Raw genomic sequence first — 71569 nt, 5'->3', positions numbered from 1 at the left:
GAGGTAGGGGACTGCAGGCAGATGGAGGTGGTCTAGGAAGGTCACATACACTGTCTGGAAGCGCTGCCTGCTGCCAACTGCTCCTGGCTGTCAGAGGAGTAAAATGCAGTTATCTGCACCAGGCAGGACTGACTGAAGCCATTCTTTGCAATATGGAGCATCTATGTAGCTGATATTGCTTGGGAGTGTGTTGTTTGCTCTGCAGATTGAGTCCTGAGCTGAAAAAGCCTCCTCTCTGGCTCTGGGCACATTTGCATTTACAGAAGCAACCTGCAGGCTGTTGAGTGCACAGCCCACCCTTTCATCCAAACACCCAGGAGCAGCAGGTCCCTGAGGCTTGAGGAGCGGAGAAGATGAGTGGCAAGGTAGAGGGGGAACAAAACCCAAAATAGATCCTTGCTGCGTAGCAGTAGGCCAAGGTGTAAGAAAAAAGACCCTGCATCCCTTGTTCAGCTGCCACCACCGGCTTGACTACCAGATGTCCACACTGAACAGAAAACTGAAATGTAGCCTGGAGAAGAGCAGTTGGAAAGGAAAGGAGACCAAAGTGTCAGGGAGGGGAAGTGCAAAGGGACCTGGAAGGGTTTATTGCCAGGCCTGGACACCCTTGATTCAGGGATGATCCTCAGGCCTCTCTTGTTGAGTTCTTACACCACCAGGGATGCTGAACTGAGATTGATCTCTTCGGAGAGTGGGAGGAAAAAGGGAGGTTCCAGTTGCTGTAAGATGTGGTGGTAGCACACAGCACTGCTATATCATATGATGTTGGTGTAAGATATGGTGGTAGTACCCAGAACTTGTTTAACCTGGCTGCTCAAAGGTTTTGTCTGGTTAGATTGGCAGATCGCAGAGGAGAGAGGTGCCCTGGAGATGCTCAAGTTCAGTAGTGGGATAGGAAGCCACTAAGGACCTGGACTGACACAGCCTTGACAGGTTCACACAGCAAATGTGGTCTGTACACCTTCAGCAGTGTGGTGCCCAGGCTAGGGTCTAGCTGGTGCAGGTGTCTTTGGTCTCTGCTCCCCTGGTCTTCTAGTTCTGGAGTTAACCTCCATCTCAGAGCTTTTGTGCGTGCGGGCACACACACACACATGTATGTCTTTAACAAATCTTCTAAATAAACTGCCTGAAGAGATAGATAAAAAGTGATTTAACTACAAACTTAAATACTCTTCCATCTATAGTGTTGTAAGAAATGCTGTCAAGTCTGATGAATTAAGGAAGCAGACAATTCCCTCACACTTTGTCGCTTAGAAATTTACGGTTAAAATGTAGGTTTTTGTTTGTGTTGTCTCTGCTTATGTGACCTCCTGCAGGACACAGATAGCCAGCTATGTAACCCCATGGATCAAGCAAGACACTTTTAGCTTATATTATTCTCACTTTTTACTGTGTAGGGAGTGGCGTTCGGAAGATCTCGCGATGTACGGAAGGAATAGCTGTAGCCCTCCCTTGTTACGAGGAAAGGTGATGGATAGGCTTGTAATGTTAAGGGCACACCCACGAAGGAGGTACTTAGTGAATGTATATAGGTAAGATACACAGTTTAATAAATGGACATTTTGTATCCACCACATTGGTGTCTGTGCTGATGTCCCTGTGAAGCTCTTAACCTCCTGCAGCATTAGTCTCTGCGATCTGAGCGCCACTAACACGTGGAGAGGCAGATTTAAAGAGGCAGGCTAATTACGGCAATTGGTGACCCCGACGTGATGCTGGGAAGAGATAAGCTGTGGCAGTCGGCGGTGCACAGCAGGGAGGTGAAGGAGCTCTACGCAGGACGGGAGACTCCATGGCGCGCCATAGATGTCACAGTTAAGGTACTGAAAAGATGAGGTAAACAAAATAAGACTTCTATGAAGTCAAGAACATTAAAAGCAATGCTACAAAGATTGATAAGGCTCGGCGTTTTAGCAGAGCCGATAGACTGTATGAAGCCAGAGCTCTGGCCACAAATAGAGGCGGAGTTAACAGAACAAGTGAAATTAGGAAAGCCGGAGCATTTAATGGCTTGGGGGCAGGCAAATGCAATGATGAAAGCTACCCCGGAGGAGCACTCAGCGAGCTCCGACGATGGGGAGGGGGAAACCAAGGTGCGTAGGGGAGAACTAGCAGAAAAATGGAAGGCGGACATGCAGCGTTGGGGGGCGGAGATGTGGGAGGCATTGGCCTGTCAACCTTGCACAGCCTGTGAGAAAGTGCTAGGCTTTGATGAAAAACAGGCCTTGGAAGAAAGATAAGAGGCTGTTGAGTTATGCCAAGGTGGCAGGGAAAAACAACGGACAGCTGCAACACTAAACTGTGGAAAAGTACTGAACTGCGAGATGATGCTACTGTGAGAACAGTGCGTGATCAAGAGGGTGATTGGCCTGCAAGCGCAGAGCTGGCAGTGGCGGCCCCGGGCCTTCCCGAGCCCCCCCCCCCAACACCAGAAGCGCCAGTTTTTACAGAAGGTGCTGACGCTGGAATGCGACGTCCCTTGTCTGCCAAGACCACATAATCAATAAGCAATGGCTTTATATATTCTTCACAGTGTTTTGATGTTTGCAGCGTTTATCATTTTATGTTGTGTGAGTAATAAGTGTAAGAGACCTCCTTGTGTGATTGTTTTGCGTGCATGAGATGCAGCCCAGCTGCAGCTGCAGAGTGCAGAGTTCTCTGACAGAGCACCTTAGTGCCCGCCTGCTGGGTCACTGGTGCTGCCTGTTTGTTTGGGCTGAGTGTTTTAAGTGTCATAGGTGAAATATCTCCTCTAGCAGGAGGCAGTAATTCTGTATTAATTGTTGTCTTGAATTTAGGTGCATACTCTGTGGGGAGAGTGCACCTTTGTACCATCTATCTAAGAAGGGTATTGTCATAAAAATTATCTACAACCTTACAGGGCTTGTTCGTTTTACCAGAGGTCAGACTTACTCAGCTTCTTTATTTTACTACAGCTGGGGTGACTCAGGATTTGGACCAGCACGTACTCCTCAAACATTTTGAGCTCAGACAGGGAGAAAAAGTCGACCTCTGATAAAAAGTAACCTCACTAAAGCCGAAGAATCTGTTGAACTGACAGGCATTTTAGATACTGGTGCGGATGTGACTAATATCTGTGAGCTTTGGTAACTCGAGTGCTTTTCAGGGTTGGTGGTCATGCTGTAACATTTCAAAGCAAAGATCTCATTCATGTAAGGAGCCCAGTAAACTGGGTAGCAAATATTCATGCATTTATATTGGAAACCCCTGCTACATCATGGAGTCGTGACTGTACAGCTCAATGGGGAACTCAAATTGGATCAAATTTGTCTTAATTGCCACTGCAGCACAGCCCACCCTGAAACTAACCTGGAAAACAGAATCACCTGTGTGGGTGGGTCAGTGGCCCTCACCAATGGAACAGTTGTGCCACCTTAATGATTTAATTCAGGAACAATTAAGTGCAGGACATCTCGTACCTACCACCAGTCCTTAGAACTCGCTGGTGTTAATTATTTGAAACAAAAGTGGTAAATGGTGACTTTTACATGATCTCTGACACATTAATGATGCCATGGAGGATATGGGTACATTACAGCCAGGCATGCCCTCCCCAACAATGATTCCCTGAAACTGGCATCTCGTAATAATTGATCTAAAGGATTGGTATTTACCATTCCCTTGCATCCAGATGATGCACCTAAATTTGCCTTTTCTGTTCCCAGTATTAATGTTAGTGAACCTGCAAGACGGTATCACTGGGTTGTTTTACCATAAGGCATAAAGAATACTCCCACAATGCAGGTCTCCTAGACTGTTATATATCATGATATGGATGACATCCTTATAGCAGCAGAAACACAGGGGATCATGGAAAAGGCTCTTGCTTTATCCAAAGACTCAGTATCTCAAATGGGGTGACAAATAGCACCTGAAAAGGTACAGTGATCATCACCATGGCAGTACCTGGAGTGGAGAATTTGTGAACAGACTAACGTCCCACAACAGGTTGAACTTAAAACTGATGTTAAGACTTTAAATGATTTACAGAAACTGTTACGAGCTATAAATTGGATACAGCTGTTGTTGGGCCTAACTAATGATGATCTGCACAGCTTGTTTGATATTTTGCGAGGAGATCCTTCACTGACATCACCCAGAGTACTTACAGAGAAAGCAAAACAAGATTTCCACTGGGTAGCTAATGCCATCTCAGAAAGACAAGCATCGTGATGTGTGCCCGCCCATCCGTATCAACTGATATTGTTTAGTCTTTCAGGGCAGCCCTATGCTCTGCTGTTTCAATGGGATGAAACACTTAATGACCCTCTTGTTATTATTGAATGGATTTTTTTTTGTCACACCAAATGCACAAGATGGTCACTACTCATCCAGAAATGTTTGCCAAACTGGTCATGAAAGGTGCCACCAATATTGCATCACTTCTCGTCGCAGATACCAGATCAACAAGAAGTCCAGGGCAGGGTTCAAGTCCTGGAAAGTGGTAATTGGGAAGGACCATATCCTTTAATAACCTGGGGAAGAGGTTATGTTTGTGTTTTCACAGGTCACAGTCCCGGTGGTTACCAGCAAGCTGTGTGTGACCACACCTGAGGTGTAAGAGGCAGCTTTTGGTGGACACTCAGGAGCCAGCGGTGGGTGCTATGGATGCCCCTGTGCCAACAGTTCGTGATCTCTTCAGCTGATCATTTAAGCAGAATGTATGGGTAATGCTTGCAACTGCAATAGGACAAAATATCTCTGTCCTTAATCACACTATGGTTGCCAACCTTTTTAAGAAAAAATGCTAACAGTAATTGTAACTCCTTGATGAAATATATAAACTTATTAGTTACCAGTAAAAGATGTAGCTTAGATAAAATGTAGTTATTGATAAGGATGAAATGCTATAAGGATGTGTGTATTTAAGTTCCTTGTTTAGCAGTATCAAGAAGCAGGACCCCAAGTGTTTAACCTTATTAGAAACTCCCTTGATTTTCCCCCTTGAGTGGTGGCCAGGCTCTGGGTGGAACCCAACAGGAGGATGAAATCAGATGTTTCCGCTCAAAGAAATTTGCCAGTTATTTTGGCCTGCTGAATTAGATAATTGAGGCTGGACCTGCTTGCAGCGACTTTGGATGCCTCACCTACGGATGGACGCATCGCGTAGGATTTCCGGTTTGCGAGGAAGGGTACTCTAAATTCTTGCTGCATCCAGGGTTCCCCAGCAATTGCGGATCTGAATGTTAGTACCCCATTAAGTAAGTGTGCTATTCCGTATTTTCCTTACTGTTTATTTTTGTAGTATTTAGTCATATCCCTCAAAGTAGTGAAATTAGCCTACTCTTTTAACTAGTAACTGTAACTGCTGTACTGTTTCTAGCCTTCTGTGAAACTTATTTTGCGTATGCTGCATTTTTTGAAGTTTGCCTAACCCTTAATTCATAAAGTCTTGAAATAAGTGTTGCAGGTGCTGCTGCAAAACAAAGAAAAGAGGATGTGGACTCAGACTAACAAATCTGTACAATGGTTAGAGGTCAAAGCAGTCCAAATGGCACTCCAGCAAGAGGCAGAGAATCCTGTTAATATTGTTACAGACTCTTTATATGTTTATAAACTTGTACACAAAATGGCAACAGTAGGATTTGTGCAGACGGAAGTGTCGACCTTACTTTATGAAGCTCTACAACAGCGCATAGGGCAGGCCTTTATTACACATGTGAATAGTCACCAATCCCTACCAGGTCCGATTGTAGAAGGCAATCATAAGGCTGACCAAGCGGCACGGGGTGTGTGGTCATTGGACGCCGCAAAGAGCTTACATGCCTTTCTACACCTTGGAGCAAAAGCCTTAGTGAAAACATGTCATATTTCTCTGTCGCAAGCAAAAAACATAGTGGCACTTTGTCCCTACGGTCAAAAAGGCCCACTGTGGGAGGCAGGTGTCAATCCACGGGGTCTCTCTTCCAATCAGATATGGCAAACTGATGTAACAACATGTGAATTGTTAAAACCAAATAAGTATCTCATAGTAACCATTGACACCTTTAGCTCTACAATATTAGCCACGATGGCTCGTAAGCAAACAGCCAGACACATTATTGTTCATTGGGAGGGCGTTATCGTCTTGTTAGGGAAGCCACAAGAGATCAAAACAGATAACGGCCCTTGTTTTGTTGCTAGACGCACAAAAGAATGGTGTGCATTGTGGGACATCAAATTAGTACACGGCCTTCCTTATAACAGTCAAGGACAAGCGATAGTGGAACGTGCACATCGCACCCTGAAAGCAAAGCTCCAACAGCTTGGGGAGGGGTAAGGTCATAGAGGGACAATACCCATAGACCGTCAACAGGCTCTTTTGTCATGCGTTTTGTATACCTTAAATCATTTTGTTCGAGGCGATGAGTCTACACTCCCCTGTGGAAACACTTTATACCAGCCCAGGCGACGAAAAACTATCCTTTGGTCCAGATCAGGGAACCGGGCGCGATAGCTGGGGAGTCAGAGTGGTCACTGAGGGTGTTTGGGCGTGGGTACGCAGCAGTGGAAAAGGATGGCCTAATCAAATGGATACCCGCACGGTGTGTAAAACCTGATCTAACATAAGATGGAGTTTTGTGTTACAGCGTTGGTGGTGAATCACCCTCCTTGGTTGCGCGTTGCCAACTCACACAGGATATTGGAGAGAGCGGGCACGAGCACATCACTGTGAAGACGTCTGTTTTCCTCTGGATACAGGGGCAGAATCTTGCTATGTCTTCATCACAGCCACCTTTGTAAAACCAGAATGGTTTGGGTGGCTTGACAACGTATGGACTTAGATTACTAGTTAGCTTAGTTGGGATTGGCTCATTTGGGGAATTATTAGAATATGTAGTGTGCTTCTTGCTACTTGTATCGCCTTTACATGTATTAGTGCCGTAGTTCGTAGATTGGTTAAGAAGGTTAATGTTTCGTTCTTAGATCGACATATGGGTCTTGCTCATCACCGCTTGGAACAGCGCAATGACAATCAATCAGGAATAACGATGTTATAAAGCATGGGGAGGGGGAAGTGTAGGGAGATCTCGCGATGTACGGAAGGAATAGCTGTAGCCCTCCCTTGTTACGAGGTAAGGTATGGATAGTCTTGTAATGTTAAGGGCACACCCACAAAGGAGGTACTTGGTGAATGTATATAGGTAAGATACACAGTTTAATAAATGGACATTTTGTATCCACCACATTGGTGTCTGTGCAGGAGGTCTTAACCTCCTGCAGCATTAGTCTCTGCGATCTGAGCACCAGTAACACGTGGAGAGGCAGGTTTAAAGAGGCAGGCTAATTGCAGCATTACTGGGGTTTTTTTTTTAGGCTAACAGGGGGTTGTCACACCACAGAGGAAGAAAAACAGTGCATGGTCATAAGCAAGAGTCAGTTTTGTTAAATTAAAGGAAATGAGCTGGGCACCAGAGAAGAAAGCTGTGAATACACAATCATATAAAAAAGCCATAGACAGAACTATACACGTAATTAAAGAAAATTGTGTGCCTGCACAACATGCTTAGATTTGTGATCTTGTAGTCTGAGGAAACTCTTCAATTTCTCTAAATTCTGCTGGCCTTTTCTTCAGATGTAGTACAGTTATATTCCTTATGAGCCAGAACTTCTGGCCTCTCTGTACCTCTGTCTCACTCACAGACATCTCAAATGCTCCTTTATCATGTGCAAGACCTACCTCCAATTCTTGTTCCCCTTTCTTTTGGTCCCTATAATTAAATATAATATATAAATAAATGTGCTGTCTTAATAGACTTTGGATTTTTTTCTTTTCTTTAAGGGCCCACCCTGCAGTGCCCTGATCACATTAACTACATAAGGGCACCAAGTTACATGTGTGAGATTGTATATCAAGTTTAGACCACCATGCACTCAATTACCGTGCTGGATCAAGTGAGGGCAGATCCAGCTCAGCTGCCTCCCGCTTTTTTTCATTTTAGCATATTCTTCAGCTTCCTTTACGAATCTCAGGAATGCTCCTCTCACAACATGGAAATAAAACTAGTGTTCTTGAGGCACTGTGTGTTGTTTACTGTTGCTTATGTTACTGTGCCCTCTCCCTGGAAGGGTTCAAGGCCAGGCTGGACGGGGCTTTGAGCAATCTGGGCTAGTGGAAGGTGTCTCTGCTCATGGCAAGGAGGCTGGAACTAGATGATCTTTAAGGTCCCTTCCATCCCAAACCACTCTTGATTATAAATGCTTCAGGGCAGGCAATGTATTGTGTATTGTCTCCCCGGTCTGTATTGAGCCACCTGATCACAGTTTGTCTTCATTTATTTTCTTAGAAACATTAACACAAAAGAGACTGTGTGCCACTCAAGGGAGCGTAGAAAAGTTGAATGAAGAATTTGAACAGGAAAGAGTGTACTGTAGAATATTTTCTGAGATAGAGAAATGATAGTCATTTGTACTTACTGAAGAGAAAAGAGAAGTAGTTGTTCCCAAGATCTTTACAAGGTAACGTGAAAGTAATATGGAGCAAACAGCTTCTACAGTAGTGTGTGGTGTGGTTCCTGGCTCTGTTCCTATTTGGAGCCTCAGTGAGCTTGTGCTTAAAATGATGTACAGCCTGAAGTATGTCACTGATTCAGATCCTAGGAAACCTCATAACTGTGGTCACAGGATTCAGAAATCAAGTAGCCAGTTGTCTCTATATCCACCTCAGTGTGATTTTGCTGTATGATATCAATCTGATTTTGCTTAGAGGGCTCAGTAGAATCAAGATATGTCCTCTGCCACAGCAAATGGTGTCCTGGTTTGGGCCAGGATAGGGTTAGGATAGGGCCAGCTCCTTGGGCTGAGAGGGAGCACAGCTGGAGGGCCGGGCCTGGATTGGTCATTGGAGTATTCCAAATGATGTGACATCATGATCAGTATATAGGGGGATGTGTGCTCTCTCACATCGGAGGGATTTTTTGCTGCGGTTGGGATCGCTGCTGGGGGCGGGCTGCGTGCTGGTCGGTGAGCAACTGCATTGCATATTACCCATTTGGACTTACTATTGTTACTGTTGTTTTGTTACTATTACTAAATTTTTTTTATTAAACCTACGAATACCATTTTTTTCCTCCCTCCTCTATTTCACCAGGGGGGTGGAGTAAACGACTGGCCATGTGGTGACTGGCTACCAGCTGAGTTCAAACCATGACAAATTGTCACGAGTAATAGAGTCTCATGTTACAAAACTAATAGCCTTGATCATGTTCTTATAGCATTTTAATTAAGTTGCTATTGTTAGGGTCACACAGTGCATTTAGATAGGCTCAAGTTTTGTTATAAAGATGTAACTTTCAGGTTACTATAGCAGAAATGGCACAGGCAGTTGTACCTGGGTCCATAGCAAAGACTTTCTGGTGTAGTAGTTTGATTAAAAAACTGAAAAACATTAGCAAGATACAACCTCCTCGGAATCTTTAATTTAGACTGTAAGTTCTGGGTCAAATCTTCACCTTGTTGAAGTTATCAAGGCAACATTTCTTCCATAATATTAATCTTCTGCTTAAATTATCATTTTGGTTTTACTTCTAGTGCGAAATACAATGCAGTTTTGAAGTATCATGAAAATCATATTAAAATATTTTCAATATTGAAATTTCAATTTTGAAAGGCTGGCCAGGGATAGAAATTAGTAACTTTTGCCTCTTGAAGGACATTAAGAACATAGAAAATGCCATCTCGCCATAGCACCGCAGAATAATTTTTAGTTCAGTGTCCCTGTTGATGACAGGTGTTTAACAGGAACCTAAAACTTGCCCAGTGAGCTAAACAGCACAGAGCAGTAATACCACGGGCTATGCCCACACTCCTGATCCCAGCTGGATGATCAGCTCGCTTGTGCAGCTATAAGAACTTGGGGCCTTTCTTCAGCTTGCCTTAACACTGCACAGGCAGTTGAGGTCCATGGCTCTTTTGTTGTTTTTGTTATTTTTTTAACTTAGCCATTTGTCTCAAATGCATGACTTGACAGAGGGTCCCACAGAAGAACTTGAGAATTTGATCTGATGTAAAAAGGAGACTTGGGTCAAAACTAGAAAAGGTACATATGCAAAAAGTAACAACAAAAGCAGGATGCTTCAGAATGTGATAGTTGAACCAGAAAAAATGTGTGCCTTTTCATGTGTGCTAAATCTTGATTGCATCCTAATAACAGAGTAAAATAGGTACTGTATCTCTTTCCATTAAAAGTCTTTTGAGCCTGCCTGACTCTTGTTGCCATGAGTATACACAATTTGTATTCCTTTTTGCTTTTGAGATTCTCTTCATCTGTGGTGGGGAATGACAGCAAGTGGGAACTGATCTAGACTCAGGATGTAGAAGGCTGACTCAAGGGGCTCTACACATACATATAAATGGTGCAGATTGAAGTGGGTGATGCTGTTCCTGACAACTAATAGCACTATTTTCAGCCTGAATGATTACATTATGGCCCAAAAAGAAGCTCTTCAACATACCGGCACAGGCCCTTTAGGTGCCCTCTATTGCTTTGTGCAGGCTGCCCACATTCACAGTCCGTACTTAAGGGGGTAGCAGCTGACTTTGGGCCAATGCTCAAAGTCCCATGAAGATGGGCAAGGAGCCATTCAGGAGTTTGGTACTGGCTCTCAATGCAATGAAAAAAGCAGAAGAGCCAGCAAAGGTGACAAAATGATCTGTGTCAGGTGGAGCTCTGTTGCGGTTCACTTCTTTCCTGGATCTTGCACTGCCCCAGCTTGCAGTATTCATCCTACATTAGTCAAACTGAGTGAGAGTGGTGGAACCTGAGGCTTTGGGGCAAGAATTTTCCTGTGCAGACATCCTATCAAACTGCTGCCAGATGTGGCTTCACTGTGCTTTCGTTTTCAAGGACAGGAAGGAGGAAGTTATGGCCAAGTAGAAGCTAGCCTGGTGAGTGAACTGACAGTGAGTAAGGCAGTGTTCAAATGCTTATTTATTATTTGAGGAAAAGATGGCAAATAAATATCCATTATTTCATGTAATTAAATGACTGGTTTCTGTTTGGGAGTTAAGAAGCAATGCCATTTCCCTTGTACAGTCCCTCTTTTTTATGACATAAAATTTATTATCATATCCACAGAAAGAGACTGCTCGAGATGCACTAGCTTCATTCAGTCTGTTGATTAATTATAAAGGGAGGTGGTAAAATTGTGGTGAGCTTTGCCCGGTGATTTTTTTAGGGGGATGAGAAGCTGCCTTTCCTACAAGGCAAAACAGGAGGATTTTTCTGGCAAAGGGTGACAGAAAGAAAAGTAGGATCTCTCTTGGTACTTGCTGCACTCTGAACAACCGCTGCTGTGAGCACGGCCTCAAGCCAGGACTGCAGCACCATCTCTTGCCAAGGAGAGGTGTGGGATGTGGTGTGTGGGATGTGGTGTGTGTAGTGGTGGAACCATGAGGGTGTCTGGCAGTCAGGCTGTGCGTGCTACACTTGGACTGTCACTGATCTGCCGGACAGCCACAATCAAAAGATTATTTTTCACAGAATCACAGAATCATTCAGGTAGGAAAAGACCCTTGGGATCATCGAGTCCAACCATCAGCCCTACTCTACAACATTCTCCCCTACACCACATCCCCCAACATCTCATCCAAACGACCCTTAAACACATCCAGGGATGGTGACTCCACCCCCTCCCTGGGCAGCCTATTCCACTGTCTGACCACTCTTTCTGGGAAACATTTTTTCCTAATGTCCAGTCTGAACCTCCCCTGTTGGAGTTTAAAGCCATTTTCTGCCCTTTGCTTTGTCCCCACCAGCGCTGGTGTGTCCTGGTTGCATAGACTGCAGGGTCTTTGAGAAGGAGGCATCTCTCATGAATTTCTGTACACAGATAAAACTTTGGGCATATTTACAAAGCTGCAAGCAGAAGTGAGGCTGTAAATGCTCTAGGTCTTGTGGGAGTCTATTATAAGACAGATTAATAATTAGTGTCAATTGCCTTTTCAGGACTCCATCCCTGCCTATGTCTTCCAGCTTGGAGTGATCCCTGTAACAGAATTAATGTATTTTTCGCCCCACTTGGCTGAATTTGGTTGAAGGATGTTTGCTTGACATAGCTGAAGTGGAGAAAGCACCCATACATTAGGTTGTCTCCCTTCCACTTGCTTTCTTGCTGCTCTTTGTGCACCTACCCCTTTCAGCCCATGGATTTTGGTGGAACAGCTGCAGTATGACCAGCCCCTCCACACACAGCACACACCCTGGCAGCCTGAGGGCTCTTGAGTATGCAGGGGACAGTATCTTGGAGTATATCTGTGATGGTAAATCACTGGTGCTGAGTGGTGTCTGCTTGTAGGAACCTTGCTGAAAGTCAGCACTGGGGCTTCTAAATGAAAACTTAAAATTTTTATTTACTACAAATGTGTCGTTGCCCATTTGAGTTATTTTCTGCTTTCAAAAGCATAGAGAGACTGAAGTATATCCTAAAGCTGCTGATACTTATTGTGGCTGGGCTCCCTATTCACATGTCAGGTACCAGACCTTTTATTATTTCAAATGTGGGGGACATGACTTTGCCTTTATTTCTAGCCAAGAGAGAGAACAGCTGTGCTGTCTGAAATTCTGATCTCAGGTCTCTGACAAGTAGTTCTGTTTTGAAAGCAAGCTTTGACAAAGGGCAAACAGGAGGAAAATGGACTTTTGAGTGTGGTATGACATCAGGAAAGCTTAAGCTTCATTTGACCATTTCACGTGACAAAGTTCTTATGCTTAAGGAAATGAGGCAGACCATTAAAGCCAGACAGCCTCTGAAATCAGTGATGATACAGTATGTATAAATTTAACCCTTACAATATTTTTTTTTTTTTCCTTGACGGCAGTAGAACTTAGATGATATATGTGCTTTAGCTTTCAAACAATGCTTTTTTGTTTGGTTGGTTTTTAATTATGGGTCTGCTCCAAAGATATCAGTGCCCTGAGGTTCTAGATGAGCCAAAACCACAAAACACCCCCCCAAAAACCCTTTAATATGGGGGGGGAGAAGGGACCAACCCCAAATAAAACACTCTTCCTGGGATTACAGTGGGCAAGTGAGAGTATGTCATGTTTCAGGTAGAACTGAATCTTCTAGATTACTGATTCAACAGGCTAGCCACAAAATAAAGAGCAAAATTCTTAGAATGCAGAAATATTTCCCAAAGCATAAAAGAAGCAGCATTGTTATTTTGTAATCCCTACCTGTTTGATTCCCATCTACAAGAAAAACAAAACCAAAAACATTTAATACTATCAGCTTTGTTCAGCTTCAAAACATGAACTCTGCAGCAGCAAGGCACAATCTAAAGCCCCATCTTTTCAAGATCCTGCTCCTCGATACTTCATGGCAATGTATGTCTCATCTGTTTCTTGTTAAGAGGCAGCAATATAAATGGAAACGATTAACACCAGGACACTCCTGTTGTGCTTTGTAGGTTTATTGCTGCCCCTGCAGTTTTCAGAAAGGACCGTGGGAATTAGAGACTATAGGGCTTGTGCAATATGATTGGACAGCTTTCTCTTTCAATACATACTGTCCAGGAAAGAACAGAAAGCAAGAGCTGAGTTGCTTCAGAGTGGTTTTGGCTCCTTCTTCCTTTTATTGTGAGAAGGCATGGCAGTGCTTCTTGACTCTATATGCTGGTGCCTCCCTCCTGCACCCTTTGCTTCTCCAGGCTGTCTGTCAGCACATCCCCCTGCTGAAGCTTCAGAGGTGTTTGGGCAGCTTAGAGGAGCTCTACAAATGCCCTGGGACAACCAGAAACAGTGGAGGGCTTTGCTGCGGACATGTTGTCCTCTTTAGGTCCTCCAGGAGGCTGCTAGATCACTACCTGCTTCATTACAAAGGCCCACTGACACCTGCAGATCTGGTTAAAATCTCTTTTTCTGTTTTCCCCCATGCACATGCACTTCCCATGGTGGCCATTCCCTTTGCCTTCTCAGTTTCCTTCACCAGGTCTTCCAGCTGATTCCCTTGCATCACTGCTGTCACAGTTAGCCAGGAGCCCCTTTGGGTGGAGTGCAGCCCTCCACCTTACCTTATAAGAAATCACAGCCTCTTAAGTCAGACATAAGATATTTATTTGGACCCAGGACTCTTACTGCATGTTGCACAGCTGCTCACTCAGTGAGCACATCAGAGCTGCAGACAATATATGATGCTGTAGGATATTTAAATTAGTGAGGTTGCTTGATATTCCTGTGCTGAAGGGAAAGAAATCCCTCTGTTAGAAAAAAATCTTCTTTCTTCATTCTCCATGAAAACATCTTTGAGTCATGAATACAGTTACAGTTTTTCTGAAGGGACCCACCTCCTGGTAAACCAGCTTCCACTAACATAGCTGCAAAAGGCTCTGTTCAGTTTCTGCAGCTTCATGCTGGCCCAGAACCTTGTTGTGACTGCTGAACCCGGCAGCCTGGGGTGCTGATTTCTAGCTCCAGCTTTTTCATCAGTTTCCATCTGTTCTGGCATAGAAAGCTGTGTGTTCCTTGGTGGCTTTCAGTAGAGGCAAATCACCTACAAGCAGGTCATGCCACAGTACAGCATCTACCCAAAAATCCTGGGCTGTAGTGCACTCATACTAACCTTCTCAAAGGGAAAGAAGACTAATACAAACCAACACACAATAAAACCAGAACAAGTAGCAAGTTTTCCAGGTTTTTAACCTAACTAGTGTCCAGTGAAGTTCTAGTCTAGATTGACAAAAGCATCCCTAACTGTAATCCAGACATACTGCTACCTTGAAACAAGTTCTGAGGAAAACGTCTCTGTAATATATCTAAGCAATTTTTAGAATAGGGCAGCTTGGGATTTCTGGGACCAGCTCTGTGACCTCTGAAGGATTTCTTTAGCAGATTAGTTCTCTGTACCACCCATCCCCCATCTTTGTCTTCCTAGTATCTTTTTACTCTATAGGTTCTCAAACTGGTAGTAAGCTCCTTCCAGTATTACATGGAAATATTAGTAGACAGCTCAGACAAAGTTGCTCTTGGATAACTGATTTCTGGCTTCTACAGGTGACTGCAGTTATGTATAAAACAGAAGACTATAGTCTAATGTAGTCTGATGTGCTAAGGAACAGCAAAAGAAAGGCTGTTAAGGAAAGGTGAACCAGGAGGGTAAAAGGGGCACTGAAATCACACAGCTAGCAAGGCAAGGGCCTTGTTGACCAGGGCCCACTCCTACAGTACCTGAGTGAGATAGCAGAGCCAGAGATCATAGCCAGCCCAACCAAGAGTCAAGATCATAAAGCAACATCATGGTGATGAGGCAGGTCCAAGGTCAAGCTAGGAACTCATTTCACAGGTTAGAATTAAGATCAAGTTTCATCACAGAATCATCTTGGTTGGAAGAGACCCTGAAGATCCTCCAGTCCAACCATGAACCTCACACTGACCATTCCCAACTCCACCAGATCCCTCAGCGCTGGGTCAACCTGACTCTTCAACCCCTCCAGGGATGGGGACTCCCCCCCTGCCCTGGGCAGCCCATTCCAACACCCAACAACCCCTTCTGCAAAGAAATACTTCCTAAGAGCCAGTCTAACCCTGCCCTGGTGCAGCTTGAGGTCATTACTTCTTGTCCTAAAATATCCTTATCATGTTGCCACCCATGTTTCTACTCTGATAACAAGGCCTAAGATCAAACCAGGCTGAAGACTGGATCAAGGACCTTAATAGTTGTTTATAGCTAAGCTAAAGACTACTACTGCTACACTGCTGTACCTGAGATGAAAACAAAAATGTCTGGGCTGAGTTTAAATAGAGCTCCTGGCACATGGGTGTAGGTGCAGGCCCCAGGTGGGGCTGATCAGGGCTATTAAGGCTTATTAGTGCCCTCAGGGCCCTGACAGCCTGTCCCTTTCAGAGATCTGCAAGTTGCTTCTGTGTGATCTTGAGCAACTTTTTTCTTTCTCTGTACAGAACTGTCTTTCCACCCTCCTTGGTCACCTTGTCTATTGTAATTGCAAACTCTTAAAATAGGAACTGTTGTTTTTCTATGCCTGTGCAGCAACAAGCACAGGAGTGTTGCCCTAAATCTGGGTTCTTCACCTGGTGTGCAAGATGCCAATCAACACACTGAGTTGAGATATTTGTCTTTTATTGCTATTCTGCAGAGTAGGGTGCCAGGCATCTAACGCAGCCACCACAGATTCTGGGGTGCAAATGTGGTCTTTTATATAAAATTACAACAATGGAAAAATTACATGGAAAGACAGGATTGGTTACTGGTGCTTATTTCTTCAATGCATTCTTAAACATTCATCCATCTCATTATACTAAGGTGGTCCTGTATTTACATGTAAGGTCCTCTCCTGGAGGTGTGTTTTTTAGTATTATAATTATCTAAGGTAACTAGAGGTTAGACCTTCATCCTATCAGCTCCCACTAAGTTACCATTTAGTCTTATATTCTGTTGCAGTCCCTACTTGATTCTGTGAAATTAATTTTAAGAACTACCTATTCTCATTGTCATGATCTTAGAACAGACCCATCACAGTTGTCCAATTTTGCAAATTTTTAACTTCTTGGCATCAGGAGGGCCTTCCTCTTGACTGATTCTGCTGATAATGAAGTGTATAGCAGCTGTACACAAGTGCGTTCCTGGTGAAATTCCTACAAAAGCTTATGTGCTGTGCAAAGAGGAGACATTCCTACCTCCTGGTCTGACACAGCACCAAGACCATTTCTTTCACAGTCCTGCCCTCTGTACATTTTGCCTTGGGTAGGTTTTGCCACAGTGTTGGAACTGTGTGACACTGTGAAATCAATGTGCTTGTGCCCAACGCTCCAGCTGCAGCATGTGTAGAAGCGTGTTGAGGATTGCTCTGAGGCTGTCACTCCAGCTGATACATGACATAGGTCTCAATTTATTATGAGCTCAATTTTTGCCACTCACTTTTAAAAATCTTAGGGCAGGGCTGTTTCTTTGGGCATTTGAGATGAAAGTAGAGGATAGAGTGCTGAGTATTACATCATTGTCTGTGTGGTTAGTTGATTTTTCCATAAACCTCAGTTTAACTCTCTTAGTTGTGCTTTGCTATCCATGTTTTCCTTATCAGAAATCTTCGTTGGTAACATCCTTAACGTGTGAGCTGCTCACATCTTTTAAGTTCCAGACTGCTATTGGAATCTGTATTGTATCTCCAGTGGGTTGTAACTTACACACCGCTGACAGTACCAAAAAATCTGTAACAAGTTAAATAAAAATTTACCCTTTGACTTCAGCAGAAATGGGATTTGCCCTTAAACCCGCACCAGCAATAGCTCAGTTGTAATGCTTGTTATCCAGGAGTTTAAATGAGAGGATATATCAACTGTAGCTCTGTACTTTCTGATTATCGAGCTGCTAGTGAGAAAATAATTTCTGAAGGCTCCTGGTAGGCGAACTGGGGGTACCCGTTATCTTTTTGACTCTACCAACAAAGATCAAGACCCCGTACAGCCCTGGTGTACCATAATTAGGGAGCAGTCTCCAGACTCCTGACTGCATTTCTTATGGAAAACAGGGTGCTGCCAAACTGCCTTATGCCTCAGGAAATCTGACTGAAATGCGTAATCCCAGAGCGTAAACCGTTGCTGGGACATGTTCTCTGATCACTGTAACATTTGTGTTTCGAGGTATTGAGTAGTCAGTGGAACATATGTGGCCAACATTTATTTATACTTTTGTCCTTTGTAATTGAGAACTCCACTGTAAGTAAAAGAATGCACAGCCCTTCTCAGCTGGTCCTGTTGAGCTGCATCCCAGGCCTAGGCAGCGTCTGCAGAAGCCACGCTGAACACTGAGCTCTGTTGAAGCCAAAGGAGGATTTATAGGCAGGCAACCTGACGGTGGTGCGTGTGATGGAGCTGCCTGGATTATTTCACAGATACACCTGTGAAAATTTTTGATGACAGAGATTTTTCACTAGTGGTGCTGCCAGGAATTGCACGTAGGAGGGATACCAGCAAAGACTTCAGAGACTGCCTTTGGTATTTCTCCTCCAGTGCTGGCACTTTTGGTCAGCAATTTTAAGTTTGTGAGTGGGACAAGAAAGGATTTGAGGTGCATGTAAAGACAGTCTCAAAAGGAGAGGGTAAGTGTAGAGGAGAAAATTGGAGAGCCAGTGTCCTAGAAGCTATGGGTTGGCATTAGACCAAGTCTGCTTGACAGCATCAGCAGGAGACTTGTGCATGCAGCTCTTCGGCTGTTGTACAGTCATTTTACTCATGGTCTGGCAGGCTGCTTGGGTCTAACAATCCTTGATTTGAAGACAGCTATTTTGAATCACTGTAAGATATGTGCCAGGAGAGAACAGCCCTTGTGAAACCTGTACTCTACCAAGAGCCCACGTTGAACAGAGGGGCAATGCTCCATTCTGGAGCGAGCCACGGTGCTCCAGTCGGAGTGGGGACAGGCCCTGGGACACCAGAAAGTGCCTTGCAGGAGCCAGGAGGTCAGTTTGAGAGAGCAAGGGCTGCAGGATCTCTGCTGCAGCTCAGCTGTGGGCCTGAGAGTCCAGCCAGGACCTCTCTGAAGCACAGGGCAAGGCGAGCAGGACAAACGCTTGTCAGCATGGCCCGAGCTGGGCTCTGCATTTACCTCTCGGTGAATGTCCAGAGAAGGGCAACGGAGCTGGTGCAGGGTCTGGAGCACAGGTCTGATGGGGAGCGGCTGAGGGAACTTGGGGGGGTTTAGTCTGGAGAAGAGGAGGCTGAGGGGAGACCTCATCGCCCTCTACAACTCCCTGAAAGGAGGGTGCAGAGAGGGGGGATGAGTCTCTTGACCCAAGGAACAAGTGACAGGACAAGAGGGAATGGCCTCAAGCTGTGCCAGGGCAGGGTTAGATTGGCTCTTAGGAAGTATTTCTTTCCAGAAGGGGTTGTTGGGCGTTGGAATGGGCTGCCCAGGGCAGGGGTGGAGTCCCCATCCCTGGAGGGGTTGAAGAGTCGGGTTGACCCAGCGCTGAGGGATCTGGTGGAGTTGGGAACGGTCAGGGTGAGGTTCATGGTTGGACTGGAGGATCTTCAGGGGCTTTTCAACCGAGATGGTTCTGGGATTCTGTGGCGTGGGGCTGCGGCTCCCGGCTCTGCCCGCCTGCGCCGGGGTATCCGCCTCCCCGCCGAGCCCAGGCATCGCACCAGCGGCTCCGTGCTCCCGGCAAGCGCCCGCCCCTCCCTGGGCGGGGGACAGCCCGGCGCCCCCACGCCACGGAGCGGGAGGGGGAGGGAGGGGGAGGGAGGGGCGGCCGCGGCCTCTCCCCCTCCCGTCCTCTCCGCCCCTCCCGGCCGCGCCGTTCCCGCCCGTCCCGAGTCCGCAGCGAGCGCGGGAGCGCCGGTCTGTCCCTGCCGCCGCCCGGCTCCGTCCTGCCTCGGCGCCCCGGGTCAGCCCAGCGCGCAGGTGAGGGCGGCCCCGCGGCACTGGACCCGGCCCGGGACCGGTGAGGAGGCGGCGGCGTGCGGGGACCTGGGGAAGGCGGGACCGGGGCACGGCGGCCGGGGAGGCTGGAGGAGCTGCAGGGCTCCGGCGGGGCGGGAGCCTGGGCGGGAGCCTTGGCGGGAGCCTTGGCGGGAGCGCTGGCCCGGCAGCACCGGTGCCCTGCGTCCCTGCGGCCCACCCGCTTTCTGAGGAGCGCGGCCCGGGCCCGCGGCGCCGGCGAGCGCGGAACCCCCGGAGCAGCCCCGGAGCATTCGCTTCCCTCCGGGGGTGAGCCCGCCCGGTGCCTGCCGGCGGCAGAGCCCTCGGAGGAGCGTGTGAGGAGCCCTGGAGTAAACACAGAGCATGCTCTGAGCTCGCTTTTCGTCTCGTTACTAACGGGTAACGCTTGGTCAAACCTTGGAGGCAGAAGGTTTTACGTTTTCTGTTAGAATTAGCTACTGTAATGCTGAATTACCTGTCTTTTCTTGATTCCTGCTCTATTCTTGGCCGTGAGTTTCCTACACTAGCAACCGATAAAGGGCAGCCGTGTGGAAACAGGGATCTGTCAGGTCCAACAGCCTGTACACTGGTGATTTACTCTTCAGTGGGAAGACAGAAGTTCCTAACGCTTTCACTCTAGTGCAGTTGTTATATTATGAACTTTAATCATCATCTCTTTTTACAGTAAACCTGTTCTGTTACTGGGCACAATCTAAAAAGTAGGTTTTTCTGTGCCCTGGGGCAGTCACCCTATCCTTCTGTAAAGGTCATTTTAAAACGTCTGTGATACCCTTTTTTTTTGAAATGCAGTGACTGCCACTGCATCTAGTAGCAGATGTTGCCACCGTGTTGTGTGTGATGACATATTTCCTGTAATCTCCATTTTTACCCTACATGTTACAGAACCATCTCGGTTGGAAAAGCCCTTGAAGCTCCTCCAGTCCAACCATGAACCTCACGCTGACCGTTCCCAACTCCACCAGATCCCTCAGCACTGGGTCAACTTGTAACATTTAGTTTAGGTTGATTGTTGTTTTGTGTTTTTTTTTTAAATATGGTTGCATGCTGAGCTAAAATCTTTGGTTAAGCCATATGCAGTGATACATAGGTCCCTCTTCAGAGTTACTTGATTTAGTACCTTGATGTACAATTTGTTTAAATTCTCCTATGCAGTACAGGTTTACCTTTATTTCTGACATACTACCCTGTTATTGAGCTGAAGTACCACCTGTCAAAATGCATCCAGGAAATTGCAGCAAAAGAAAAATATTATGCAAAGTCACAATAAGCAAGACAGAGTTGAGAAGAAAGACTGTTTTAAGAAAAACTAAATTTACAACGTGAGCTACCTTGTCAAGTATTTCAATTCTAACCCATTGAAGGCTGCAAACCAGAACAGAATTGTGCATCTGTTAAAAGTATGGTTATACTAGCCAGTAAAAGCAAATTGCTGAAGCTTCCCAATTTATTTCTTGTTGTCTTGTCTACTTTGTCAGGGGCATGTTCTTTCCCAGTCCCCGTGAAGTGAAAGAGATTAGATTAAGAGATTAGTTTAAACCTCATCACTTGGGGTTTAACCTGAAAAAGTTGTACTTCATTCCTGAGGCAGACCAACAGCTGCTTTGGGCCTACAGATGATTGATCACAATAGCAGCATGATTGCCTGGTTAGTGCAACAGTACTCTTATAAAATGTATTAAAATAGTTTATTGATGAGGCAAAATCAGAGTCCAAGGAAACAATTTTCTGTTTCATTTAAGGCAGGTGTTTCCTGTTCTGTGGTCTTCTCCAATAGCAGAATATAACTGAGCAAGATTCATCAAGAGCCTGAGTGGGGATTTTGGGAACAGCCCTGTGTGGTGCTAAGGCCTGGACAATACAGCCCTAAGCTCATTCCTTCTCTCCTGATGGAGGTCTCCTTAGGCTTCAGCTAAACCAAACTGTAACCTGACACTGTTGTGGCTGACAGATGGGATTTATAGGCAGCCATTGCTCCCCAAGACTAGTTCTGGGGTACAGTGGTTTAGTGATTGTTGAACACTAGACTCACAGAAGCAACATGTTAGTTTTTTCTGCCCTCAACTTGTGCGTTTTTAGTCTGACCTAAGCAGCAGACACTTCTTCCTTGCTCCTCATCAAATGATACAGTAGAATACACCAAAGATAGTGTTAAGGGAAGAAGGTGAGTCACTGCAAACCTACTGAAGGCTGCTAGTTGCAACAAGTGCTTGGAACATAGGTGTTCTGACAGGAGTCCAAGCTCTTTTTTTTTTTCCTGGTCACTTTTCATTTCATGAATAGCCAATGGAAAGGGGTAATTTCCCAAAAAAGGTAATTGTTCCTTGATGTAGGTGCTGTTACACTAACAAATGCGAGCCAGTTTTAAAGGATTAAGAGAGCTGCAGAAACAGTGCCAACTGCCTGCTTTTGGTAGGAGTAAATTAGGTCTAACTCTGTGCTGCCCTGAATCAGCAGAAGACTGCAAGGTTGGTCAAACTTTTGGAGTGACGTCTGTATGCATAAGGACTGAGTAAGCTAGGACTTGTCATTCTGGAAGGAATTCAGGCACACGTTCAAGGCAGAGAGGTAGGACAAAAATTTACAAAATACTGTAGAAAAGATTAATAGAGATAAATCTTTCTGAAACTGGCTTTTCCTAAGTTTGATATCCCTGGTTTTGTACTGGAAGAAACAAATAAAAGGAGGTAATTCTCAAGCAAGAAGCAGACTTGTGCAAGTCCTTATTAGGGTCCTGCCACGGTTGGCAGATATGAAGTTTACAGGGGTTAGAAGGGAAATGGGACAAATGCTAGGATTAGAGATCCATCAAGGATTAAATAAAGCATATCAGGCTCAGGAAATCTGAATTTTATTCAAGCAGCCTATATGCTTATTTTGTTGATACCCTTTCCTGGGCATCTCCTTATGGCCGTGGTTGGAGACAGTTTACAAGCTACCCAGACCCCTGTTCTGACCAGTATGACTGTTCTTTTATGATCATAACCCTTAAATTTGTTGGGTTTTTTTTAAATTAGTATTAACACATATGTTTAATAATCACATATGCTTTATGCCAGGGAGATATGCACGCACTGGTTAAATTAATCTGTGTACTCAATAATTGTTCCTCAAAGGGGGAGTGACTCAACTTTTTTTTTTTTGGCTTCTAACAATTTTCTTGCTTCACCAGTACAGCATAAGGTTTTCTCCTTCCTGCTGTTTGTTTTGTCTTTGTCAAGCTGGTAGGAGCTTACATATCCCTTCTTCAACTCACATCAGACCTTTTGCTTTGTATTCATCAACGTACCTACCTCTTCTCTTTGCCCTTTACTCCTCTGACTTTCAGGACTAGAAAGGATGGAGCAATCAACTATGTTTACTATAGCTGTATATCTCAAATGCAGCTGCACATTAAATACTAAATTCATTACTTACCATTCCATGAATTTTTTTTTTCTTCTTGTTGGGGAATGCAATAAAACCGCAAATTTATTTTCTCACCTAGGTGTCTGGACAAAATGGGGAATGGGTCAATGAAACCCAAGCATCTGAGGCGGCTGGATAGACACGTAGCAAACCTCTCTATTGGCTGTGCTGGCAACCATAACTTTTTGAAGGATCCAGGTCTAGGCATCAATGTGATCAACGGGCAAGCTGATGTCCTTTGCAGCAGGTTGCTTGAACTGGAAAAGGAGCTGAAGAGAAAAGATCAAGAGTTGCAAGAGGGTCAAAGTCGTGTTGCTGAGCTTCAGGAACAGCTGGCTATGCAGACTAAGGTCATAGCAGAACTCACCAAGGAACTTCAGAACAAGTGTATACAGTTGAACAAGCTGCAGGATGTTGTTAGCACTCAAGGAGAGCACTCTCTTCAGCCTTCTCCATTTAAAGAGGCTTCAAGGATACAAGACACTGCCAATAGGAGGAGAAGAGCCAAGGAAGGTGTGTCTGCAGAGCCCACAACACGGCTGTATGATTTGAACAGGCAAGCTACGTTTTCCTTTGAAAAAGCAAGAGTTCAAAAGGATTCCAGGTGAGCTCATTTCAAGGGGATTATATGCTGTGTTACAAGGATATTACTTTTATCGCAATTATATCCTCTCCTCATGATAATGATTTAGTAAAGATTCAGTAAAGATTAAAGTATCCATCTTTTTTATATAGGCTTTGTCACTGTGGTTGTTAGATGCTGGTTGAGTTTGTATGTAACTTTAACCAACAATCATCTGTGTCCCACAGACTTCAGATGAAGAATGGTGGGTAGCCTCTGTATTTTGGTTGAGAAGACTCTTACAGTCTTTCTGGGATTTATCTGTACTGCCAGCTAAGCAGAACCTAAGCCTCTTCTCAGGTCTAGGTTTGCATAGTGCTTGCAGCTTAAGCTATACTGTGGAGCACTGATGAGCAGAAGGCTGGATGCCTTCCCATGCATTCAGATTCATATTCCTATAGCGTGGTAGGCTTGGGAAGGAGCAAGTGGCCCCAGCTCAGCTCTCCCACATGTAATATGGACACTGATTCTGAGCTATGTACAAAGTTTGTCAGCCCAGTTTCAACTCAGTCTGGTGCAAAATGTAATGAAGTGTTTTTGATTATCCTCTTAGCAGCTTCCTCGTGCTTTCCAGCTTCTGATAGTCATAGTGTAGGAACTTAATTTTACTTGTTCCTCTTTGAATCCAATTATACTTCTAGTCAGTGCAAAAGCCAGAAATATCTGTGGTCGCAGCTGACCTTGTAGACAGAGGTATCAGACTGGTATCCTTAAACATATCTTAGACCCTCTTTTATCTTGCAGCGTAGACATAACCTTAGTATCTGTTAACATGGTGGTAGCCAGAATCTATCTGGACTTCAGCCAGCAGCTTAAGTGCTTCAGATTTGTGGGGAGCTTTATTATTCTCCTAAGAATTCATGACATATTTCAGTCTGTACTGTAGTAGACCTGAGAGTTATCAGACTTGATTTCTCATCCATCATGTCCCGCATTGCACGTTAGAGGCTGTTTTGTGAACCAGAAAGGCTGCCCGAGTCACTATAAGGAGCAGAAATCTTTGGCTAGCAGTGTTTTTCCAGAGTAAGGGAACTGTATTAACATTTTATCACAAGTACCTGGGCAGTTTAAATACCTGTTTGCTTTAGGAGTGTTCCTGTTGTAATTACCTGTCTTCTCCTTGGCATGATCCTTGTACTGCAGTCCACCAGATGGGTTTCTAGGGTGCTTTCAGAGACAGAATTGTAACAGCACTGAGGAGCGAAGCAAAAAGAAGAGCCAGTTGATGCAGCACAGACTTTGTTTTTCAGAACAAAACCAAATATTGCAGCTTAAGTAACCCAAATGTAATGCTGATCATGTGATAGAGACAGAGCTGGAACTTTTCATTCTTGATTCAGTGGCTCAGCACTTCTAAAAACATTTTCTTTTTTGTTGTATGCCATCTCTGTTTTCTTGTCTTTCTAAAAGATTTAGTGTAACATAATGGGACACAGGAGCAGTTATCTTTTCCCTCCTGTCATCTCTTAAAATCTGCTTCAGAGATTGTCATTGTTACTGCTAAGGCTCCCATAGATTCATAACAATTTAGAACACACCATTCCTAAATTTATTTTGATATTTACTCCTCTGGAAACAACTGACTGCTTAAGTATGCACTGTATTGGCAGTAAGACCATGCCATCCTCCCCTCTGCTCCCCACAGCTTTTCTATGATTCTGTTTGTACCTTTGTTTTCTTCTCTTCAGTACTTGCAGAGTCTTGAATTTTCATTTAAATTCTTGTCTGCAACAATGGCCATTAAACTTGGATTTGTCTGGTAATTATTATCCTTAGAGTAAGTAGTTTGAGAGTGAAGTGGAACTCTTCATTGTTTGATTATCTAGTGCTAAGAAGTGTACCAACTTGGCCAGAACAATTAGCATTAGAGAGTTTGCTGTGTGTTCTATACAAGAAAAGAATTTGCTCTTCAAGCTTCAAGTGTGAAACTAAGTAAAACCAATTTTGGACATGCAATCAAATCTTCAACTTTTATGTTAAATTAATATTTTAGTATTAAATGTATGAGTTTCAACTGACTGAAGAGCTCATGTAAACAACTTTCATAGGAGTCAGGATTATGATTGAACAAAAACACATTTTGCAGCAGCCCTGCGGGAAAGGACTTGGGGGTACTGGTGGATGTTAAATCGAACATGAGGTGGCAACGTGTGCTCACAGCCCAGAAAGCCAACCATATCCTGGGCTGCATAAAAAGAAGAATGGCCAACAGGTTGAGGGAGGTGATCCTCCCCCTCTACTCCACTCTGGTGAGACCCCACCTGCAGTGCTGTGTCCAGCTCTGGGGTCCACAGCACAAGAAAGACATAGACCTGTTAGAGTGGGTCCAGAAGAGGGCCATGAAAATCATCAGAGGGCTGGAGCACCTCTCCTATGAAGAAAGGCTGAGAGAGTTGGGGTTGTTCAGCCTGGAGAAGAGAAGCCTCCAGGGAGATCTTATTGCAGTCTTTCAATATATGAAGAGGGCTTATAAGAAAGACTTTTTACCTAGGCCTGTAGTGACAGGACCAGTGGCAACAGTTTTAAACTGAAAGAGGGTAGGTTAGACTCAATATAAGGAAGAAGCTTTTTTTACAATGAGTGTGGTGAGGCCCTCGCACAGGTTGCCTGGAGAAGCTGTGGCTGCCCCCTCCCTGGAAGGATTCAAGGCCAGGTTGGATGGGGCTTTGGGCAACCTGGGCTAGTAGTGAAAGATATCCCTGCCCATGGCAGGGGCATTATATTAGATGATCTTTTAAGTTCCCTTCCAATCCAAATCATTCCATTCCCCCATCCTTTCCTCCATCATCTTACAGTTCTCTTAGTACATCATCAGAGGGGCTAGAATTAAGAAAAAGTGATTTCTAGGGTATCCTAAGTATTCAATAGATCATTCCAGACATTAAAAGTTTATTTTCTTAGAATAATTAATCTTCAACTTCATATTTTACCTAGCGTTTTAAAACTTAATTTTCTGCAATTAACCATTTTCCAGCTTTAGCTTTTAGTAGGAAATAGTGACAGCCTTCCTGTGTTTTATATGCAGGTCCATGAGCATGTAGTCAGGAAGACAATTAAATAGCAGAATATGGTCTTGTATTATTGGCATTACAGCAGGTAGGGTTTGTTGTTGTTGTTCATTTATTTTTAGTGATGCTTTGTATTAATGTTCTTTTTAGCCTAAGTAGTTGTGTAAAAGACAGGTCAGACTAGTTTTGGTTTTACACACAGTTTACACCATCTCCAAGAGTTCACGTCTTTGAACCTTTAGCTAAGGTTCTGAAAGTTAAATCTGTCTTATTAATGGGTACTTGTCATCTGCTTTGAAGTGATCAAAGTGACTTTGTTCAAATATCTTAAGTCTTTGAAAGACTACAGTACAGCATGTATGGGTGACTTGGGGTTAATACATATGAAAGATACTAATGAAACCTCAATTCCTATGGCATAATCAATTGAAAAATTCTTGAAGATCATACTCAAAGTATTTGTCATTTGCAAGTCAACATTTTTTCCCTGCCACAGCCAGTTTAACATTAGATACTGCTCTGTTACAACTCTTAGACCTGGACAGAATGCTTTTTTAAATTACCCTTATAGAAAATGTATTTTGTAAACCAACATACATTATACGAGGGAAGAATTTATGCTTTCTCCAACAAATCAAGTAATAGTGAAAGATCTTTGGGGGGGGGGGGGGCAGATATATCTTTTGATGTGATAGTGGCCAAAGTATCGTTTGATCTTCCAAATACCTTGGAAGCAAACAGATGCGGAAAAACCACCACAAAACTGTTTTAGACATAGCACTACTATGCCTCTCAGTTAGATAAGCCTGTGATACACATGCACTTGTTAAGCCACCATCACCTTGTTATTGAGACAACCAAATGCTGGAAGGTGCGAACATTTAGTTTCCTTATGTGGACTGTAAATACTGTAGCAGATCAAATTCAAACAGTTGACATACATGTAAGGACAAAGTCTGACCTTTACTGTTTACAGAATTCTGTCCACTGTGATTAAAAAGTACTGATCCTTTAGCCTCACAGTGTCTACAGAAGTGTTTAGAGTTGCTGATATAAGTAATAAGTAGCTGCCTCCCCTTTACAGAGAGAGGACTTAATGCAGCTAGCTCCACTTCTGCGTAAGACAACTGCACAGTGTTGCTATGCAGTTGTGAAAGGAGCTATTTTGAAAGGAGCTATTTCAGAAGGAAGGGAAGCTCCATGCTATGTTCTGGAATTTGCATTGAGTCCAGAGTGTTACCAGTCCCTTTTAGAAACATTTGTAAAACAAATTTTATGCACAATTTTATGCCATTCTTCTAAGCAGGGTTTTAAGTGCCATGCTTTTGTTTGGAGTATCTCAGCATGAATGACTTTTATTAAAGTTTTAGAAGCTTTCAATGGTTTTTGATCTATCCCATATGAGTGGATGTTTTCTCATGTATATATTTCATCTCTTGAGCTAGTTGGATAAATCCATCCCAGTTTCCAAAAATATGAGTCTTTCCTAAATGGAAGTTCAAGCATTGAAAATTTAACTAAAGGCTGAAGATTTTAGAGTTTGAACCTGGTATATGAAAGCAGATCTCTCAAACAAGTCTTTCAAATGGAAAATTTTTTAATCTCTTATCCTTTGCAGTGATAAGAATCTAGGTGTCTCAGTATCTATAGAACTTGGTTCTCCATTTTTCTGTGTCCTTCCAGAGCATGCTATCACCGTCAGCAACATTTAAGCTGCCTGTATGAAGTCCCTTCCTGTTATGGGCTCAGGATCATGACCCAGTTCTGTTATCAGCCATTATTGGTTGGCTGGAACTATCTTGACATTTGCCATTGATGTGTTTTACCAGTCAATGCCAGCAGATAACCAAAAATCTCTCATTAGTAGCAGAAAGGTATATTAAGAGAAAGCATTGCTCTGCAAAGTATATGTTGTACCCTTGTACCTGTGAGTTGACATCTATCTTATGATAGGAATAAATTCCCAATCCTTTTCATAAAAGCCCTTCTTAGAGTGTCAAGTGCTATTTCTAGGGGTTGACTAGGAATGTATTGAAAGGGGCAGGGGGAACATTTCCACAACAGTTAACAGCAGGGAGGGGAATAAAGCCTGAAGAAGGATGCTGTGGCAAAGCTGGCCCCAGGCAGTGAAGAACAGCCCTACCAGTGGTGGGACCAAGAAATACCACAACACCAGAACAGTTGTGTGGAGCTGCGCACCCACTTTTTAGCCTTTTATTAGTATTCATCAGGGCAGCGACTGGCACAAGTACAGCATTAGATGTCTTCTGTCCTTTCAGGACATATAGTTATTTCCAGCAGCAGTTCTCAAAAGTGGGGCAGGTATAGAAGAGGCTGAGGAAAACAATGGAGAGAAAACTGTTAGATATTGTGCTGGATGCCCATGAAATGAGCAACTGATTCAAGAGCCTGCGCCGTCGTTATGATACTCATGTGTCCTTTGCTCTGTGGCAAACTGTGCTTCCTGAGAACAGCATACACTCCTATTCTGTAGTTCTGGAAGCTTTAGTGCTTATTTTAAGTATCAGTTTATGAGCCATTACTGTATTTTATTGCAGTATTGTATGCATGATGCAGGCCAGGGCGAATTAAATAAGCGGGGTTGGTTTTAGTAGAAAACAAAGTTAGAGCTTATATTCTAATAACCCTGTTGCCTTCAGCAGAAGCTAATTTATGATCTCTATTTCTAAACACAATCCTCACCATAGCTACTTGATTTTATTTTTCTTGCCTCATCTCATTACCTTTACTTATTTTCAGTCATTATATGGCTAGTAACATTGTAAGTCTGCTTACTTGCCTTAACTGATTGCTCATTCCTGGATTTTCCTCAGGAGATTTTCCCACATAACCTAGTTTTGATGATAACCTTGCATTGTTTTATGAATACAAGCAAGTGTGGACCTTAAATACCTTAGAAAGCTGTTAAGGTGTTTATTTTGTTATGCAGCTTCCTTACAGGTGCACATTAGGAACGTGGGGACTTAAAGGCAGAATTCATCTTTCCCTTCAGCAATAAAGGAAGACTTCTCAGTAGGTCCATAAAAGCTCCATCAGTGCAGCAGTTAATTGCATTCATTTCTGGCGTGGATCCAAGGCACTACTTTATAGGAAGCCCTTGACCCAGAACATATGCAAGTCAATCAAAACCAATTGCTCAGTCTGTATGCATAGCCACTGTGTCTCAGTTGGTTAGTCATTATTACTGAATTCAAGTCGTTATTACTGGATTCATCCACTGTTGATTTTTCTGCGTTTTCTCAAAATCCAACCACAGGACTCTTCCACCAGCAGCTGTACTTGTCTTTACAATTCTTTACAACTCACTCATTTATATGCATTTAATACTGCAGGAAATGATGCAGAGCCTCTGTCTCAGGGAGCAGCAAGAACAGGGTTACTCCACAAGATTAAGTGACCGACAGGTGACTACAGCACAGACTAACTAACTAGGGCAGCATCCCAAAAGGTCTGGACAGGGTAGGCAGAGCAGGGTGGTGGTAACAGGGTCCACCAGGAGTCCCACAGAAGAAGAGACCAATGAGATGCAAGCTTTCACCAAGAGGCAGAAACAAAGTAATTACCATATTGGGCCAATACCCATCCAGAAGACAAAACCAGAATCAACTATTTCTATAACATAGCTCCGGCAAGCTGCCCAGACCTGAGCTTAAATAGAGTATGCAGGCCAGTGGGCAGAGGATGCATGGGTGGTGGTCCCAAGTGAGGCTGATCAGGGTAGTTAAGGCCCATTACTGCACCCAGGGCCCTGACAGGCTAGTCCTTGATCACTGATGTGCCTACTTTACTTGCCTTTTTCTGACTTTTTGGAAAAGCTTCAGGGCATCTGTAAGACTTTTTAACAAAACAATGGTATGATGGCAGTAGTTTGCTATAGCATCACCAAAGTGCAGGATAATATCAGTTTTATTTCCATGAATGCTGAATTTCAGAAAGCAAAGAGGTCAGCACTAATGGCTGCATACCTATATCCACAAGCCCTTGTGTTATATTTTTACTTCTGATTATACCTTAAAAATTCCTAAAAGCAGTAGAGGAAAGGGCCTGCTTTGGGAAGATTCTCTTATGTCTGGTCATTCTTAAAGAGAGAGAGTATATTTGGCATCTCACATGAGCAGACTAGTACTAGCGGAGGATTTTTACTCGGGTAGGAGCATTTATGCTGCTGTTGTCATCTGTGCAAAGGGCGTGGGCACAGCAGAGGTCAGAGGAGTTTTGTGGGGAGGTGGATGGCAGGCAAAGAGCAGTGTGGGAGGGATCAGCAGTAACCCTCCACCTCCACACACACCTCTCCTGAAACCTGGACTTGTTTTGTGAATTTTGGGACAATTGTTCAACAGGTACTTTGCAAGCTGACCTTGTGATTGTGTCCTGATCATGCTTAGTAGCTATGAACAGGGAATGCTATGGGATCAATGTTACTTTGTGAGTGGAAGAGAAGTTCTTTGTAGTAATTTTTAAAATCACATTCATTTATAACTTGTTTCATTTTTCCCACCACCAATGTCTTCTAACATTCTCCTAAGAAATAGCAGCACCTGTTATTTGTGGTTTTGCATATCTTTCCTTGCATCTTTTCTCACCACAAAGGAGAAACTCTTGATAAAGTCTTAGTGCCATCAGTGTTGACTTTAACCAGTGTTATGTTTTTGCTGGGTATTAGAAAAAATGTTAGAAAAGTGGACCTGATTTTATAACAAGTTGCCATTCCTGTACAGGCAGTGAAGACATACCTTTCACATTTCTTTCCTTCAGATAAGCAAGGCTATAGTCTTTAGTTGTGCAATGGGGAAGGAACATGGTGAGAAACAGTGCAAAACTTTCTGGGAAAACGTGTCTTCTACTGGGAGCCTTTTTACATCTAACCTGATGCTTTCTGCAGACAGGGTCACACAGGAGGAGAGAGGGCATAGTGTGGCACAGCTAATGGGATGCATATTAATTGCAAGGATTGTAACATTTTTTCAGTGGAGTACCAGTAGCTCATGTGAGTGTTAGAAATGAGAGGAAGCATCTTGACAGGAATGAATGCCTGGTGAGTAGCATACCCCAACCATGCTGGATCTTTTAAACTTTGGTTTTTTTGTTTGAAACCAGTGAGAAGAAGCTTATCACAGATGCCCTGAATAAAAATCAGTTCTTGAAGAGACTGGAGCCTCACCAGATCCGAGATATGGTGGAATGTATGTATGAAAGGACTTTCCAGCAAGAAAGCTACATCATCAGGCAGGGAGAGCCGGGCAATCACATTTTTGTGCTCAAAGGTGAATACTGCTTACTTGTACAATGCACAAGTGCAAGAAACAGGCAAGTAACGTAGAAGTCTTTGCAGGAAACCACAATGATGATGTTTGTGCTCTTAAATTTATGCTGGCCCTGCTGAGGGCAATGCAATTTTTACCCGTCACTTTTATGAAACAGACTGAGAGCAACAAAAAGAGTCTTGGGAACTTGAACCTTGATTTAATGCTATTTTGTGATCTCTTTCATTTCTGAAAGCCTAGAGGCCAGCAAATCCTTCCTGTTGTAGGTACAGTCAACCCTTTCTTCTCCAAAGGAAGAGCAGGTATAATTTAAAATACAGAAAACTGGTCAGTGGTGAAGGCATTTCTGAAATAAACTTACTTTTCAACATTCATGAGAGCTTATACCAGTTTTCTGTGTATGGGAAATTGAGAGATGAGGTCTGAGTTTACTGTTGTCAAAGCTTAGAATTTTTTTTAAAAACAGCTGCTTGTTTTTTCTGGGGAAAAAACCCAACAAAACAAAAAAACAAGCTTTAGGATAAGAAAACTTTCCTAAAATATTGCCAACATGTCTGAAGTAATCTCACTGCAGTCGTCTGTGCTGATTGCTACCGTGCTTACACTCAGATCACAGAAAAGCCATAGTGGAGCCCAAATTTAACACCTGAAAGTTGCTCCGAGCAGCAATACTCTCTTTCATCATCTCACCATTAAAAAATAATCAGTATTTGTGATTAATTTGCATACTTCATCAATTCTGGACCAGTAGAAGGCCCAGAGGCTCGTATGAATTAGGCTTCATGCTGTATGTTCTATTGAGGTAGGAATATTTAAACCAGGAGCATACTGGTATATGTTGGAAAGCACTTTTTGTCTTCTGGCTTCCTATGGATGGGTTAGTTTGAAAAATTGATGGTAGCTGTGTTAGGATAACATAAATGGTGCACGGGGAAAGAGGAGGTAGGATTTGTAATCGGGTAGTCATATTCTTACTAGACAAAATAATATTTTGAAAAACAGATGAAATACAAGGAAGAAGTTGTGCCTCTGGAAATTTTTCCAGCACATTAGACCTTTTTTGAGGAGTCAGTGGGTGTCTTGGAGAGAATAGGGCCAAACTTTTAGAACATGTTTAAAGGAAAGGGTTTTTTGGGCCATAACCTATGAATAAATTCAGACTTTCTTTGACTTTTGCTAGGTTTGTAGTGAGGCTCAAGGACAATTTCTTAAAGGAAGATTTGATGTGCTTTTAGTTTTTCTGCTCTCTCCTTTGCATTCTGCACATATATACACATATGTGTGTATGAACAGACAAACCTCATGAATAATTTCTCCCATGATCACTATTTTAAGACATATTTGTCTACACTGCACTAGGCTATCTGAACCAGTACTGTAGCAAAGGTTTATCCCATCAGGATTTTTTTTTTTCCATGGCCTTTTTAGTGTTGAAAAGTTTATCTCAGCTTTTTCTCCCTTCCAGAGCAGATCTGTAGATTAGCAATACCTTTAAAAAAAAAATAATTTCTACTGGTTTGTGTGTGTGTTTCAAAGCACTATTTGTGTCGTTGCTTCCATTCCTGTGTTCGAGGGAGTGGCAAAGGCAGAAATATATCGATTTGTTTTCCCTTCACTCGGTGCAGCTGAGCTCAGTTTTAATGCCTATTATCTTGGTTATTTTTGACAGAGGGGAGTCTGGAAGTCTTTCAGCAGAATAAACTACTCTCCTCAATACCTGCGTGGACAGCATTTGGTGAACTAGCCATTTTATACAACTGCACACGCACTGCCTCTGTGAAAGGTACCTAAGGTTTATTATGACAATGTTGCTCAAAATGAAAACTGTGTACTTTTGTGAAGTCTCTGTTATAACTTTCTTTGAAGTTTTCATTTAATAGAAGTCTACATGTCCAGATTATCTACAGGAAGCTCAAGTTTGCTTCCTTGAGTTCTTTCTGCTTGGGAACTCTAATAATACTATGCCATGAATGTAATCCCATCTCTAGCATGACCTTTGATAAACAATTAGGCATCTCCAAAGTATGCTGGTTAGCCAGATCTGTACCAAACTAACTGCTAAGGAAGCATTATGTTTTAATGTTGAGTGATTTAGTAGCAGTAGTGGTCTTTGGCTCTTATGTTCTTGTGTCAAATGCAACCATGAGGGTGAAATTACAGCGAGTTTGAGAAGATATTAGAACCATGGTGTTTTTATGGAGCAGATAAAGCCTAATTCAAGAGGAAATAAAATAGGTAGGAATAGGTTGCTTTTGTATTAAGTTACTGAGTCTTGCCAAGATCTATTTGCACCTGGCATTTGCGACTAGAACTCGGGAGAAGATTTGAGTTTGATCTCAAATGTGGCAGTGAGAGAGATGAAACTTCTAGCTGAGACATGCTGCTTCTCTGAGGCAAATACTGGCTCTTGCTTTGTGTTTACCGGCTGACCAGGATGGAGTTGTTAAGTGTTGCTTTGATACAAATATCCCTCTTCCTGAGTAAGACTGGGTATTCACCCATTAAGTACCCCTTGATTCCTTTTCTCACCTGCCATAATTATTCTGTGACAGACCAGTAAGTGACCAAATATGATTAAATTTATATTTTTTTCCACTCTCCACCATTCCATAAATATTACTAATTTCTATTCTTGTCTAAATCTGCAGGAACTTTGAACCACCAGTAAGTATGAAGAGTTCATGTTGACTTAAAAAGAAGGAATAAAACAAGAAGTTGTTCACTTTAAAAGCTTCTGGTCTTTCTTCCTGCACCCAGTTTAAGCACTTAATCACTAGTGACTGCAGAAGCAAATTATGACATGTAATCTGGTTTTCTTGCTGCCTGATGAACAGAATAGCATCAATAATGATTATTTTTCTTACTAGCACACTGTTCTACTTTAATATGTTCTCTATTTTTCTTTTTTGCCTGCTGTATAGTATTACCATTATAAAGTACTGTTTCTGCACAGTAAGATGTCATGCTGCTTTAGACCTTTGTTAACATTAATTGGTTTTGAGGTAGAACAAGAATTGTCCAATTATAGACAAGAAAGGGTGTTTGAATATGTAAATCACTGCAGGAATCCACCCTTCCCCAATAACTGTCCTATGTTTCTTGTTGTGGAGGAAGAGCAGTACAATGACATAACTGAGCATGACTAGTAAATACATATGTGAAAACTCTTTCTTGATGCTGGGTCTAGTGACACCCTTTACCTGCAGTCTTTGAAAACTGACAAGTGAAGGAGTTTAGCCAGACAGCATTTCAATGGCTGCTGCTACCCAGCAGCCTCTTTACATGCAGTGGCTGCATTTGAAACTGGGAACATGATTTACTCCTATGTTTCTGCATTTCTCTTTCTCTATCTCATCTAAGAGATTACAGGCTTTTTTTCTAGCTATTTAATTATTTAGTTTAGGTGCAAGATACAGGAAATGCATTTGTGGTAGCTTGGATACGTGCCATATTTTCTTCATGCAAAATAAACTGGAAGATATTATTTAGGAGAAAAAGCTCCCTATTTGAGCTATTTTGATAAATGGCAGTTAAGACCACGTGTATATCAGGGTTAAGTAGAAAGACCAAAGACCAATGACTGTGCATCATTTTAAATCTGGCATTTTTCTTTCCTGTGAAAATGATTCTATGTTTATGATAAATTGAGGAAATAATTGCTCTAAATTTTTCTGTAACTTTCCTTTATCCCAGAGAAAACAGTTTTATTCCTTCTTATGACAGAAGGAAAACTGCTGAATATGGTGTAGCATCTTTTAAAAGAAGAGATTAAATTCAATAGAATCATCTCATTTTGTCTAAAAAACTAAAAAGTGCAGTGTGCTCTGTTGTGTCAATGATTGCACACAGAGGCCACTTAGTGGTTTGCATCTTTGATGCTGGATCTTATGCATGCTTACTGTATTAATATTTTTATTACCTTTCAAAAGATAATCATTAATGTTTTGATTACCCTTTATTCCTTTATAAAATGGCTACATTGGAGGAAAACTCTGTGGGGATCACAGGATTAAATGAAATGAAATGTATTTCTTGACTTCTGTTGTTTCTATTTTATGGCATATCTCACAAGCATGTGATTTGAATTAGAGATGTATCCAAGCCATCAATCTTTACCTAGTAAGTTTTGAAAAACTTCAGCCAAGTTTTTGTTTCCTTCATATCAGCTCCTTTGCAGATGACGTTGCAGCATTCGAGTGCAACGACTGTCTGTGATTAGGGGTAGCTCTTCACGAGCATTCAGCCCTGTTTGTAGTCATAGTAAATGGCTGGGTTTTCAAGGTTACTCAGCCTGGGAAGTTGCATGGAAAGTGCTCTGTGGAGGAACCATTTGGAAATCTGTGCCTTACTTTAGTGAGCATTATTTAAGTGGAAGCTGAATTCTTTTAAAAGTCTGATTGCGGTCGGTGCTGGATATTTTAAAATTTGGCCTTGGGCATTTTGAAAAGCTAGTCTGTCTTGTACCATGACCTGATACTGTAATATCTTCCATCAAATCCTTCAGAAACATTGTTGATTTTGTTGTTGGCTTTTGTTTTCTTAAAGCAATCACCAATGTTAAAACATGGGCATTGGACAGAGAAGTGTTTCAAAATATCATGAGAGTGACAGCACAAACAAGACAAGAGCAATACAGAAACTTCCTTAGAAGGTAAATTAATGCATTTCTATTTCTAATACTGGTTTGGGCTACTTCCTAAGGTACACAACTATACCGCATCTGTCTTAGAGAGAGAAAGAGGCACTCTTAATGCAAAGGGCCTCAAAAACCTGAATATTTACCTCTCTTGATTTTTTTTAGGATTCACAAAACCATTTTTCTCATTTTGATTGTTTTTCTCCTGTATTACATTAGGAAATAGCAATAAGTGCTTGAACGCTTTTAAATAATTGAACAAATGTATAGGAAGGCTACATGGCTATAAGTTAAAACTATATTAAATAAATAGAGTTAAATAAATACTCCAACTAGAAGTTAATTTGCTATTGGGGTAGATTAAGGAGTATTCCTCATCCCTTGGAGACTTGAATATGAGAACTGCCTGTCTCTATTAATTTATGTACTAATTCCAACATAAATTACTAGGAAATCTGCAGAGAGTAGAATAATTGTCTCTCCTGCAGGGAACACTGAGAGTTGTACAGTGCTTTTCCTTAGGAAAAAGATCAAATTAGAGATTCCAAACCATAATTAGCTGATTTCATATTTTCTTTCTTTAACAAAGAATGACCATTCTGTTAATGTTAATTCAAATACATATCTCAAGCCTGGCAATGCCTAGAATCTCCCATGTGTTTTTGCATCCATCTCCAACTTTGATTTCTATGAATACTTCTTTGCTGAGCCTGAGTAGCTATAGAGTACATGATAGAGAGAATATATATATCATATAGAATAATCATACAGAGAATCTATATATCATATAGAGAATATGATTTCTGAACTTTTACGAGTCTGAGTGCTCAGGATGGGAAGTTTTTTCATTCTTACGAACAAGTTCACTAAGTCATCACTATAGTTGGATTCTCTTTTAATAGTTGTCCAAGTAGTACTAAAGTTGTTACCTTTGTCTGATTTTGCAGTCTCTGCAGTACATTTGAAAATATATTATTGGATTACCACAATGTCTTGGTTTTGCAATTAATGGATTCTGTATAACTGAATTTTGAAATTAGTCTATGTGCCCACTAGAGTTTCTTCCCCTACTGGAATAAAAAGTTGATTTACAGACTGACCAATGTTTGCCACATTTCTAAGTTGTAAATTGTGTGATTTCTGTTTAACTAAAAAACAAGATAAGAATGCTTGAAGCTCCCAAATTAAGATTTAGCTGTAGATTATGTGTTTTGTATAGCACCACCAGTTTAGCTAGTTATAAAATGTGGTTGTACAAATTATATAGATAAAAAGAGATCATGAAAAAAGTGTTAATGAAAAGTACTTCTGGGTTTTTTTGTTTTGCATTTCTGTTTTCTGGAAGTGTATCCCTGCTGAAAAACTTACCTGAAGATAAGTTAGCTAAGATCATGGACTGCCTCGAGGTGGTAAGATACTGTTAAGTTTTTCTAAATAATATTCAGTAAGCTTTCAAAATAACAAAGAAGAATACGTAAGTAAAAACAAAACCAAAAAACAACTAAGCTTTTTTTAAATATTACGTGTTTTTGGAGTGGTCAGAGTGGAATTCCAGGTTGGAAAATAATAGTATTTAGTGTCATAAAAGTAAGTTTTATCTTTGCCATCGAAGGAGTCAAACAAGTAGATAAGAGGATGTATAATCTGGCCTTTATTAAGATTAAGCACAAAGTTGCTGTCCAGGTCTCTGACTTTTTTTTGGTAATCATGCTTTACTTGTTTGCAATGTGCATATGTAATAATTTCATATACCTTCAACCACGTACACTGCAAAATATAAGGGGAAAAAGGCCTTAGGACTTCAGTGTATGAAATCAGCCAAATATCTGTGTGTCTTAGGGCTGCATCTGCCAGCAGCCTTTGGAGGTAAAGGCTTGATATATAGTCATAGCTGTGATGTTTTCCAAGAGCAGTGGTAACTATTAATGCTTTTTGTGTAGGGAAAGTCTGTAGGAACCCCAGTCTTGGAACAATTCTGCAGATGGAGAACAGAAGTTCCTCAGAAAACTAAGACCCTCAGTCCCAACAAGTCAGAGGAGGCAGCTAGAGTGATGCATGGCCATAGCACAAGGGGGTGAGGAGATTGTGGTGTTGGTTATGTGAAACAGCAAAGGGCCGTAGCACAGCAGTATCCTAAGCAGTGACTTTTTTTTTTGTTTGTTTGTGGGATTCCTGGCAAGGGAGGAGGACATTCAGGAAACACTCAGAGGGGGAAAAAAATGTGGTGGTTGTTTATGAGGAACAGATCACAAAGCTGGAAGTTAGCATGAAAAAATGCCTGATTAAAAGTTAAACAATTAGGTGATGAAGGCAGGGTTCGTTAGCAGAGGCAGAAAAGTTGATGCTTTGGTAGCTTGCAGTAGATGATTTAGGCATTCCCACTGAGGTGTCAAGCCCAAAATTACTTTTGGAAATGGGATTTTGTTTTGGAACTCTTTTAAGAGCTTTTGATATTTTTTTTTTGACTCATTTTCTCCTGCTTCATAAGAATGATACCAGTGTTAATAGTTTTTAAACAAATCACATTCTGCTACATTAAGATACGTTACAGATTGTTCACAATGCTTTATATAGTGAAATGCTTGCATATTATTATGGGATGCAACATATGCATGAGATATGAAGTTAAACATCAGTGGAACATCCAGATGTATTAAGAACTCTGCATAGTAATCAGAATTTTCAAAGAGGCTAATGATATATTATTGGACAATATTTTCTCTCTCTTCCCCCCCACAGGAGTACTATGACAAGGGAGATTATGTTATTCGAGAAGGAGAAGAAGGAAATACCTTCTTTATTATAGCAAAAGGAAAGGTAATATATAATAAACCTAACTCATACAGCAATACATGTATTTCAAAAACTACCTTGAGGGGTGTGGTTTTCAGTAAAATCTGTGCAGGGTTTTTAATGTCATTAAAGTATGTCCTTAAACCTCTCAACACTGTAGCAGAGATGTAAAGTCAATTTTTTGTAAATGAGATTTGATCCTATGTCTTCTCCTGGATGTTTCAATATCTGATGGGCATGACATAAACTTGTGAAGTAGCTAAGAAATTATGGAGTCCTAGGTTTAATGGAGAATGGCCTTCTAGGTGACTCAGGGCCTATTCCTTTCATTTAGGAATAGACCCAGAGATGTAAGGCAGCAGCCTTTATCCATCAGCTGTTACACTGGAGGCTGACACAGGACTCTAAAGAATCAAATCAGGAGAATTTTCATCCATAAACTTCCAGTAGGGGTTTCAAGATTCCAAAACATGTCTGTGTTTGGAGATATTCTGGTTTGGTTTTTGCTAATGGGTGTGGGCATCAGCAGAATGTGTGCTACTATGGAAGTGGAGTTTCATGATGTTAGTTAATATTTATGGAGGCTATGTGTTTAGCTGAGAAGACAAAAAGCTCATACGATGACTGCCCACTGTGGGAACTGAAGTATTTTTCAGTTTTTCATTAAAATGTGACTTATTTTGCTCTGTTTTAAAAGGTATGAGAAGAAAATATTTGGGGGGTGGGCAATAATGAATATATTCATTTTTCCGCCTCTCAGCAAAAATCAGAGAGGTGTCAGGGAATGTTTGATGGTTTTAATTTTCGAGAGGAAGAAGTAATTATATATATTTATTTCTGCAGCATTACTGAGTTTAACACATTTATGAAACACACAGAAAAGAAGGGGAAGCCATGCAATACTTTGAAACTTCCCTTTCTAAATTTTTGTTCCTGTACTTTCTAGGTGATAGTTACCCAGAGTACTGCAAATCACTCGCAGCCTCAGCTGATTAAAAATCTACATAAAGGAGATTACTTTGGAGAAAAGGCTCTCATTAGGTTAGTTCACATTATCTGATTCATGATGTATAGTATTTCAATTGACCTATCACTATGGGTCAGATTATACAACTCATGGCTGTTTTGAATATGATCTTTGTTTTGATTGTAAGGTCAGCTGATGAAGGCAATGGCTGAATTTATCTTAATGTTTTGTTTTTCTGCAGAGAACTTGAAAGCATACCCTGTTATCTACCTGTGGTTTTTCCTGAAAAAGTCAAATACTGGCCCTCTCTGCATTGTTGCTTATTGTTTATATTTCAGTAAAAGCTGTAATGGAAACTTCTGCCAGGCTCTATATGACCCCTAGCATGGATAAGTTCCATCATTGCTGGGCTGAGTTGTTGTTTCTGTGCTGGTGCCCATGATAGTAGGAAACAGAGAAAAGGAGTACAGAGAAGATATGACCTATGAGACAAATAGCTCATATAGCAGGTGTTTATGTGGGTGATTGAGTAGGGATCATTTGGTCTCTGGAATGTTTTATATCTGAGGATCATTTCAGAAATGAGCAGTAAATCCTGATGTAATGCTAATTACATCTCATGCTAATTTCTTGGAAGGTTGCTAAAGGATGTCATGATCCAAACCCTATTGAAACTGGAAAAATACTGTGCTAGACTATAATAATGACTACTAAAATGCTATAATTGTGTATTTGGTTCAGCAATATTAATCCAGATACAGGCTGCAGAGGCCTTTGAGGAGTTTCACCTATAGCAGCTGTGACCCTCCATGAGTACAGCGTGAGGTTCTTTGAGGATTTTGATACGCTTCTGAATTCTAATCTGTTTCAATTCTTAGTGATGATGTCAGATCAGCAAACGTTATTGCAGATGAACACAATGTGGAGTGCCTCGTTATAGATAGAGAGTAAGTATCATGCTACAGTTTAATGAAAATTTGCATCCTCTTTCAGTAGGTTAACGATAAGGTGTCACTGTAGGCACAATCACTATGTTTTCTTAAGTGAATACTGAATGAGTGGTTATGCTTTTGGAATACTGAGCTGTGGCTGTGCTTTAGACAAAGACCTAATGAAGAGAGGCTCACAGAAGGTGCAGGAGCACAGAAGATTAAGAGTAGTTCAGAGTTATTCTTTTCTTTCTCTCCTTGTGGTGGTGATGTTTCACATTTGTTAAGTGCTGTTCCTTGGCTCAGGGAGCAACAAAAGCCTCTGCATGTCCCTGGTTTCAGGATGCCCTTTTGTCGAGGGCGACATGCAGCCACATTCCTGGTTTTGTCAGGTAGAGGCCAATTTTACCCTTCCTAAAATGAAAATGTGGAAGAGAGCAAGCTCCCAGTGGAAAGTGAAAGAGCAAACCTGCATTTCTCAGGGCTAACTGTAAGGGTGATTACTTGGAGTGTGGACAGCCACCATCCTTTTCCTTGCTGAATCCCAGAAGGTCTCCTATTGAGGGCTAAGATTCTACCCCAGCCCTGGAAATGGCATCTTGGCCTGTGAATGCATTTTCCTCTTCTCTTCTTTAGCTTGTTTAAATAGGTTGCAGAGAAGCGTGCCATAGCTGGTGTGTTCTAGGGGAAGGGGATACCAACAGGATTGCAGTAGGTAAACCAAGGGTTGGCGTGGCATTGCTGGAGGGTGGCAATGCTGGTGGGAGTGTTTACACTCGTCCTGGGAGCATGGAGGACTCAGGAGCCTCTTTGAAATGCTTGTACGACAATGCACACAGTATGAGAAACAAACAGGATGAACTGGAAGCATTGGTCAGCAACCAGAGCTACGATATCATTGGTATTAGTGAGACTTGGTGGAATGAGTCGCACAATTGGAGTGCTGGGATGGAGGTCTACGGGCTGTTCAGGAGGGATAGGCCGGGCAGGTGAGGTGGAGGTGTTGCGCTGTACGTAAGGGAGAGGTTTGATTGTACAGCCCTTACAGTTAGGGATGATGTGGGTGAGAGCCTCTGGGTGAGGATTAGGGGGATGGAAAACAAAGAAGATGTTGTAGTGGGTGTCTACTACGAATTACCCAGCCAGGATATAAGCACTGATGAGTTATTCTATAGGCAATTCGGAGAACTTTCTGGATCGGTAGCCCTTGTCCTTATGGAAGATTTCAACTTCCCAGACACCAGTGACGAGCAGATCTTAGAAATTTTTGTAGGAGAGAAGTTCTTATCACAGGTACTCCGTGAGCCAGTTAGGAAAGATGCCTTCCCAGACTTGTTATTTGTGAATAGAGAAGGACTCATGGGAGATGTGATGCTGGTGGCTGTTTTGGCCACAGCGATCATGGAACGGTTGAGTTTAAAATTTTTGGTGTAATCAGAAAAAAGGACAGCAGAGTTGCTACGCTCGATTTCAAGAAAGCAAACTTCAAGCTATTTAGGGAGCTATTTAGCAGAGTACCCTGGGAATCTGTTTTTGAGGGCTTAGGAGTCCACAGTTGCTGGTCAGTCTTTAAGAACCACCTTTCAGAAGCACCGGAGCAGGCAATCCCACTGTCAAGAAAGTGGAGCAGAAGACCAGCTTGGCCAAACAGGAGGCTACTCATGAAGCTCAAGAGGAAAAAGAAGTTGCACTATCTTTGGAAGCGAGGTCAAGCTTCACAGGAAGATTATAGAGCTGTGGTTCATATATGCAGGGAGAAAATATGAGAGGCCAAAGCTCAATTAGGGTTGAAACTGGCCAGTGTTGTTTCAGAAAACAAGAAGGGCTTTTTAAAGTATGTTAATAGCAAAAGGATGTCTAAAGAAAACGTGGACCAATACTTGTTTAAGACTGTCATCTGACTAAAAGGGATGAAGAAGAAGCAGAGCTATTCAGTGCTTTTTTTGCCTCAGTCTTTAGTAATACTGGTAGACCTTCGGCTGCCCAGTCACCTGAGTCAGAGTACCTACCACAAGTGTGGGAACAGTGACTATCTATTTCTGGTCACTGAAATTGTAAGAGATCAGCTGAATGTTCTCAATCCCTGATGGGATTCACCCCAGAGTACTCAAGGAGCTAGTGGATGTTATGGCAAGACCCCTCTCCATCATCTACCAAAGGTCTTGAGAGTCTGGGGAGGACCCCACTGACTAGAAGCTGGCCAATGTTATTCCAGTCTACAAAAAGGGTGTGAGGGAAGACCCAGGGAACTACAGACCTGAGAGTCTAACCTCAGTTCCTGGACAAATTATGGAAAAGGTCATACTAGGTACTATTGAAAGGCATTTAAAGAATAATGCAATCATCAGGCACAGTCAACACGGGTTCACAAAGGGAGAATCCTGTTTAACTAATTTGATATCCTTCCATGATAAGACTACCAGCCTAGCAGATGAAGGGAAGGTAGTGGATGTATTTTTTCTGGATTTTAGTAAGGTTTTTGATACTGTCCCTCACAGCATCCTTCTGGACAAGTTGTCCAACTGTGGGCTGAGCGGGTTCATGGTGTGCTGGATGAAGAACTGGCTGAAGAAGGGCAGGGTTCAAAGGGTTGTAGTGAATGGGGCTACATCTGGCTGGTGAGCAGTCACCAGCGGTGTTCCTCAGGGTTCAATTCTAGGGCCAGTGCTGTTCAATATATTTATCAACAGTCTGGATGCAGGAGTTGAATGCACCATTAGCAAGTTTGCTGATCATACCAAACTGGGAGGTGCTGTTGATGCTTTTGAGGGATGAGAGGCCTTGCAGCGGGATCTAGATTGATTTGGAGCATTGGGCAGTCATGAAATTTAACAAGCGCAAGTGCCGGATTCTGCACCTGGGATGGGGTAACGCTGGGCACAAGTATAAACTGGGAGAGGAGTGGCTGGAGGGCAGCCCTGCAGAAGGGCTCTGGGGGTGCTGGTTGGCAGCAGCTCAATAGCAGTCAGCAGTGTGTGCCCCGGCGGCCAGGAGGGCAAAGCACCTCCTGGGGTGCATCCAGCACAGCAGAACAGCCGGGCAAGAGAGGCGTTCAGCGCTGGTGCGGCCTCACCCTGAATACTGTGTGCAGTTCTGGGCCCCATAATTTAAGAAGGATGTGAAGGTCCTTGAATGTGTCCAGAGGACAGCAAAGCTGGTGAAAGGGCTGGAAGGCGTGTCCTGTGGGGAGTGGCTGAGGACTTTTGGTTTGTGTAGTTCGGAAAAAAGGAGGCCAAGGGGCGATCTCATGGCTCTCTACAGCTTCCTGAGGAGGAGAGGTGGAGAGGGAGGTGCTGAGCTCTTCACCCTGGTATCCAGGGATAGGACGTGTGGGAATGGTTCAAAGCTGCTCCAAGCGAGGTTTAGACTGGACATTAGGAAGCATTTCTTTACCAAGAGGGTGGTCAAACACTGAGACAGGCTTCCGAGAGAGGTGGTTGATGCCCCAAGCCTGTCAGTGTTCAAGAGGCATTTGGACAATGCTCTTAATATCATGCTTTAACTTCAGCCCTGAAGTGGTCAGACAGTTGGACTAGAGGATCGTTGTAGGTCCTTTCCGACTGAAATAGTCTATTCTAAGTCTATTCTTCCCACAGTACTGTTACTCACCTGTGAAGTGGGAGAGGTGATCTTAATTGCTTTGGCACTGTGTACCAAGGGCTCTATCCTTCGGGATGGAAGGACTGACAGCCTGGACTCACACCAAGCTGATTTCTGTGGTAGGGTTGGTGGAACCACACTTAATAACCACAGTGAGCATGGGAGGCAAAGTACCCCCAGACTGCTCCAAATTACTTAAACATAACATGAAATGACCTAAGATCAGGCATTCTGTCTCCCTACCCTCTGGCAAAGCAAGTTTAGTACTTCAGCTGGTCACCACCTCTTCAAAGCTCTTGAAATTTGTACTGTCAATCTGGGTCATGACTTAGAGGCAATGTGAAGCCTTGGTGCAGCAGCACAGATACTCGTTTCTTTGTCTTTCCACTGTATGTTCAGTAGTTTATACTGTTTTATTCATGTGTTTAGGACATTTAATCAAACTGTTGGAACTTACGAGGAGCTTCAAACTTACCTTGAAGGTTATGTGGCTAATCTGGCTCAGGCTGATGAAAAGCGACATGCGAAGTAAGTCAGATCATTTGTTAGGCACATCTTTGTAGGTAATCATAAAAAAGAGTGATAGATATGTAAGTAAAATCATGGTGGTAGTTGATGGAGATGGGCCCCTAGGAATGATAGCAATCACTATAATAAAACTGTCTGTACATGCTTATAGAGTCAAAGAAATTTTTTCTGAAACAAAAAATACATAGAATCTCAGTATATTGACTTCCAACCAAGAATTCACTCTATCTCAAGAAAACTGAACACAGAAAGGAAGTGTAAGTGTGCTCAAATAATTTTTTGCATTCTGATGGTAAATTCTTTGACTGGTAAAACCCCTAAAGGTCAACTTTAACTCCCAATTGAGTTAATGAAACTGTATTACTATAGAAAAGACTAATTGCCATTTTAAATAGAAATAAGCAGATATAAAAGAAACAGTTTATATTTAATGTTACAGTGTAGCTCTAGTGGTATTAAAGAGTGCTTTTAGCTGTGGACCACACTTTTAGTTTATCTGCCTCTGATTTCAACCTGAGCACTACTGGAAGTTTAGCAGAGTATGTTCTTCTTTTGTTTAGAAATATAGCTGCATTTTTATTTCTGATCATTCTACTGGAACTGGTACACAGTCCTTCAGAAATTGGTTCTCCAACTTGGAGTGCCCAAAGTTTTGCAGCTGACTGCATAATTCGGAACCTCACCATGGATCAGCTCTTGAAAAAAATACTGTTGTTTGTACTTAGTGAACTTCAGTAGCATTTCGCTTCTATTTTGCTACTTCTGAGGATGTCCAGAAAGAAAGTGTTTCTGCACAAAGTAAAATAAAGATTCTGATAGGAAATAAGAAGGCTTTTCTTTTATTTTTTTATAGGAGTATTAGAGTACTATGATACAGGTTGCTGGTAAGGAAAGCACTAACCTATGTTAATTTTCTTAATGCAGAGGAAGATCTTTCTGTGGACAGTTGACCAGAGAGGTGTCTTTGGAGATGATAGAGCTGAAGGAGAAAGTAGCCCAGTTCCCTCCTTCCCCATTCCAGAATTTAGAAGTTGTCACAACTCTGGGTGTTGGTGGGTTCGGAAGGGTTGAGCTTGTAAGAGTTTGTTTTAAACATATTCAAGTAGTTCTCTGTCTTAGATGATTGATTTAACTGCTGAAAAATGTGAAGGATTATAATCTGCATGCTTGTGGCTCTCAGCAGAGGTAATTCTATATAAAGCAATGAATAGTTAAAAAAATATTTTCAGGACTTCAGTGTTCAAAGAAACAAATCCTTTCTTGTGTGTCTTCATCTCCTGCTGTTAAAAGACATATATTTATCAGTTTGTGTGTGTGTAGTTTATACAGGTGTGCCTACCTGCATTGTGTTCCCTGAATTGCACGCCTTTTCCCAAGATTCTGCCTGGACCTGAACTAATCTTCACCATCACATAGTCTGTGTTGTTTAAATTGCTTTGACATGCCCCACAGCAACTATAACCAGTGTGATCTAGCTCTGAGCTGTGTTGACTTTGAAATTTCCAACAATCTCTAATGGCTCTTTTGAATCATATTCAGTAGCATGAACAGCTGTGTTTCTGGGATGCAAAGAGCCTCGTTAGACTAAGGTCTTAAATTCCACTCTTTGTCTGAGAAGTAAACATCTTAAAAAGTAATGAACGCTTCTTGTGCAGGGTGCTGAAGCTAATGGTAAATTAAAGGAGGCTATGTGACTTTAGTGAAGTCAATAATCCTTTACAGTAGCTAGGCCATCAATTGTTTTATTCCAATTCATGCTCCACAAAACAAATTTCCACGCAGGTTTACTGCCATCTTGGAAATTCTACATCATCACCTGAATAATAAGCTAAAAATTGAATTCTCAGCCAGCTGTAGAACACCGATAGCTGCTTCTTTGGTTTTCTGGAAGCCCTGTTTTAACTTCCATCATTTTATTGCATGTTGGATAATATTTCAGTGTAATGCCAAATGATCTGTAAATATTCTTCATAAACTACCTCTGCCTTTTGTTGTTTTGTGTCATGCTAGTGTTTAGAAATCTTACATTGAAATTAAGACCCGTTGTGGTATAAACTCATTGTAAAATATAGTACCTATCCAAACTGCTGCTGTTTTGTATACATACAATGAACACAGGGAGCGTTTCTTTTAATTTTACAAGTGGGGAGTGAGACACTCAAAAGATCTGATGTGTGACTTAAAATCGTACAGAACAGTTCTTCAGAAAATCTGGAATTTGTCCCTCGTTAGAGTCATCAATTTCAGTCCTGTGCTGTGTTGAAAAAGGCGGATATCAGTGTACCTATTGAGAACAGATTGGTAAAACATCCTTTCTTTCCCTCACATGTACTTATCATTTTTATTCACAGGTTAAAGTGAAAAATGAGAACATGGCTTTTGCTATGAAGTGTATAAAGAAGAAACATGTAGTGGACACCAAACAAGAAGAGCATATCTATTCTGAGAAGAAAATCCTTGAGCAGATATGTTCTCCATTCATTGTAAAGTAAGTTGACCATAAGGTTTCCTTGAAAGTTGACCTGCATTTGACCCACTGGACGGCATTATTAAGAATGAGGTTTGGTGTATATGAGTTCTGGAGAAAAGACATTTTAAGTCTCGTGTTTTATTTTGTTTTTCCTAAATTGCTGCTGTTTGTCTCCACAGACTATATCGCACATTCAAAGATAGTAAGTATGTATACATGCTACTGGAGGCTTGCCTTGGAGGGGAATTGTGGAGCTTGCTGAGAGACAGGTAACAGCAAGTGAAGTAGAACCTTGACCTTTAAAGTCACCAGTCAGCTCCATATGTCTGCTGAGTAGGTTTTCTATTCAAGGGCTGTCCAATGAAAAGACGTTTGATTCAGTTTTCACCTGCATGAGTGATGTACTGAATGTCAGTGCAAAAAAGCTGTTAATGTTCTGGGTGTTATATGGTACCTGGTTAATGAGCAAGACATTTTTAGAAGTTAACTGTCTGCAAGGATGGTGATTATTTCTGTTTCAGAGGCAGCTTTGATGAAGCCACTACCAAGTTCTGTGTTGGGTGTGTGACAGAGGCTTTTGACTATCTACATCACATAGGAATTATCTACAGAGATCTGAAGCCAGAAAACTTGATTTTGGATGCTGAAGGATATATAAAACTGGTAAGCTGTAATCCTTTTGTAACGTTATCCTTTTGTGCCTGTATCCTGTTTCCTTGCAGGGGGGATATAAATAGGATGTAATTATAGTACCAGGATCCCAGAGTTTAATAACCCTTATGCTTCAGTAGAAAAGAGGGCAGGCTACTCATTGCACAGTGAGAAACAAAGCCATTGCAAGCCGCAGACAAACTGGGGATTTGCAGCCTCTGAGAGCTCTTGCCACAGCATAAACAGCAAAAATAATTTCTCTCAGCAGACAATCTTAATGTAAAGGCAGGAACTACATCTCCCAGATGCAGAATTACCTCCCTGTCCAGCCTCGAGCAACTGTATGTTCTACATTATCTCTGTAGAGAGCTCCTGCCATACTTGACTGTGACCGTGAAAAGTGTAAAGAGATTACCCTTCAAAGAGCTTGAAATATCCACTCTGAGGACAATAAGCAACTCACCATTTTCCATGGGCTGTAAATCTCATGTCCTCAAGGAAAGCATGTGTTGTTCTATCCAAACGGAAAATAATTCAAGAAATTACTCGCGAGAATAAATGGATCTGTTCTATAACATTTGGTAATCCAGTGGAATTACTTCTTTCTCCTTCACAACACCACCATGTACATTAGCTGTAAACTGGCAACTCTCAGATCTTTGCAGGAGGTGAGGAAGCAATTAAGACCTTAAGGCTTCCCAGTGCAAAATACCTCTGCATTATGCAGCATATGTTGGTTTTCATCAGGTTGATTTTGGATTTGCAAAGAAGATTGGATCAGGGCAGAAAACCTGGACGTTTTGTGGAACCCCTGAGTATGTTGCCCCTGAAGTCATTCTGAGTAAAGGCCATGACTTCAGCGTGGATTTTTGGTCCCTTGGGATTCTTGTGTATGAACTCCTTGCTGGCAGGTAAGTGCCTCCTACTCCAAGTTGTTACCTTGTTTGTTTGTTTGTTTGTTTCTAGAAATGTTTTCAAGGTTATTTTTTTAAATAAAGTTTTGGTTTTTTCCCCATCAGTAAATAAACAGGAATAACTTGCAAAATTATACTTCTTTTTGCCTCCTATACATGTCTTATCTTCCATCATTTCAGGAACACCATGGACAAAGTGTGGGACATATTCTCAGTTCTGGTTTATCCATCCAAGGAAAGAGACTCCGCCTATAAGTGGCTGGTGTAGAGCTCCTTTAACTGATAATGTTTTCTGTGAGGAACAGACTGTTCTTTTCCCCTTTAGTGGGTGACAGGGTACAATAGGGTGGATGAACTGTAAGCAGGACTCGTTCTTTGTCTCCATCCACACTTCCGTGACAAGTCTTTGTGAATGTTCAATTATATACAACAACTGAAATAAAATACAGCATAGAAGCTTCTCTGAGTTAGGCTGGAGGCAGAGCTAGCTTAGAGGGGCACATATAATCATGCATTTTCCCTGGTACCTGCAGGCAGCTCCTCAGCTTCAAACCTTTGTAATATCTTAAACAGACTGAAAGGCTGAGGGTTGTAAAACTAGGAAGGTGGGGTTTTTTCCATATTCTCAAATATTTGCTTTGATGAGAAATGGCCACATCTGCTCTTGCCAGCCATTCCATTTTTCAGTGTTGCTTTCTTTTTCTAGTCCACCATTCTCTGGGGCTGATCAAATGATGACATATAATTTGATTCTCAAAGGCATTGAAAAGCTGGATTTTCCTAAAATAATAAGAAGGCGGCCTGAGGATTTGATCCGCAGACTCTGCAGGTAGGAGAAGCACTTTGTGGCAGAGCCTGGGTGTAGACAGATTGAGCTATTTAAGATTCAGACTGGAGTGTTGAATTCCTGACAACTTTAAAATTAAATTTAATTTTAAATTTAAAATTGTTATGCCTGGCATGGTCTATTCTGATTATATTCAGTACACATGCGTGCCTCTGAGCGTGTGTCACACCTCTTAGTCTGCACAGGTATCATTTACAAATGTAGGCTCTGGGCTTTCTCTGTAGCTGTGAATTTTTTTGTGAAACACATCTCAGGGAAAACTTAATTGTTGGCTAAGGAAAGAGCTAAAGAATTTAATTTTATTATCAAGTGCAGTGTTTTAAAACAATGCTTCCAGAATTACTTAGACATATAGCTCCTACGGAAAGTGTAGGGCCCTTACAGACTAACTTTAGCCCTCTTGAAAATGTGCAAAAAGGTGATATTTCAAAAGGGCCAGCATAACTCAGAAGCATTAGTGCATAGTGGCATGCCCAATCTGTGGCTGGTGCCACTGCTGACTTTGAACTTCCAGCTCCAGTGGGATTTCATCCACAGCACTAGGAACAGTATACACCATGTTTGTGCAGCAGGACTGAAAGGACTTCTGTAGCTGCAAATTTTGGTCTGCCTTCTTTTGGAACTCATGGCCAGAGCTGCTGGCCAAGAGGAAAAAAAAAAAGGTGTGCAACTAAAATTCAACCAGTTGATTTCCCTCTGCTGCTTCTCACAGCAGAATGACACTGTTTTGACTTCCTGGAAGGTTTCTCCACCTCAAAAGAAAGGAGCAGTGAGCAACACCTCATTATGTCTCCTTATGAGACCACGTGTTGTGTGCAAGCTCCATCCCTCTGTAACTGTTAAATGCAAGAAGTTAGGACCTTTAATGCTCTTTTAAAAAAATAAGAACATTTTTTTAATTCTTACCTTTATTTTTTTTCTCTTTTTTTAAGGCAAAACCCTACAGAAAGATTAGGCAATCTGAGGAATGGAATTAATGACATCAGGAGGCACAGGTAAGTGAAAGAGACTGCCAAGAAGAAAATCTGTTTTTTAATTTGAAAATGTTTTTAATATTTTAGAACCCAGTCCAGTAAACCTATAAAGCTGCAGGCACTTCCAGGCAGATTGCATGAGAGATTTCTGTTGCTATAGAGTATATTTGTGACTGCAGCAAGCAATGATATAAACATAAATCCTCAGCATGTTTATCTAGAAACATCTTGTTGTTTACTGGTTTTGTCACAGGTTGCTGATGCAGGAGTTTAATTCAGTTCTCAGAGAAATCAATGTCAGTTCAGCATCTGCCTTCCAGACCTCCTGACCCTTAAATAGTTGCTTTTTAAGAATGGTAGTTAAGAGCTCCAGAGCAATATTAGGTTTTGTCCTCTTTCTTCTAATGAAAGTCCTCTGTGAATTAAACATTTCTGCTTTTTTAAATGAGTTGTTTCTAAGCCCTGCACTTTGTGCTTGGGAAAAGAAGTGCTTTGACTTTTCTGCTTGTCTTCCTGTCCTGATTTCAGCTGGGATAGAGTTAGTTTTCTTCTAGTAGCTGGTATAGTACCATGTTTTGGGTTTAAGATGAGAATAATGTTAGTATCACACTAATGTTTTAGTTTTTGCTGAGCAATGCTTACACTAAGTCAAGGACTTTTCAGCTTCTCATGCTGCCTGCCAGCAAGGAGGCTGGGGGTGCACAAGAATCTGGGAGGGGACACAGCCAGGACAGCTGACCCCAATGTGGCCAAAGGGCTATTTCATACCATATGATGTCATGCTCAGCATAGAAACTAGGGGGAAAGCTGGCCAGGAGGCTACTGCCGGGAACAGGCTGGACGTTGGTTGCTTGGTGGTGAGCAAATGTTTTTCATCTGCATCACTTATTTTTCTTGAGTTTTATTTCTCTCTCTTTTTGTTATTTTCCTTTTCATTACAATTTTTAAAATTTTTAATTTTGGTTTATTTCAATTATTAAACTGATCTCATCTCAACCCACAAGTTTTCTTACTTCTACTCTTCTGATTCTCTCCTCATCCCACCAGAGGAGGGGAGTGAGCAAGCAGCTCTGTGGTGCTTAGTTGCTGGCTGGGGTTAAACCACAACAGTCCTTTTTGGCACCCAGCGTGGGGCTTGAAAGGGTTGAGGTAACAACAGATCTGACCAGAGTGTGTTAAAACAAATTTGTTATAAGCATTCATTATAGTAGTTTAATAGTCACTGGTCACAGTGTTGATTTATTTACTCTCAGAGTTGTTATGCTTGTTCTCAGAGCTGTGTTATGTAACACCTTACTTGCTGTGTATGTTCCCTGTTGTGCTGTTTATCACCTCTGGGGGCTGGATTAAGGCTATCATTTTGATGTGCTGTGTAACACTGGCTTATGATATGATAAAATGAGGCTAGTACTGGTATTTGCTACTCATCGTCTCCCTACTTTGGGAACCATCTCTCGGAAACTATTAATATTAACTGGGGGATTCCCCATCCCTGGAGGTGTTTAAGAGTCGGGTTGACCCAGCGCTGAGGGATCTGGTGGAGTTGAGAACAGTCAGTGTGAGGTTCATGGTTGGACTGGAGGAGCTTCAAGGTCTTTTCCAACCTTGATGATTCTGTGATTCTGTGAATAATTACACCCTTTACATTTTCTCCTCAGAGAGCCAATCTATGGGGGATACAAGGGGAGACACTTTGCCCCGCTCCTTCACTTTCCCTTTCTCCTTCACCTTTCCCTTCTCCTCCAGGCTAGTTACAATAGCTCTTGAGAATTTTGGATATCCTTGGGATGTTCAAACCAGCATGTCCCTATTGCTATGTCTCCTGAACCTGTTTCAGGTCTTGTTTGAGGTTAAACAACTATTTAAGAATACCACCCAGAGATCTGCCCCAAGGCTGGAGAGTTATGAGTGGCAGGGTGTGTGGGATAGTATGGGCAAGTACCTAGGACAGTGAGCACGACCAGCGTTTTGGAACTCCACCCCTGAACAACTGTAGAATCCTGAAAAACTAGTAAAATACTTGGAAAAAGTATACTGTCACCCTAGCAATTCCAGAGACACAAACCGCTACCACAGGCTGGGGCCTGGCCCATGCCTACCGAGCTCTGTTCTACACTATCCAGTACTCTCAAGGGGAAGAGAACATCTCTGGATTTGACAACAAAACAACAGGCACTGCACCTACTCCAACCCCCGCAACAGGAATTGCAGCTAAACCAGAGAACCAACCCATGCCAGTATCAGTCGCCCCTATACACAAAAAGAAATACCAGATACAAAAGTCAGCTCATTTAGTGAGGGAAGAAACTCCTACTAAGAAGGGGAAGGAGGAAGAAGTGGACGAGGCAAGCTACTCCAAAAACAGGGCCATCATGCAAAGAGGAGGAGGAGGCAGAACTCATAAATGAGGCAGTAACCACCCGATCCCTATCCCTGAGTGAGATGGGAGGTATGCAAAAATATTTCAGCCATCATCCAGGCGAGACATAGTCACCTGGCTGCTCTGATGCTGGGGTAACAGGGCCAGCAGCCTGGAACTAGAGGGTAGGGAGGCCAGGCAGCTGGGATCCCTGTCTAGGGAAGGGGGCATCGACAAAGCGATTGGAAGAGGGGCACAAGTACTCCGCCTCTGGAGGTGACTCCTGTCAGGCGTGAAGGAAAGCTACACCTTCAAGGAAGATCTTATATGTCATCCAGGTGAGTGGACCACCATGGAGAGAGGTATCCAGTACCTGAGGGAATTAGCCATGTGGGATTTATGATGACCTGGACAACAAGCAGTTATCCAGAGATCCAGATGAAGTCCAGTGCACGGGACCCATGTGGTGGAAGTTTCTACAGGGCACACCATCGTCGTATGCCAGCTCGTTGGCAGTAATGACCTGGAAAGATGGAGAGAGACAAATGGTGGATGAATTGGCTGGCCAACTCCGGCAATACGAAGAAAGTCTCTCTTCCTCCCTATGGGCTGGCGTCTCGACGGTGGAAAATCTTTCCTGGGAGTTCCAGGAATTCAAAGAGGATATGCCCTAATACCCCCTTGTATGGACCAGTATCTCAGCTATTAGGAGTAAACGTTCCTCTGCTCAAGAGAGAGGATATAGTGGGTACACACCCTATGGTTTTACCTGTATGACCACAAAGAGGACATGAGGAAGTGGGATGGAAAATCTACCTTGACCCTCAAGGCACAGGTACATGAGTTGCAAGTAAAAACGATCACAAAAGGGGGTTCTTCCAGGAAAATTGCTGCTCCAGTTAGCAGTGGGCAGTTTCCCAGACAGAGTAGAAGAGCTGATCTTACTTCTGATCTTAATAAAGGGACTTCTGATTTGTATTTACAAGAAGTGAGTAACGAATACTATGACCAGGACTAGGGGGGCCCTGCCTCTACCCAGGTGGAGGAAGGGGACACCTGGGTTTACTGGACTGTGTGGATTCGATGGCCTGGCACATCAGACCCCCAGGAGTCTGAGGTTCTGGTGGACACCAGTGCATGGTGTGCCCTAATGCCATCAAGCTATAAAGGGGCAGAATCCATCTGTATTTCTGGATTGACAGGGGGATCCCGACAGCTGTATTGGAGGCCAAAGTGAGCGTAACTGAGAATGAGTGGCAAAAGCACCCCATTGTGACTGGTCCAGAGGCCCCGTGCATCCTTGACATAGGCTACCCCAGGAGAGGATATTTCAAGGACCCAAAAGGGTACCCGTGGGCCTTTGGTATAGCTGCCTTGGAGACAGAGGAAATTAAACAGCTGTCCACCTTGCCCAGTGTCTTGGAGAATCCTTCTCTTGGGGGGTTGCTGAGGGTCAAAGAACAGTGGGTGCTGACTGCTACCACAGCCATGCGCTGGCGGCAATATCGCACCAAGCAAGACTCCCTGATTCCCATCGGTAAGCTGATTCATCGACTGGAGAGCTGAGGAGTGACCAGCAACACTGACTCACTCTGCACTGGCCCTATGGGGCTGTTAAAAAAGTCTAATGGAGAGTGGAGACCAACAGTAGACTATCGTGGCTTGAATAAAGTCACACCGCCGCCAAGTGCTGCCGTGCCGGACATGCTAGAGCTTCAATATGAACTGGAGTCAAAGGCAGCCAAGTGGTACGCCACTACTGATATTGTTAACATGTTCTTTTCAATCCCTTTGGCTGCAGAGTAGAGACCACAGTCCTCTGATTCTCTCCTCCATCCCACCACAGGAGGAAGGGGAGTGAGCGAGCTTAGTTGCCAGCTGGGGTTAAACCACAACACTCCCTCTTGTCATGCTGTTAAAAGAGGGTGGAATTTGAAGGGGATGCATACATCTTTGCACGGCAGTGTTTATGACCTGCCTGTCACTTTGGGACTTGTATACAGAGGAGCTGCAATGTATCTGGTGGTCCTGAAGCTCCCCTGCTACCACTCCCTTGTGCGGCAATGACAGCGCTCACTTTTCCTCCTTCGAACAACCGTGTTGTCACATGGGCAGAAGTTGTCATGAAAAAATGTCTTATAGTCCTTGTTCACGTGGGTTTTTTAGCTGTTAATAGTATAATGACAGAAAGCAATCTGTCTTTCTCTCTTGATCTCTCTCTGTCTGTCTCTCATTTCTTTTTAATCAGGTGGTTGAGTGGTTTTAACTGGGATGGCCTGAAAGTGAGGAAATTAACATCGCCTTTAAAAAGAGAGGTATTGGCTTTGACTTTCAATATCAAACTGCTTTACTAATATAAAGGTGCTTGGCTACAAAGAAACAACTGATGGTGAGACCGAAATTTCCCAGAGATTAATTAGAATTATCATAGCTCACCATTTTTAGTGAAAACTGAATGAAAGAGACAGCAAGCGATGCATAACTTATATTCAGTTTAATAATGTAAATATTATTCTGCCTGTGTACTTTGCATTAGATTGTCACCATTACTAGAATAAATGGTGTTTGATCAGAAACAAATACTGAAAAAACATATTTTCCTCAGTAATGGGCACATTATTAAGATGCACTGTTCACATTACTTTGCAGAGTACAAATTCCTCTATTCTCTAACTATTGAGTTATAGCACACCCTTGAATCAGCTTCCTAAGTGGCCCATTTCTCTTTGCCCTAAAATGAGAAAAGATTGAGGGTAAAGAACTTGAAACTCGCTTTGAACTCAGTTTGAAACAAAAAATAATTCTGAGATCTGCTTTGAGTAGCTACCCCATGAGTGTAGATTAGGCCTTAAACAAATTTGAACCAAAATTGTACGCAGTGTGGCCCAGTTTTCTTACTGGCTTTGTAGGGCTTTGGGTGAAATCTGGGATTTGATAGAATTTGGTGAGTGTTTTTGTTTAAGGAGACTAATGCCATTGTTCTGTTGTACAATTTACTTACTGGAGGTTTATTTTTTAAAGAACGAGGATGACTTCTTTCAAAGTGCAATTTCATATAATGCTACTCTTTCATTTCTCCACTGGGAGCAATAAGAATGATGCATAATCAATGGAGAGTATTTTCAAAAGTTACCTTCTGAAACAACTGTTTGTTTGTGTTTTTAATATCCTAGTTGTCTGGACCGACTGATTACAGCTACTTTGACAGCTATCCACCAGAAGAGGGAACCCCTCCCGATGAACTTTCAGGCTGGGACAAGGATTTCTGATTTTTTTTTTTCTTCCAGGACATTTATAGAGGATTATAGGCAGCAATTCTAAACCTGCTCTCTTGTTTCTTGCTTTAAAATCAAATTACATAATGTTTGTGACAAACACAATGTTCCCTGAAGGATAAAAGACAACCAAACAACCAGAAGTTGTTTGGATAATACACCAAAATCTGTGTGCATCTCCTTATAACAAGGGCGTTGCATTCAGTCAGCAGATGTAACCTGAAGGTTTTTGGATGCACAATGTCTCTATAAACATTTTCAGATGCTATGGATCGGATGTATGCTTTTGCCATTGGAAATATCCCTAGCTAATATTTTGATATTAACAAGGTTACCATATGTCTTTGTTTTTAACGGAGAGGATGAGTATTTGTGGCATTTATCAACAGCTGACACTATAGGCATTTATTTATTTTATCTTGTCTGCTGTGTGTTTCACTTTTTCCCATAATGGCCAGAATTGCATTGATCCAGAAGCATGTAGAAAAGAGAGTTTTACTTGAAAGGTTGATTTGATCTGATTCTGCAGCTACAAGGGTATCACTGTGGAAGCTGCCTCTCTGTCAGTTTAGTTTTGCACCAGGTTGAATATGTGAGACAGGGTATAACAGGTCAAATGAAAATCCAGTAGGAAACAAGGTGTATAAATAATAGCAGTTGCCTGGAGAAGTAGACTGTGGTATGTATTTCCCTTACTGCTTCAAAGAGCCGTGTCCATTTCTTAAAATGTTTTGCTTTTATGTAGCGTGAGGATAAAATAGATGGACAAAAAGCAGGAAAATTTCTGTAAGTACAAAATCATATTTTTTTCCTTCAAATATATTTTTAGATTGTTTTCACTGATATTTTGCTGAAATACTACATCTGTTCACATCAGTGCTAGAACTCCCACCCATTTCAATGTTCCAGTTGATGTCACTAGATGTGAACTATAATTTCAAATCATATTTCATCAGATGTCTAATTAACATGTAATTATTCTGAGTTCTACTCGTATAGGAGGGGAGAATAAGAGAGCAAAAACTTGATTTTTTTTTTTTTTCTCTTGTAAGGAACTCTATTCATGAATCAGTTTAAATATTCTGTTTTCTTTTGACTGCCTTCCCTTCTCTCTAACGGCTTACATAGAAAGGCAAGAAATTCCAAGCTCCTCTCACAAACAGTATAAAACTGTAATTGTGATTTGTAGCCCAATTTTTCAAGCTCTGTCTTTGCCCACTTTGGTACAAGTGAACAAATTGCTAACCAGAACCCTCAAACAACCTGAGCAAGGGAGTCCAGCAAACAGCTAAAATAGTCAGGAGGCTGGAGCACGTGCCCTGTGAGGAAGGGCTAAGGGACCTGGACTTGTTCAGCCTGGAGGAGGGAAGGCTTTGCAGGGACCTCACAGCAGCCTTCCAATCCCTGCGGGGAGGTTATTGAGAAGACAGAGCAAGGCCCCTTGTGGAGCAGCTCAGGAAGGGGAGGGGGTCATAAGTTGCAACAGGAGAGGTGCTGACCTGACAAAAGGGGAAAAAGTGTTTCCCTGGTGAAGCAGGATCCCAGACAGATTCTGCAGTCCCCTTCCTTGCAGTTCTTCAAGACCAGACAGACTCGAGCAATCCAATCTGAATTCAGTGTTGACCCTGCTTTGAGCAGGAGGTTGGACTAGAGACTTCCTGAGGTCTCTTCTAGCCTAAGTGATTCTAGGAATTAGTTCTATCTGTCAGCTATTTGTATAATCAGAATATAGCACAATGCATGTTCCCGTATGAGTTTATATATGCCTGGGCTTTGCCACTTAACCTTTAAATTGTTAGAACTGGGAAACTGGTTTGAAATGTTGATTGGATAATAAATGCCGTTGGATTAAAGAAGGTTAGATTGAGCCCTTGGGGGAAGACACTCCATGTTTAGATGTTTTTGTTACAACCAGCTGCCTGGTTGTAAACTATTGTGGAAACTTGCAGCCAGCAAAGCCTGGGCAGAATGGTGGTAAGCATACACAGTCAGAGAGGATGGAGCAGAGGCTGTAAGGTGGGTCTGGAGATACTTGCAACTAACTCTGCAATTAACTCCATTTAACAATACCAAAGACCAGATTTTCTTTTCAGGATTTAGACAAGCACTAGGTATTAGGTATGTGTGTTTCTCTGTGTGTCTGTTTGTCTTTCTCTCATAAATATTTTTATTACAGTCAAAATAATATTGCACCAAGTTTTATAAAAAGCTTTTGAATGTATTTTCCCATTGTATTTATAGGTAGTTTTCTTATTTATATATATAAAAATAAGTATATGTTTTTTAAGTGAAGAAATAGCTGTATGATTAGTGCAGTTAGCATTAAGTCTGTGCAGCTGTAGGATACGTTTTCTTTATAAAGCTTTGTTTAACTTGCAGTGTTTGCAAATAAAGTAAGCTTACAGTGCAATGGGCAGGACATTCATCTTTTATAATTGCATTCCATACAGCAGTTGGGATTCTTAGCCCTGAATTATACTTCTTGTCCACATGACTCAGAAGAGACAGAGGCAGAAAAGACTACCCTGGAGAGAGTCACTGATGTCATTTCTTGCAGCATGTCCCCCACTCAGACTGTGTTTTCCCTAGTGGATTTTGAGAAAATGAATGCATAAGAAGCTACAATAAATGAGGTCACAGATCTTTTTGTATTCATGTAGAGTTCCCATGTACATTTGATTCATTTTATTTGTAGCATGTATGCAGTTGACTCAGCTGAAGTTTTCCAGAAACAGAAGCTGATATGGTACAGGCTAAACATTGAACTGACCCAAACTGTCTTTGACAGACAGATGTACTTCAGGCTTCAACTCAGCATCAGTGCAGTTATGCTGTTGTAAAACAAGAGGATAAATAAGCGATTCAGGCTCAAGTGGTTTCACAGTGCAGCAGATCATGGGAGAATTGAATGGACATTGATGATGATGATGATCAGATTATGCTTATTGTTGCACTTTCTAATTTAAGGTCAGTGAAAAACAGATTTTTACATTCAGGTTAGGGGCATGCTGTTAGCAATTGTCTGAGTTCTGTCCTTATCTGTGTTTTGCCTTTCTGTCTTGTCAGCTTTGCTTTTATTGTGTGGCTCCCTGAGAAACCCAGCTACAGCTATGCTTTTTTCCCTGTACTTCTACCTCAAGAGAACGTGCCTCAGGAGGCAGAGAGGGATGACGATTCTTCCTGACAGAGGACAGAGATGAGGGAACGGTTAGCCTGGGCTGGGTGCCATATCAGAGCGAAGATGCGGGTGAGCACTTCAGAGAGACACATAGGCAGGAGCAGCAGCAGAGTGACAGAGAAAATTATTAGACGTGTGATAATTCCATGCAGTTTTTAGTGCAAGTGATGAATTTTCCTCATGCCATCACAGCTGCCCCTTCAGGCTTTAAGAAGGGTGAGGTTGGCCACCCCCATGCCTGGATGCATCATCTGGTAATAGAAGGGGGAAGGAATAACCTCAGTGCCCCAAATGTTTGAATTCATACATAAAAAGATGTGGGGTGGATGTTAGATTTTTGCATTGAAACAGCTGTCCTGAGGTTTAGAGAGTTTTTGTGATTTCAGGCAGGATTTAACAGGTCTCACTTGCAATGAAAAACATCTGAGATCCCTTTCTCCTCTCACTACTCAACAAGCTATCTCTGAACAGACACAGCTTTCTCTGCTGTTGTCCCCAGAGACCTTACGGTGTAGTGGTGAGAAGAATTTGGATCTTTATTTGACAAAGTGGAAGCTGAAGTCCTGAGAGATTTCAGCCCCTTGCTGATTTTTGAAGTCCCTCTAGAGAGCTGTGTGTAGCTTTGGGTTTAGACACCTTTGACAATTTGACAATTTCGCTTGCTCAAGATTATGTAGAAAGTGTGGGAAAGAGGAGACAATTAAAGGCCACCTCCTCAACTGTAGCGTAGCACACTGCCCTAAATTCATCCTCCCTTCCCATTTTTTTTTTCAAGGCAGCACAAGACTGGTACTCTGTATCTCTTGAGTTTCTTGTGCTTGAATGTTGTAGTGCAGTTATTTTGTCTCCTGTCACGGCTTTGAGCATTTCTGATTGACTTCTTTTCTTCTTGATCTAGAGCTGAACAAGCAGGAGTAAATCAAGAGACATACAGGTGCACAGACCTGAATATGCCCATTACAGAATGTTGTTTCCCGGTTTCATTTCTCACCACTGAAGTGGCTGCATGTCCACACTCAGGTAAGTGGTTCCCATGGATGTTGTGCTCGTCAAGTGTGTAAGATCTCTTGAGGTGAAAGGTCAAGGAAAATGGATTTGCACCATATCATGATTAACATATTTTGCATGTGGTACAGTTTCAGGGAGAGAGAGGAGACAGTGCTAAAGAGGTAGAATGCAGCATCAGTAAAACCAGATAATTCTTTCCAAAGATGGAAAGCAAGGAGGAGGTTGTGCAGAGAGCTGATGTGAAGATGTGCAATTAAACACATCCATAGTCATGCACAGCCGTGACCTGTCTTCCTTGAACCTTTATGTCCCTGTGGCTTCTGAACCTTGGTCACCTCCAGGCGAGAGGGCAGGATGTTACTCTGAAACCCAACTCAAATTTAGTTGGTATGTTGGGCCAGCAGGGAACAGTCGAGCAGTCAGAAGCATCTTTTCCCCTCGGGAGTCAGAGTCTCCACTCTTGTCACCCTCTTGTAATCAGAGGCAAGAGATGAGGGCCTCATTCTTCTATACATTGTGTGCAAGATGATGGTAGATGGGGAGTTACACATTCAAAGCAAGTTGGCTTGCACACCAGCCACAGAAAAAGTGAGTAGCTATTTTCCTGCAAATCCATGATCCGTTGTTTGCCTCACAGATATTGCCCGGTGGTCTATTTTGGGAATAGCAGCAAGACAGCAGCAAGATTTACATCAGTGTTCAGGTGCATCCTTTGGTATAACTGCCAAATGTGAGCTTGTTGTGCAATAAGGTGAACTCCTGATCTGCAGCAGTCAGGGGTATACTGTGGCTGACCTCCACCTAGCCAGCAATTCATCGATGTGTGGCAGGTGAGAAGTTGCAAATGTAATTTTAAATCTCATCTGATACGCTTGCAGAGCCAAAAGGCATTACCCATACCAAGCTGCAGGCCAGCTACATCAAAAGACGGAATGAATATTCCAATTAAATTATTGAGCTAATAGCAGGAGTCATGGCTGCTGAATAGTCTGGCTAGTCATCAGGGAAGCAAAGTCCATCCCTGGATAGATTGTCTTCCATGCTGTCTTCCTAAGCAAAAAGCATTCCAGAAAAAGAAGGATGAAACCCACCCTAATGGGACTCAAAAGGGCACCCAGCAACATTGTACAGTTACACCGCTGCAGTGCCTGGCTGCCAAGAGCTGATGTTAGAGGTGTTTCTGATCAGCTTCCCTGACTGAGAGGAAGAGCAACAGAAACATGCGGGACCTCATCCTGAACTATGTCCTTTGTGGCATATCACCCTGCTGGGGACGAAGTGAGAGGGACCAGTGTCCTAGTTCCTTCAGCTTGTGCCTCACCCATCACTCAAAAGGGACATTGTATTTGGGCACCAGAAGCAGATATTTTGCTGGCGGTCTAACTGCCCTTCTGTCAGTGTTGTGGTTTAACCCCAGCTGGCAACTAAACACCACGCAGCCGTTTGCTCACACCTTTCCCTCTGCTGGGGTGGGGAGGAGAGTTGGAAAGGAAAAAAAGTAAAACTCGTGAGTTAAGAACAGTTTAATAACTAAAATAAAATATAATAATAGTAATAGTAAGGAAAAGGAAGATAACAAAGAGAAATAAACCCCAAGAAAAACAAGTGATGCACATTGCAATTGCTCACCACCTGCTGGCCAGTGCCCAGCCAGTCCCTGAGCAATGATCAGCACCTCCCGGCCAACTCTGCTGTTTATATACTGGGCATGACGTCCTATGGTATAGAATATCCCTTTGGCTAGTTCAGGTCAGCCATACTGGCCATGCTTCCTCCCAGCTTCCTGTTCACCTGCTCACTTGCAGAGCATTGGAAACTGAAAAATCCTTGACTTGGATAAGCACGACTTAGCAACAACTAAAACATCAGTGTGTTATCGAGATTATTCTTAATCTAAATCCAAAATACAGCACTGTACCAGCTACTAGAAAGAAAATTAACTCTGTCCCAGCCGAAACCAGGACACCGAGGCAGCAGTCTCATTTGCAGTGTGATGACCCCCCCAGCCCTCCCATGGGGAGTTAGAAAGCTGCAAAGTATTTTCTCCTCTGCACTGTGTTGAGGAAAATGTGGTCTAGTGCTATTCTAAGACAGGAACATGCTGTAATCCTAACAGAAGGCAGCGTGGAGAGAAATCCAGCCCTCAAGGACTACTGAGCAGCTCCCACTTTTCTACTGAGGCTAAGAGGTGTGCACCTCAAGAGCATCCAAAATACTGTAAAGGAAAATATTTTGGTGATAGACTGTTATTCATCACCAGCCAGCCCACTGTCAACAAAGAAATGGGACGTATTGTCACAAAGCTGAGGTTGCCTTGTCAAGCTCTGTAGAACCTATTTTACAACAAGCTCTTCAAATTAAAGATTAGATTCAGTTAGGTTTATTGTTTGAGCTTGTGTGTTTTTTAACAGTAGCCATTGTCATACTGAGTTTTATAAACTATGGATTTATTTATGCAACTGTTACAGAAGACAACTATTGGGAACTGCTGCATCTGTTTTCACTTGAAGGGTCTGGTGTCTACTGAAAATCTGAGCCTGGCTCCAGCTTAGCAGGTGGCATCCCCCCGTGTCCTAATGACACCAGGCCCAGCAGTGAACCGATGGGTTCACAGGCGACCCCTACAGTACAGTCAGCCTGTGCACATCACTCCTTGTGACTGCCCTTGAGGTCAAGACAGGAGCCCACACAGCTCCCCACCAGAGAGACAGGCTCCTTTTCATTACCAAGGCACACCAGTGAAAAGCTCTTTGTTGTCTGCAACTATCTGTCTTTTCAGCCAGGAGAAAAGCACAGCTTTTGTCTTCAGTTTTTAAGTCCATCTGATTTGCATAGTGTCTGACATTTTTCCTGCCCATTTGCCTTAGAGAGGGCTTGCAGATTTGGGCTCAGCCTGCCCAAATAATAGCTTAATGGTTTTCAAGTTCTCTCTGCCTAAAAACTATCAGGATGATGCTGTTTGCATTTTATTTATAGAGGTATACAGCCAAAAAACAAACCCCCCACGTTCTCACCATCTCCTGCCTGAATGTTTTTAAAGCTATCATTACAAAAGACCCTTAATGTTGTTAGAGCTCAAAGAGGCTAGAATTTGGCCTGGACTGGTTTTCACAGGCTGTGACTAACTGATTTCCCTGGGCAGTACTTGGTTTCCCCTGTTTGCATGGACATTTCGTACCACAGCAAAGGAAAGAAAGGCATTTTGTAAAGGAAGAGAACATAGTTCTTAAACCACAAGAATTGGCCTAGGAGCAGGTGTAATACCTAAAATTACTTGAAATTCGGTCAATAAAAGAGTTTAAAGTAATTTCTGACTGTATATCTTTACTATAACATCATTAGAGGCACCCTCCAATTAAAGTCGAGTTTTTTTTAACAACTCATTTTTCAAGGCACATTCCTTTAGTGACACTATGATTAAAAGTGCTTTCAGAAGCAAACTGATAGTCCTGTGTTTGAGGCTTTTGTCTTTCCAATCTCTTTTATTTATTCCAGCTTGTATCTTTTCTCCAGATCCAAAGCCTCCGAAGTTGCTGATCAGCACACCTCTACAGGAAGCACTGAAGATAAGTAGATATACTTTATTTACGCTGGAGATCTGGTTATTCAGCAGTTTCACTAACTGGCAGTAAAAAAGAATAGTCATGTGCAGAAACTGATGCACAGACTTGGCCATAGTTCAACAGTACACTTGCCAGAATTGTCACTGTTTGGCTGTAATATCATATGACCTTCTTCCTAGCTTTCTTTTTAGAGTCCTGAGGACTAGAAAAACCACTCACTGTTGTGGTACCCACAGGCAAAGAACCGGAAAAGGCTCTGTCTTAGGATGTTTATTGAAGCAGAGCTCACTGTGAGGCCTGGCCTAAGCAAGACAAGGGCTGCTAGTGTCATGCCAGAAACATCCCACAACAGTGACACAGCTGTCACGGAAATCACAGGCTAAACATCCTTTGACTCGAATATATAGAAATAAATTAGAGTGGTTAAGTCAGTGAGGAAGAACAGTGCTGGAACGTAACTAGATATACTGTGAATGATGTACATCTTTACTTCACTTGTAATGGATTTGGGGTCTGGAGTTTCTTTCAGCTTTGTCATGGGCATCAAAGGTTACTTTTTTGAGTGACTCAGAATGAACAATTATGTTTTAACAAAATTTAGCAAGATTAACGGAAAACAAATTTGCCTGAATAGAATATCATGTGAACGTTCATCAAAATGAAAGGCCAAAAACCCCAGTCCAAACAACAAACGACTAATAATCCAGCCTAGTCTTGAAATCTGGTGCTTCTGACTGGAGCTCTCACCCTATCCCCTCGGAGGACTGAGCCATGGAAGGAGAGACTTGCATTTAACAGTTAAGACACTTCTTTGGATTAATCATGTCCTAGTTTTTTCTTGTTGGCTGTCCATTGCAAGACTGCAGCTGTCATACCTTCTCTTTTCTTGAATTAGAAACAAGGACGAGTTTCAACATATCCTACCAGTTCTTGGTCTCATTACACAACACTGTATCTTGCAGGGTCCCAAAAATTTGTCTTCTGGGTTACCTGGTAGATCTGGGAAAGGCTTTTCCCATGTGCTGCAGAAGAGCCCAGAAGCCCTCCAGGGGAAAAGTGAGGACAGAAAGGTTTCACAGATGCGTTTTGGGAGTTGTGTTTCAGAAAAGAAACAGTTTCTCTCCTGAAAATAGACAGTTACATTGCAAAATATATGGTTAAACTGCAAATGAAATCAGAAGATTTCCTTCAAGGCCTCTTACTGTAGATGCAGGAGGAATGGATGGATTCTTAGCTAAGTTTTGCTCATTGCAGACAAAAAGCTGTCTCCTGAAGGGGCTTGTAGTGGTATTGGTATAATGCGCTAAAGAAGTAACAGCAACATAATTGATTAATTTAACCAATGCAGCCACATTAAGGACGAGGGGAAGCCTGTGGGAGACTAAAATATGCAGCCAAGAAGCACAGCAGTCAGAGCGGAGGATCGGGAAACAAACCACCTCAAAAGGGACATACTGTGGATGTACTGTTTCTATTGCAGGGCTGGCCAGTCAGTCAGGTGCAAGGAAAAACTCAGAAACTAGAAAAAGCCTTTTCACTTCCCCTCATCACTCTGAGGAACATTTAATCTAAGAGTTTTATGGAAATGCACTTTTCTGCCATCAACAGGAGAGAACAGGAGAACAGCTAACTGGTTAAAGACTTTGTGTAAATATTTATAAAAGTGTCAAACTGATAACCACTTCCAATTTATTGCTTTGGCACTTGAACTTGAAAATATTGGAGGAGGAGGAGGAGGAAAAGGATTAGTAAATAGTGTGTTTATAGGACTGCTGCCACCCACTGTCAAGTGGGAGTATAAATGTAATGAGAAAGACCGCAGAGATGAGATTTCAACCAAAGGTTTAGAACAATAAGTATATTTAATCAGATATGCTTAAAAGAGCAAATATCACTCTGCTGGGATTGTACCTTCTCCTCTTTCGGTGAGGGCACTGCTTATTTCAGAACAAAGCAACGTATATTTGTCATCATAGCTCATGGTTCAAAGAGGGATAACAGCAGCAGGTCTCAGCCATGACCTGCTGATTTGTGTCCCTACCTAGGTGCCTGAAGTCCTGGGCTGGGGCTGCCCCCAGTTCCACCCCCTGGTCTCCCTTACTCCCTGGCTGGGACAGTAGGATATGGAGTGGGGCCCTGAGGTGAACTTGACTCTTTCTGTGGCAGTATCACTGGCACTGTTACAATGCATGTTACCAGAGAAACGAGGGATGCGTTTGTGGCGAGAGACCACAACTCATCATTTACTGTTCTGGGGTGGTCTCAGCAGTGAGTGGCGGGGTTTGATAGAAGCTGTATCAATGCTAGTGATACTGTTCAAAAAAATATGTAAATGCTGGATCATGACTGGCCTGGCTGTCTACCTTAGTGATGTTTAAAGTCTCCTCTGTCACAGAATCATTCAGGTTGGAAAAGACCCTTGGGATCATCGAGTCCAACCATCAGCCCTATTCTACAAAGTTCTCCCCTACACCACATCCCCCAACATCTCATCTAAATGACCCTTAAACACATCCAGGGATGGTGACTCTACCCCCTCCCTGGGCAGCCTATTCCACTGTCTGACCACTCTTTCTGGGAAACATTTTTTCCTAATGTCCAGTCTGAACCTCCCATGTTGCAGTTTAAAGCCATTCCCCCTTGTTCTGTCACTAATCACCTGTGAGAAGAGACCAGCACCTCTCTACAATGTCCTTTCAGGTAGCTGTAGAGAGTGATGAGGTCTCCCCTCAGCCTTCTCCTCACACTAAACAGTCCCAGCTCCTTCAATCTCTCCTCACAGGATTTATTCTCCAGGCCCTTCCCCAGCTTCGTTGGTGAATTAGGCTCTTTGATGCAAAAAGCTGTATTTTAAATCATGTCAGAATTTATTTCCCCTTAATTGGGGGGGAAATTCCCCTTTATTTCCCCTTAAACTGCTTATACCCGTGCCCATCCCACTGGAGGGAGACAGGTCAGGTCAGGATCCTTTCTCTCCCACACCAGGCAAGAGGCTGTGAGATCAGAAACATCGTTAGGGACACACCGCTAACCGTGGCAACACAAATATTCTTACTGACTTGTTCTGAAATTTGCCTATAAATTTGCCTGTCCTCTTGGGGGGAAGCAGATGCACTCATTATGTTCATAATCACAAAGGCTAACAGGAGGTTTACTGTCCCTCATCAAGACAAATAAGTTTTCACCCATAATAGGATTCACTGGTTGTTAATTTGCTTTACCCATAATTTCCTCTTATTTTTACCTTAACCTTTCAGCCATGGTAATTCACCTGTAAAACTTTTTTTTTTTTTTTAACAAGAACAAGGTGTTCTGTCTTTCCTTTTCATGTGTATGGTAATGAAAACAGCTGAATCAAACAAAAGCAATATGTAGCTAAAAATACCCTTTGTGCTTCAAGGGATCACTGAAACTTCTGTGCTCCTGAGGGCACACAATACCCGTGCAGTAACATCTCTCTTGGTAGGTGCTTAGATACTTTGGCTGATGTTAAGGGCCATATTAACTGCTTTCTGGATGCTAAGCCACATTCCAGTGTTGACTCTGGGTTTGCCACAGTGTGGGCTGGGTACCAGGGCCAGTTGCGTGCTCCCAGCTACGATGCTGCGGCCACTTCCTCGCAAGGGGGTTTTTTTAAGTGCAGGTAACGGTGCAGGGAAGCAGCTGAGCAGCAGAAAGGCTCAGCCTGGGCCTGGGCAAGGAGCACAGCCCTGACATGGGCAGCACCAGGGGATGCCGACACGGTGGGAAACGTCAGGTGAGTGCTCTGAAGCAGGCGGGGGGGCATGCTGTGCTTCGGGGCTGCCTGGCAGGGTCAGGCACGTGGGAACACCCCCCAAATGCATGTGAGCTGGGGAAGCTGTGCCTGGCTGTGGTTGATGGGGAAAACATGCCTTTCTTGTGGCTTCTGGTGCTGGTGCCAGCCCTGGCCCTGTTGTGGAGTGGTTTGGGGCTGGCATCACTCCCGGCTTGCAGCAGGGTCAGGGTCATGGCCATGGCTGCACCTTGCATCTCTGTTGTGCCTGGCTGTTGTTTGGGAGGAAAATTATTTGGCTTCTGGCTTCTGGTTACGTTGCGTATCCTGCTGTGGGGTAGTTTGGGGCTGCATCGGCAGCACTCTGGGCAGGGGTCCCAGCTGCAGTGGGGCCAGGCCAGGGGTTGGGGCTGGTTGCTGTGGAGGAAGCTGAGGGAAGCTCTGGTGCTGGAGCTGCTCCAGGGCAGCTTCTCCCCACACCATCAGTGACTGCCCAGCCTGTCCCTAGCAAGTGCTGGTGTGGTTCCTGGCTATGGCTGGGCTAGCTACAGCCCTGGCCTCCCCCATGGGGTTCCTGGTTGTTCGGGCACCTCCTGAAACCCACTTGGCTTGGTTTACCTTTACTTGATGTTTAGCACCTGCCTTGGCAATGATGTTTAGCAGGATGCGAAGCACAGCCTGTGGCTCCCCGAGTCCTGCTCTGGGGCAGGGGCAGGGTGAAGCTGACAGCTGGGGGACCAAGTGCTATTAGGAAGTATTTCTTTGCAGAAGGGGTTGTTGGGCGTGGGAATGAGCTGCCCAGGGCAGGGGGGGAGTCCCCATCCCTGGAGGGGTTGAAGAGTCAGGTTGACCCAGCGCTGAGGGATCTGGTGGAGTTGGGAACGGTCAGTGTGAGGTTCATGGTTGGACTGGAGGAGCTTCAAGGGCTTTTCCAACCTTGATGATTCTGGGATTCTGTGCTAATCCCCTCCTCGGTCCCAGTATTGCTCCATGTCATTTTGTGCCTGAAATACTCCTCACTGAGCACAGCGTTCATTCTTGCCTGCTCTTCTGGGAAGAAATGTGTTTTTGGAGGCTGAGCCCCAAGCTCTCCTGTTGTCGTTTCTCCCTCCCTTCCCCATTACTGTGTGTGGTGCTGGGCAGCATCTGCTGAAAGTGAGGGGCAGTCAGGAGGGAAGAGTTGCCCTTGCCTGGGACAGTGACAGGCATCTCCAGTGGGTTGTGCAGGGCCGTGCTGTGCACCCCAGGAGCTCTGACCAACTGGTTTCTCTCCCCTTTCACAGGTACAGAGGACACCACTGCCTCACCTGCACCCCCTTGTAGCATGGCTGCCCTGGGAGAGCTGGGAGGAAGAGGCCAGGCTCCCCACTTGCAGAAGGACAGCTTGCCTCCCTGCTGCTCCTGACTGGGAAGAGCTCTTTGTTGGGGACAGCCCTGCCTGTGCCTGCCTCAGAGTATGGATCTGGTTGACAAACACCCCAGCTCCAGGTAATTTCAGCTCCATCCAGGAGACATTCCTGCTCATAGACCCTTCTTCCTGTTACAGCTGCAGGTTATCTCAGCTCTGGCTAATAGAGGCTATGGATAGCAGATACTCCTCTGTTCAACCATGCTGGGAGTGCAGCCCCAGCTGATGGAGGCCACAGCTTGTTACAGCTCCAGCTAACGGACATTCCAGCTGTATGGCAGCTCCAGCACTCCGGATAACAGATGCTCTTGCTTCTTACAGCTCTTGCTGACAGATGGTCCAGCATGTTACTACTCATGAAGCCCCAGCTAGTTTTAGTTCCTGCTTATAGCTCTGACTATATTGTAGCTCCGGCTCCTACACGGTTGCGATGATAGATGCTGCTGCTGCTCATTTCAGGTGCAGGTAATATCAGTTCCAGCTACTGGACACTCCAGCTTCTTATAGCTCTGGCTTGTTTCAGTTTAAGGTAATTTTAGGTTCAGCTTGTTGAAGCTCCAGCTTCTGCATGGCAGTTCTGTCTTCTTACAGTTCCAGCTGATGGACGCTCAGGCTTGGTTTAGTTTCAGCTCCAGCTCATTCCAGCTCTGGCTACTGGACCCTCCAGCTAAGAGATGCTTCTGCTTCATACAGCTCTGTCTGATGGATGCTCCAGCTTGTTTCAGGTAATTTCAGCTCCAGCTCTAGCTTGTTGAAGCTCCAGCTCTATATAGCAGCTCTGGCTGTGAGATGGTCCAGCTCGTTCCTGCTCAAGTTATTTGAAGCTCCAAGTTATTTCAGCTCCTGTTTCTTAGAGCTCCATCTTCTTGGAGCTTCAGCTACATTGCAGCTCAGCTGCTACACAGCTGGGATAAGAGATACTTCTATTTCTTACTGTTGCTGCTTGTCCCAGCTCCAGCCAACGGACACTCGGGCTTGTTTCAGTTTCAGGTAATTCCAGCTTCAGCTCTAAACAACAGCTCCAGCTACAAGATGCTCCAGCTACGAGATGCTTCAGCTTGTTCCAGCTCCGAATGATGGACTCAAATAATGTGAAGCTCTAAGTTAGCTAAGTCAGCTCCTGCTTCTTACAGCTCTAGCTGATGGTTGCTCAGCTTGTTTCAGTTGTAGCTGCACCTCATTCCAGCTTTACTTTGTTGAAGCTCCACCTCCAGCTACTGGACATTTGGGATAGGAGATGCTCCTGCTTCATACAGTTCTGGCTGATGGACACTCCAGCATGTGACTGCCCAAGTTATTTGAAGCCCTAGGTTATTTGAGCTCCTGCTTCTTGAAACTCCAGCTCCACACAGAAACTCTGGCTACTGGATACTCCAGAAAAGAGATGCTTCTGCTTCTTACAGCTCTGGTTGATGGGTGCTTCAACTCAAGCTCATCATAACTCATCATCTAACTATCATAATGGTATGTTGTCTAAATACTAATTATTTAATAACTATTCCGGTCATTGTACAAACCTTGAATAAAGCGTTGGAAAAAAAAGCATCTTTCCACCCAGAGACTAGCTCAGACATTGAGCTGGGCCTGGTGCCTGCTGGCCTCCCTAACATCAGGAACCACTGTGACTTGAACCCCCATGCACCCTGCCCACCTGGCCCCCAATGCCCTCCCACCACAGCCCCTCTGTCTCCCACCTGCCCAAAGTACCCCCCAAGCTTCCATTTTGGGGACTGAAAACAGTCCACTTCAGCCTCCAATTCCAAGTCCCAAAAATGCAGGACTTTTTTTTGGAGTCCCAGAAATGCCTGACTTAGCCTGCATTTTCAACTGCTGAAACTGCACAATTTAGTCTTTCTCTGAGCTTCAGAAATGCAACGCTCTGGTTTTGAGCCCCCAAAACACAGCACTTAGTCTCTGTATTCAAGCACTGAAAATGCAGGACTTGGTCTTTTTGAGAGTGTCAGAAACACAGGGCTGTGCTTTTGAGACCCCAAACCA

At 43.0% G+C, this 71569-nt stretch overlaps 1 protein-coding gene and 1 long non-coding RNA gene across 4 annotated transcripts; both read left to right on the top strand.

Annotated features, from left to right (window-relative positions):
* The first annotated feature begins 22894 nt into the window (after window positions 1-22894).
* PRKG2 (protein kinase cGMP-dependent 2) lies at window positions 22895-56666 on the top strand. Of its 3 annotated transcripts, XM_074867602.1 has the most exons (18): window positions 22895-23406; window positions 31551-31717; window positions 33387-33500; window positions 36263-36368; window positions 37699-37762; window positions 39093-39170; window positions 40093-40187; window positions 40992-41060; window positions 45072-45170; window positions 46095-46245; window positions 47522-47658; window positions 47820-47909; window positions 48162-48303; window positions 49039-49202; window positions 49912-50034; window positions 50985-51047; window positions 55634-55700; window positions 56559-56666. In XM_074867602.1, the coding sequence occupies exons 1-18, from the start codon at window positions 22895-22897 to the stop codon at window positions 56652-56654; spliced, it is 2337 nt and encodes a 778-aa protein (XP_074723703.1). In that variant the 3' UTR covers window positions 56655-56666. The 3 variants fall into 3 exon arrangements, with proteins under 3 accessions (XP_074723703.1, XP_074723704.1, XP_074723705.1); XM_074867603.1 differs by lacking the exons at window positions 31551-31717; window positions 33387-33500 and having other exon boundaries at window positions 23344-23406; XM_074867604.1 differs by lacking the exons at window positions 22895-23406; window positions 31551-31717; window positions 33387-33500; ... (4 more) ...; window positions 40992-41060; window positions 45072-45170 and having other exon boundaries at window positions 46185-46222.
* Window positions 56667-67516: 10850 nt separating this feature from the next.
* LOC141942237 (uncharacterized) lies at window positions 67517-71071 on the top strand. The gene is made up of 4 exons (XR_012628574.1): window positions 67517-68166; window positions 69447-69651; window positions 70163-70296; window positions 70556-71071. It is a non-coding gene; the product is annotated as an uncharacterized LOC141942237 (long non-coding RNA).
* The last annotated feature ends 498 nt before the right edge of the window (window positions 71072-71569 follow it).

Source organism: Strix uralensis, chromosome 4, assembly GCF_047716275.1.
Source record: "Strix uralensis isolate ZFMK-TIS-50842 chromosome 4, bStrUra1, whole genome shotgun sequence".
In the NCBI taxonomy this organism is placed as follows: Eukaryota; Metazoa; Chordata; class Aves; order Strigiformes; family Strigidae; genus Strix; species Strix uralensis.
This window is presented reverse-complemented; position numbering and strand designations above follow the sequence as displayed.

Coding starts and splice junctions, on each gene's coding strand:
- PRKG2 (XM_074867602.1), top strand. CDS start 22,895: ATGGGGAATGGGTCAATGAAACCCAAGCATCTGAGGCGGCTGGATAGA. Junction 47,910..48,161: donor TGGAGCTTGCTGAGAGACAG/GTAACAGCAAGT, acceptor TTTCTGTTTCAG/AGGCAGCTTTGATGAAGCCA. Junction 48,304..49,038: donor CTGAAGGATATATAAAACTG/GTAAGCTGTAAT, acceptor GGTTTTCATCAG/GTTGATTTTGGATTTGCAAA.